This window comes from Oncorhynchus clarkii, chromosome 9, assembly GCF_045791955.1.
Source record: "Oncorhynchus clarkii lewisi isolate Uvic-CL-2024 chromosome 9, UVic_Ocla_1.0, whole genome shotgun sequence".
Taxonomy (NCBI): Eukaryota; Metazoa; Chordata; class Actinopteri; order Salmoniformes; family Salmonidae; genus Oncorhynchus; species Oncorhynchus clarkii.
The window spans coordinates 33,087,662-33,159,750 of NC_092155.1; the positions used below are offsets into that span (position 1 = coordinate 33,087,662).

A 72,089-nucleotide genomic window follows, 5' to 3' on the forward strand; every position below is an offset into this window, starting at 1 on the left:
CACAGTCCCCAGAAGAGGCTGGGATACACACAGCATTAAATAGAGACATTATTAAATTGAACTCTACCACCCTAAGTAACTCAAGCTAGCAATAATAACAGATAAAAACATTTAAGTGATAAAAGAACACTGTGAGGAGACACAGATATTTTTTGGGATGACTGTGATATGTGATTGTCTCACCTAGCTATCTTAAGATGAATGCACTAGCTGTGAGTCACTCCTAATGGGAGAATCTTCTGAAAGGCTAAATTGTAATGTAAATCTAGTGCTATGCATGTACAATTATGCATTTTATTTGTTGTGATGTTTCCTGTTTGGACCCCAGGAAGAGTAGCCGCTGTGAGGGGATCCTAATAAATACTAAATGGGTTAGTATTTATCCTGATAACATCAAAGATCTACCACTATAATTTACAGTGCGATATCGGTTCTTCCTCACTTCATCTGACCTGAATTTTGCACCAAAGTGCTCACACCTCCCCAACTCACAGCTGTCATGTTGACTTGTACCAGACTGTCTCTTTTCCTCCCATAGGATCCCCGATGGGTAACAATAATACACTGCTCAAAAAATAAAGGGAACACTAAAATAACACATCCTAGATCTGAATGAATGAAATATTCTTATGAAATACTTTTTTCTTTACATAGTTGAATGTGCTGACAACAAAATCACACAAAAATGATCAATGGAAATCAAATTTATCAACCTATGGAGGTCTGGATTTGGAGTCACACTCAAAATTTAAGTGGAAAACCACACTACAGGCTGATCCTACTTTGATGTAATGTCCTTAAAACAAGTCAAAATGAGGCTCAGTAGTGTGTGTGGCCTCCACGTGCCTGTATGACCTCCCTATAATGCCTGGGCATGCTCCTGATGAAGTGGCGGATGGTCTCCTGAGGGATCTCCTCCCAGACCTGGACTATAGCATCCGCCAACTCCTGGATAGCCTGTGGTGCAACGTGGCGGATGGAGCGAGACATGATGTCCCAGATGTGCTCAATTGGATTCAGGTCTGGGGAACGGGCGGGCCAGTCCATAGCATCAATGCCTTCCTCTTGCAGGAACGGCTGATACACCACAGCCACATGAGGTCTAGCATTGTCTTGCATTAGGAGGAACCCAAGAACCAGCATATAACATATAACACCATAGTGCCCTCCAAGCTCGTCATTAAGCTCGAGACCCTGGGTCTCGACCCCGCCCTGTGCAACTGGGTACTGGACTTCCTGACGGGCCGCCCCCAGGTGGTGAGGGTAGGCAACAACATCTCCACCCCGCTGATCCTCAACACTGGGGCCCCACAAGGGTGGTTTCTGAGCCCTCTCCTGTACTCCCTGTTCACCCACGACTGCGTGGCACGCACGCCTCCAACTCAATCATCAAGTTTGCGGACGACACAACAGTGGTAGGCTTGATTACCAACAACGACGAGACGGCCTACAGGGAGGAGGTGAGGGCCCTTGGAGTGTGGTGTCAGGAAAATAACCTCACACTCAACGTCAACAAAACTAAGGAGATGATTGTGGACTTCAGGAAACAGCAGAGGGAACACCCCCCTATCCACATCGATGGAACAGTAGTGGAGAGGGTAGAAAGTTTTAAGTTCCTCGGCGTACACATCACAGACAAACCGAATTGGTCCACCCACACAGACAGCATCGTGAAGAAGGCGCAGCAGCGCCTCTTCAACCTCAGGAGGCTGAAGAAATTCAGCTTGTCACCAAAAGCACTCACAAACTTCTACAGATGCACAATCAAGAGCATCCTGTCGGGCTGTATCACCGCCTGGTACAGCAACTGCTCCGCCCACAACCGTAAGGCTCTCCAGAGGGTAGTGAGGTCTGCACAACGCATCACCGGGGGAAAACTACCTGCCCTCCAGGACACCTACACAACCCGATGTCACAGGAAGGCCATAAAGATCATCAAGGACAACAACCACCCGAGCCACTGCCTGTTCACCCCGCTATCATCCAGAAGGCGAGGTCAGTACAGGTGCATCAAAGCTGGGACCGAGAGACTGAAAAACAGCTTCTATCTCAAGGCCATCAGACTGTTAAACAGCCACCACTAACATTGAGTGGCTGCTGCCAACACACTGACTCAACTCCAGCCACTTTAATAATGGGAATTGTAGAAAAGGCCCATGGAGTTGGTGGAATACTCCTTTAATTGATTGCCATTTACTCAGCTGGGCAGGGGCGCTTTAATTAGGTCAGGTGGAAATGTCAGACAGATCTTAACTCCATAAAAGGAGGAAATTGCCATCGCCTGATCTCGCTGCTTTCACTTCCTTAACTCCATCTGATCCAGAAGTTCTGTGCGTCCATGAATCCACGTAAGTCGACCGACTCTTACCTTTCATCTGAATTATCTGTGGCGATCGGGAGAGTGGGCCATTCAGTTATTGTTAATAGTTATTACCGCGGAGCGCGGCTTGGAGCGCAGCTTCAAACATATTGTGTAATGTGAATTGTCAATGATCACGGCCCTACGGATCCTCATAGGCCAATTATGCAATCGATATGGTTCATGTGTATTGAAATTAATTATATGTACACATGAAGACAATTGAAAGAGTGAAATGAGAAACGTCATTGTTTGCTAACTGATTGACTTTGATAATGGGGATTATAGATTGTATAACCATTCAGTTTGTATTCTTTCATAATTTATGATAAATAGTTACGAGCCTAAATGGCTCGCGGATGATTACTATTGACTTCTTAATGAACTGGACTGTTGAATTCCCTAAATTATGTTAATAATGAATGATATGATTTGATCTTTGATTATGAATTTGATTGGATACATGTTATTTGTTTCCTTTGTGATGCAGCACAGACTACTCGGTAAATATGCCACTTTATGGTTAAAGGAATTCCTGCCTCAGTCTCATCCATTCCTCTGTCACCTGACACGTGACCGACCGACCACCTGTTCACCTTCACTGTCAGTCATCCTACCTGTCCAGCTACCCACACAGATTCCACTAATCTTTCAGGAATTGATGGAAATTATGTAAAATATATCACTAGCCACTTTAAACAATGCTACCTAATATAATGTTTATATACCCTACATTATTCATCTCATTTGTATACGTATATACTGTACTCTATATCATCTACTGCATCTTTATGAAATACATGTATCACTAGCCACTTTAACTATGCCACTTTGTTTACATACTCATCTCATATGTATATACTGTACTCAATACCATCTACTGCATCTTGCCTATGCCGCTCTGTACCATCACTCATTCGTATATCTTTATGTACATATTCTTTATCCCCTTACACTTGTGTCTATAAGGTAGTAGTTTTGGAATTGTTAGCTAGATTACTTGTTGGTTATTACTGCATTGTCGGAACTAGAAGCACAAGCATTTCGCTACACTCGCATTAACATCTGCTAACCATGTGTATGTGACAAATAACATTTGATTTGATTTGGTCTCACAAGGTGGTCTCATCTCGGTACCTAATGGCAGTCAGGCTAACTCTGGCGAGCACATGGAGGGTTGTGCGGCCCCCCAAAGAAATGCCACCCCACACCATGACTGACCCACCGCCAAACCGGTCATGCTGGAGGATGTTGCAGGCAGCAGAACGTTCTCCACGGCATCTCCAGACTCTGTCACGTCTGTCACGTGCTCAGTGTGAACCTGCTTTCATCTGTGAAGAGCACAGGGCGCCCGTGGCGATTTTGACAATCTTGGTGTTCTCTGGCAAATGCCAAACGTCCTGCACGGTGTTGGGCTGTAAGCACAACCCCCACCTGTGGACGTCGGGCCCTCATACCACCCTCATGGAGTCTGTTTCTGACCGTTTGAGCAGACACATGCACATTTGTGGCCTGCTGGAGGTCATTTTGCAGGGCTCTGGCAGTGCTCCTCCTGCTCCTCCTTGCACAAAGGCGGAGGTAGCGGTCCTGCTGCTGGGTTGTTGCCCTCCTACGGCCTCCTCCACGTCTCCTGATGTACTGGCCTGTCTCCTGGTAGCGCTTCCATGCTCTGGACACTACGCTGACAGACACAGCTAACCTTCTTGCCACAGCTAATTGCCTATAATTTCCACCTGTTGTCTATTCCATTTGCACAACAGCATGTGAAATTTGTCAATCAGTGTTGCTTCCTAAGTGGACAGTTTGATTTCACAGAAGTGTGGTTGACTTGGAGTTACATTGTGTTGTTTGTGTTTCCTTTATTTTTTTGAGCAGTGTATATCCGGACAGAATGTAAACGTTATACAGTCCCCCCTCTCTCCCTCAGTGACATGAATAAGTATATTTCATACAACAGTAGGTATGAGGTTATTTGCTGCTCATGCATTCTCATTTTGATGCCAAACCCACCACTGGTATGCGTGGGCAAAGAGCTCTATTTTCATGTCATCCAACAAATGTAAAAACCTGGAGTTTGCTAAATGGCATTGGCACTTGGACTGGAACCGGTGCTTTGGTCAGTCGACAAGAAAATAGAGCTCTTTGACCATGCACACCAGTGGCTGGTTTGGCTTTGAAAGCAGAAAATAACCCAAAAACTACTGAAAATTATGGTGGTGGTGTTGATGTTAGGGAGCTATTTGCTTCCACTGGTCCTGGGGCCCTTGTTATGGTCAACAGTGTCATGGACAGGAGGCTAAAACATGGCCTTTACTGGATTTTCCAGCAAGACAATAACCTGCAACGAGAATCTAGCGAGGAGTAATTTTCCTGCTGTATCTGTAGAAGTCACTTCATACTGTATTACCTGTTCAACCCAGGTAAGACCTTGCTCATTTACTAAAGGCAGAAACCCAACCTAAGATGTTTAATATATTCTTAATATGATAAACACCTTGTGTGACTATGTATTCAAATAATGTACTTGTGACTTAAAGTATTAGAGCTAAGTTTTGTTTTCTTGAAACAATTTGGAATATTGTTAACACTTGTTCTTATTCATTAGACTACTCTGAAATTATCATATTTTGCATTACTGTAGCTAATACAGTACATTCGGAAAGTATTCAGACAACTTGACTTTTTCCACATTGTTACGTTACAGCCTTAAAAATTTTAAAAATCCTCAATCTACACACAATACCCCATAATCAAAGTGAAAACAGGCTATGAAATATTTGCAAATGTCCCCCCCAAAATACCTTATTTATAGACCCTTTGCAATGAGACTTGAAATTGAGCTGGGGAGCATCCTGTTTCCAATGATCATCCTTGAGATGTTTCTACAACTTCATTGGAGTCCACCTGTGGTAAAGAGCAGGCCGCCTGGCCAAACTGAGCAATCGGGGGAGACGGGCCTTGGTCAGGGAGTGACCGAGAACCTGATGGTCACTCTGACAGAGCTCCAGAGTTCCTCTGTGGAGATGTGAGAACCTTACAGAATGACAACCATCTCTGCAGCACTCCACCAATCAGGGCTTTATGGTAGAGTGGCCAGGTGGAAGCCACTCCTCAGTAAAAGGCACACGGCAGCCCGCTTGGACTCTGCCAAAAGGCACCTAAAAGTACTCTCAGACCATGAGAAACAAAATTCTCTGGTCTGATGAAACCAAGATTGAACTCTTTGGCCTGAATGCCAAGCGTCACGTCTGGAACAAACCTGGCACCATCCCTACGGTGAAGCATGGTGATGGCAGCATCATGCTGTGGGGACGTTTTTCAGCAGCAGGAACTGGGAGACTAGTCAGGATTTGAGGGAAAGATTAACAGATGAAAACGTGCTCCAGAGCGCTCAGGACCTCAGATTGGTGCAAAGGTTCACCTTCCAACAGGACAACAACCCTAAGCACACAACCAAGACAACCCAGGAGTGGCTTCGGTACAAGTCTCTGAACGTCCTTGAATGGCACAGCCAGAGCCTGGACTTGAACATCCCTGGAGAGACCTGAAAATAGCTGTGAAGCAACAATCCCCATTCAATATGACATAGCTTGAGATTATCTGCAGAGAAGAATAGGAGAAACTCCCCAAATACAGATGTGCCAAGCTTGTAGAGTCATACCCAAGAAGACTCGGCACTGTAATCGCTGCCAAAGAAGCTTCAACAAAGTACTGCGTAAAGGGTCTGAAAACATATGTAAATGTGACAAGTATTACATTTTTTTAATAAATGCACAACATTTCTAAACCTGTTTTGCTTAGTCGTTATGGGGTATTGTGTGTAGATTGATGCAGAAAAACAATTTAATCAATTGTAGAATAAGACTAACTGAAAAGTCAAGGGGTCTGAATCCTTTACGAATGCACTGTATGTTTTATGTTGCATCTGTTACCGTAGTACAAAATCTCACTTTGCAATTGTGGTTAAGAAAACAATTCAAAATGTGATACACTTTAATAAGTAGTATTTACATTATGTACACCAAAGCACAATAAGACCTTAATAACCCCTACTATGTCCAATTTCATTGTTGGTTAGTACACATTTACATTTGTTACTAATAAGACCATATGATAGTTTAATAAAATAAAATAAAAAAACACATTATAAACAATGAGTGCCATGTTTCATACTAGTATGACTAAGACCGGGGTACAAAGGTACATGTGAACAAGTTCACTGGTGCATCACGGTCCAATACTTTGATCAATACAGTTGACCATGAATGCAATGGTTGGGGTCCACGCCAGTCAGTTATCGATATCAAACACAAAAACTTTACAGTTCATAGGTGTCCCAATCCATATGACATGTAGGCTAATTCTAGGCTGGCTCTTATGGGTTAAAACCATAATGTTTCTTCTTCCATCTTTGTAAAGACAACCTAACATTCACGTTTCGTCTTCAGCTTTCAGTGGAGGTGGATGCTAGACTTCCAAACATTCTCCAATCCTGAACTCACTCACTTTCTCAGTTCTTTCTCCGTCATGTCCCATCACATTGAAATTGGGTCATTAAAACTCGGATACTCTTCCGCACTTCTAGGACCAATGATTCCCAATCCAGGGCCTGTATCCATAAAGCGTCAGAGTAGAAAATTGGTCTCAAGTACCGAAAAGAGACTTTTTACTCCTACTCTTATGGGGTCGTTCCAAATAATCTCAATCACTTTCTGACTGCATCCCTTTTGATTGGAATGAAACCCTCCATACAAGCTTGCCCATTGTAGAAGTGGTCAGAAAGTGATTTTTGGGACCTGAATGACAAAACATTCTGGAGATAGAGGTGCTCAAAGTTGACCCATTTTGCATACCCGACCATGAAAACATCTATGTCATCACTGAAAAAGATAAATGGTTGAATTTGAAAGCTTATAAAAAAGGGTTGTCAAACAAATTATTTGTATTTACATATTTTGAGAAATTATGTTTTTACCTTTATGTTAAAAGGTTTATGTTAAAAGGTAAAAAATACCTTTTCTATTAAGGTATTTTTCCAGAAATTATTCGTTTGACACTTTCTGATCACTAATACCATGGGCAAGCATGTATGGATGGAAGGCTGTATACATCTTTCAGGTAGTAACTTGATAAATGCAATTTCAACTTCAATTGTGTACCAGCTAAATGGCAGTGAACTGAAGGGATAACCAGTATTCATAGAATGGACCTTGGTTATGATTGAAAATTACACCCACCCTGTATTCATGAGAATGATGTGTCTCAACCGATTTAGTGCACAACACAAACACTCAGACTATGTAACATAGGAGGGTCTAAGCTACAACATGTGAAAATGAAAAAAATGAACATTAAAAGAGAAGTTGACCCAAAATACAGAAAATCCCAAATGATTCCATACATTCAAACTAGTACAGTGGAGTTTGCCCTCTCCCCAGCTCTCTCGGCAGCGAAGTGAATACAGCGTTACATATTAGTTATACAAAGTAAACAGCAATCTACAAATATGTATGACAACGAAATAATCGCTAGTGATGAAGAAAACAACTGGAGGAGTGGGGGTGGGTCGATGGTGTCGTCTAACAGTATTTATTTGAGATGGCTACTGCCGCTCTAGCCACTGAAGTCGTAGCAGTAGCTGGACCACAGCCACAACCCATCCACAGAATCAACACAGACTGGTGGTGCAGTTGTGGCAATTGCGTGGCAATTGCGCGGCAATGCCGTGAATGAGAAATGTTTGTGCTGCAGAGAAAAATAATACGTGTCTACAATTCGTACAGTAATGGAGTAATGTAATGGGGAACAGTTAGTTTGCTTTTGCGACTTGATGACCTGACTTCTAAACTTGAAAATACAAAATATTCCCCAACCAGAAACCGTGGTGTCCTGGAAACGTTTTTCTGTATTCCAAAAAACGAACTGGAAAGTTTCTAAATGTTGGGTAAGCTTCTCCTTTAACGATAAAAAAATGAACATAAAAATATACAGTGCTTTAGAAAAGTATTCAGACCCCTGGACTTTTTCCACATTTTGTTACAGCCCTAATAACAAAATGTATTAAATAAAATAAATTCCTCAATGTGTACACAATACCCCATAAGGACGGCCAGAAGGAAGCCACTCGTCATTAAAATGCACGACAGCCCGCTTAGAGATGGCCAAAAATGTACCTTAAGACTCTCAAACCATGAGAAACAAGATTCTCTGTTCTGATGAAACCAAGATCGAACTCTTTGGCCTGAATGCCAAGCGTCATGTCTGGAGGAAACCTGGCACCATCCCTACGGTAAAGCATGGTGGTGGCAGTATCATCCTGATGGGATGTTTTTCAGTGCCAGGGACTTGGAGACTAGTCAGGATAGAGGGAAAGGCGAGCAGAGAAAAGTAGAGAGAGATCGCTCTGGAGGAGGTTTTCATCAACGCTCAAGACCACCTTCCAACAGGGCAACGACCCTAAGCACACAGCCAAGACAACGCAGTAGTGGCTTCGGGACAAGTCTCTGAATGTCCTTGAGTGGCCCCGACGCTCCCCATTCAACATGACAGGCTTGTAGAGTCATACCCAAGAAGACAACGCTGTAATCGCTGCCAAAGGTGCTTCAACAAAGTACTGCGTAAAGGCACACAGTGGGGCAAAAAAGTATTTAGTGAGCCACCAATTGTGCAAGTTCTCCCACTTAAAAAGATGAGAGGCCTGTAATTTTCATCATAGGTACACTTCAACTATGACAGACAAAATAAGAAAAATAAAATCCAGAAAATCACATTGTAGGATTTTTTATGAATTTATTTGCAAATGATGGTGGAAAATAAGTATTTGGTCACCTACAAACAAGCAAGATTTCTGGCTCTCACAGACCTGTAACTTCCTCTGTCCTCCACTCGTTACCTGTATTAATGGCACCCGTTTTAACTTGTTATCAGTATAAAAGACACCTGTCCAAAACCTCTAACAGTCACACTCCAAACTCCACTATGGCCAAGACCAAAGAGCTGTCAAAGGACACCAGAAACAAAATTGTAGACCTGCACCAGGCTGGGAAGACTAAATCTGCAATAGGTAAGCAGCTTGGTTTGAAGAAATCAACTGTGGGAGCAATTATTAGGAAATGGAAGACATACAAGACCACTGATAATCTCCCTCGATCTGGGGCTCCACGCAAGATCTCCCTACGTGGGGTTAAAATGATCACAAGAACGGTGAGCAAAAATCCCAGAACCACACGGGGGGACCTAGTGAATGACCTGCAGAGAGCTGGGACCAAAGTAACAAAGCCTACCATCAGTAACACACTACGCCGCCAGGGACTCAAATCCTGCAGTGCCAGACGTGTCCCCCTGCTTAAGCCAGTACATGTCCAGGCCAGTCTTCTTCCAGGCCAGAAGAAGATTGGGAGAATGTCATATGGTCAGATGAAACCAAAATATAACTTTTTGGTAAAAACTCAACTCGTCGTGTTTGGAGGACAAAGAATGCTGAGTTGCATCCAGAGAACACCATACCTACTGTGAAGCATGGGGGTGGAAACATCATGCTTTTGGGCTGTTTTTCTACAAAGGGACCACGACGACAGATCCGTGTAAAGGAAAGAATGAATGGGGCCATGTATCGTGAGATTTTGAGTGAAAACCTCCTTCCATCAGCAAGGGCATTGAAGATGAAACGTGGCTGGGTCTTTCAGCATGACAATGATCGTAAGAAGCATTTCAAGGTCCTGGAGTGGCCTAGCCAGTCTCCAGATCTCAACTCCATAGAAAATCTTTGGAGGGATCCGTCCGTGTTGCCCAGCAACAGCCTCAAAACATCACTGCTCAAGAGGAGATCTGCATGGAGGAATGGGCCAAAATACCAGCAACAGTGTGTGAAAACCTTGTGAAGACTTACAGAAAACATTTGACCTCTGTCATTGATAACAAAGGGTATATAACAAAGTATTGAGATAAACTTTTGTTATTGACCAAATACTTATTTTCCACCATAATTTGCAAATAAATTCATTAAAAATCCTACAATGTGATATTCTGGATTTTTTTCCCTCATTTTGTCTGTCATATTTGAAGTGTATCTATGAGAATTACAGGCCTCTCATCTTTTTAAGTGGGAGAACTTGCACAATTGGTGGCTGACTAAATACTTTTTTGCCCCACTGTATATATTTTTTTATAAATGTGCAAAATTTCTAAAAACCTGTTTTGCTTTGTCATTATGGGGTATTGTGTGTAGATTGAGGAGGTGGAAAAAACTATTTAATACATTTTAGAATAAGGCTGTAACTTAACAAAATGTGTAAAAAGTCGAGAGGTCTGAATACTTTCCCAAATGCACTGTATATATACATTACCAGTCAAAAGTTGGGACACACCTACTCATTAAGAGAATACCAAGAGTGTGCAAAGCTTTCATCAAGGCAAAGTGTGACTACTTTGAAGAATATCAAATATATTTTGATTTGATTAACACTTTCGTGGTTACTACATGATTCCATAGTGTTGATGTCTTCACTATTATTCTACAATGTAGAAAATAGTAAAAATAAATACAAACCCTTGAATGAGTAGTGTCCAAACTTTTGACTGGTACTGTGTGTGTGTACATATATGTATATTGGAAAAAAGTATCAAATAGTTTGGCAACCCTGTTTGAAAACTTTCAAATGACATCAAACTCAGAACAGTTAAATTTTTCAGTCATAAAGACATGAATGTCTTACGGTAGGGTGGGAAATGCAAAATGGGTCAACTTTGCGCAACTATCTCCTGAATGTTTTGGCATTCAGGTCCAAAAAGTCACTTTCAGACAACTTCTACCATGGACAAACATGTTTGGAAGGTTTCGTTCAATTCTAAAGGGGTGCAGAAAGTGAATTCATATGGAATTCAACGACCGTATGGCAAAAAATAAAAGCTTTGCATGAAGCCTCTTTAGTGATGAGTCGCACCTAAAATCGACATAGGGGGGTTCATAATACGCTACAGACGTTTGTGAAAAGACCGACTTTCGGGATGTCTCAAGGCGCTTTAGCTCTGCCACCTTTCACTGTGGAAGGGCGACATCAAACTGCTCATTACCGTAAAAAACAACGGAATTTGATGGGTATTTCTTTATTATGCTAATTAGATTTGAACAACCATCAGAGTTGGTAAAAAATATATATATTTCGCATGCCAACATATTAGGCAAGAATTAAGAGAAGGCTGACCGTGTCAGGCAAAAATTATGTCAAACACTACACTATTGCAACATACAGTCACGTCTGAAGCGTGTTATAGAGTTCACAGCTGGCAATGCCTCATAACGATTAATCATTTGCAACAACGTCAAAAAGCGCCATCACTATCTTTCCTTTGCAGTACCTCAAACTGTCGTGATAACAAGACATTGAGTTTGTCAGAGCAGTGACTTAACATCCTAAAACCTACTCTGAGCTAGGAGTTTTCTAAAAAGCTTTTAACAGGATTCCTTGGGCCTTTTCTGAGACACTTTGTGGATATGGCCCCAGGTTACAGGAGACATTTCAACTAATCTCAATTAATTATCGTTTTGACTCTTGAAGTCAACATTACAGATATGGACTAATATTGAACTCCTAGTCCCAGGTACGAGTCTTTAAAATTAAGTCGGAGTTCAGGTTAATTCAGGAGAAAACCAGTAGACTGCGCTTACTTCGCCAGGACCAGAATCAGGTCACTCCAGATCGTAGCAGTCGGTTCTCGACCTCTCACATCTCTCACTTCCTTTCTCTCTCTCGCTCCCCATCCCTATCTAACAGAGTGCCCCTTGTCCTGCACTCTCCTTCCGGCCTTGTTTCTTCAGTAGCTGGATGCGGTTGTGGCAGTAAAACTTGATGGCCCTCCAGTCACGCTGGTTGCTGACCAGCAGAGGGCAGAGGTGCAAGCAGCGCTCGCAGTCTGCCTTGGCTGGCACGCGCAATTCCATGATGTTCCTCTTCAGGTGCGTCTCCACGGCGACTCGCTCCGCCTCCGACCAGGGCCGCTTCAGCACCCCACGCTTCCCTGGGAACACAGGACAGACTCATATGTATCAATTACCCAAATCCAAATCCATCCCCACAGAGCACCGGACCCCTATTCTATACAGTGCCTTCACCAAGTATACACACCCCTTTACTTTTTCCACATTTTGTTGTGTTACAGCCTGAATTTAAATTGATTACAGCTGGATTTTTTGTTCACTGGCCTAAAGACAACACCACATAATGTCAAAACAGATTTAATTATTATACATTTACATTTTTTTAAGTTTCCAAATTAATTACAAATGAAAAGCTGAAACCGCTTTGTTATGCTAAGCCGAAATAAGTTCAGGAGTACAAATGTGTGTCTACATTATACGTTTCATGGACTCACTGTGTGCAGTAAAAAAATTTGATCTTATTGAACGCAAACACATTTACCAGATGTTATTGCAGGTGTAGCGATATGCTTGCGTTCCTATCTCCAACAGTGCAGGAATATCTAACAATACACACAAAAAAAGTATAACATCTATTCTAATAATAAATTATATATACAGTTGAAGTCTGAAGTTTACATACACCTTAGCCAAATACTTTTAAACTCAGTTCACAATTCCTGACATTAACCCTTGTAAAACGGACGTTAAGACACTAACAGCTTACAGACGGTAGGCAATTAAGGTCACAGTTATGAAAACTTAGGACACTAAAGAGGCCTTTCTACTGACTCTGAAAAACACCAAAAGAAAGATGCCAAGGGTTCCTGCTCATCTGCGTGAACGTGCCTTAGGCATGCTGCAAGGAGGCATGAGGACTGCAGATGTGGCCAGGGCAATAAATTGCAATGTTCGTACTGTGAGACGCCTAAGACAGAGCTACAGGGAGAGAGGACGGACAGCTGATGTAACAACACCTGCACAGGATTGGTATATCCGAACATCACAACTGCGGTACAGGAAGGCGACAACAACTGCCTGACTGAGAGAGGCTGGACTGAGGGCTTGTGGGCCTGTTGTTTGGTGAGGACCTGCATTACATCACCGGCAACAACGTCGCCTATGGGCACAAACCCACCAAACGCTGGACCAGATAGGACTGGCAAAAAGTGCTCTTCACTGACGAGTCGCGGTTTTGTCTCACCAGGGATGATGGTCAGATATGCGTTTATCGTCGAAGGAATAAGTGTTACACCAAGACCTGTACTCTGGAGTAGGATCGATTTGGAAGTGGAGGGTCCGTCATGGTCTGGGGCGGTGTGTCACAGCATCATCAGACTGAGCTTGTTGTCATTGCTGGCAATCTCAATGCTGTGTGTTGAAGGAAAGACATCCTCCTCCCTCATGTGGTACCCTTCCTGCAGGCTCATCCTGACATGACCCTCCAGCATGACAATGCCACCAGCCTTCCTGCTCGTTCTGTGCGTGATTTCCTGCAAGACAGGAATGTTAGTGTTCTGCCATGGCCAGAAAAGAGCCCGGATCTCAATCCCATTGAGCACGTCTGGGACCTGTTGGAACGGAGGATGAGGGCTAGGTCCATTCAGCCCCAGAAATGTCAGGGAGCTTGCAGGTGTTTTGGTGGAAGAGTGGGGCAACATCTCACAGCAAAAACTGGCAAATCTGATACAGTCCATGAGGAGGAGATGCACTGCAGTATTTAATGCAGCTGGTGGCCACACCAGATTACTGACTGTTATTTTTGATTTTGACCCCCTTTGCTCAGGGACCACATTATTCTATTTGTCACATGTCTATGGATCTTGTTCAGTTTATGTCTCAGTTGTTAAATCGTATCTTCATACAAATATATACACATGTTAAGTTTTCTGAAAATAAACAGTTGACAATGAGAGGTTACTTTTTTTGCTGAAATATATACACACACATTCTATCTCTGGGAAAGTATTCTGACCCCTTCAATTTTTACGTTAGACTTATTCTAAAATGTAATTGTTCGTTTTTGTCCCCTCAATCTACCATAATGACAATGCAAAAATGTTTTGCTAACCTTTTTGGGATAGGGGACAGCATTTTCACTTTTGGATGAATAGTGTGCCCAGAGTGAACTGCCTCCTACTCTGAAGCTAATATATGCATAATATATGCATATTATTGGATAGAAAACAGTCTGAAGTTTCTAAAACTGTTTGAATGATGTCTGTGAGTGTAGCATAACTCATGACAGGGGAAAATCTGAGAAAAATCCAACCAGGAAGTGGGACATCTGAGGTTTGTAGTTTTTCAAAGCTTGGCCTACCGAATACACATTGAGATATGGATGAGGATGCACTTCCTAGGGCTTCCACTAGATGTCAACCGTCTTTAGAAACTGGTTTGAGGATTCTACTTTAAAGGAGGGGCTCATACGACCTCTGAGTCAGTGGTCTGGCAGAGTGCCTTGGTCTCATGACACGCGATCCCACAATATCAATGTTGCCAGCTAACGTATAAGAGGGAATAGTAGGCCTAGTTGGACAAGGCACATGATGAAAGTTAGGTTAGGTTGCCTAAACATTAATTATTTAATACACTAGTATGTGACTAAAATGGCTGTGACTAAAACAAGAAAAAAATTGTCCAGTTTTAGTCGACTGAAAACAAAAACTAACGAAGGATGAAATTACTCAAATGTGACTAAGATTTCTAGATTTTAAAAGATCGATAGGTGTTAGGAAGTAAACGAGTCGCTTGTCGAGTCCCTTGTTGATCAAACTTGTCTGACGCTAGCACCCACTTTCTCACAAAAATAACCTATTGTTCAAAACAATTCACCAAAATATGCATTAATACACAAAGCATTGGGTAGGCCAAAAATACAATGGTACATACCGGACTTGGGCTGGATGCTTCTCCTTTTGTGGGCCCCAGGGAGCGGAGGGTTGACAGAGGGAGGGGGTCCTTTTTTCTTGCGGGGGGGTCGACCTGGTCGCTTCTTCACCACCTCCACCTTCTCTGCCTCCCCATCCGAGTCACCTGAGAAGGAGTCTGCAGAGTTACCCGACATCACTGTTGGATAGGGATAAAAGAGGGAGAGGGCACATATGTCAACAGGAATATAACATACAACATGCTTTGTTCATTCACCAACACCTTCCTTACAAACTCAGCAAAAAAAGAAACGTCCTCTCACTGTCAACTACGTTCATTTTCAGCAAACTTAACATGTGTAAATATTTGTATAAACATAACAAGAGTCAACAACTGAGACAAACTGAACAGGTTCCACAGACAGTAAAAAAGGGGGGTCAAAATCAAAAGTAACAATCAGTATCTGGTGTGGCCACCAGATGCATTAAGTACTGCAGTGCATCTCTTCCTCATGGACTGCACCATATTTGCCAGTTCTTGCTGTGAGATGTCACCCCTACTCTTCCACCAAGACACCTGCAAGTTCCTGGACATTTCTGGGGGGAATGGCCCTAGCCCTCACCCTCCGATCCAACAGGTCCCAGACGTGCTCAATGGGATTGAGATCCGGGCTCTTCGCTGGCCATGGCAGAACACTGACATTCCTGTCTTGCAGGAAATCACGCATTGAACGAGCAGTGTGGCTGGTGATATTGTCATGCTAGAGGATCATATCAGGATGAGCCTGCAGGAAGGGTACACATGAGGGAGGAGGATGTCTTCCCTGTAACACAGTGTTGAGATTGCCTGCAATGACAACAAGCTCAGTCCGATGATGCTATGACACACCGCCCCAGACCATGACGGACCCTCCACCTCCAAATCGATCCTGCTCCAGAGTACAGCCCTCAGTGTAACGCTCATTGCTTCGACGATAAACACGAATCCGACCATCACCCCTGCTGAGACAAAACCTTGACTCGTCAGTGAAGAGCACTTTTTGCCAGTCCTGTCTGGTCCAGGGAGAGTGGGTTTGTGCCCATAAGCCACATTGTCGCCGGTGATGTCTGGTGAGGACCTGCCTTACAACAGGCTCACAAGCCCTCAGTCCAGTCTCTCTCAGCCTATTGCGGACAGTCTGAGCACTGATGGAGGGATTGTGCTTTCCTGGTGTAACTCGGGCAGTTGTTGTTGCCATCCTGTGCCTGTCCCGCAGGTGTGATGTTCGGATGTACCGATCCTGTGCAGGTGTTGTTACACGTGGCCTGCCAATGCGAGGACGATCAGCTGTCCGTCCTGTCTCCCTGTAGCGCCGTCTTAGGCGTCTCACAGTACGGACATTGCAATTTATTGCCCTGGCCACATATACAGTCCTCATGCCTCCTTGTAGCATGCCTAAGGCACGTTCATGCAGATGAACAGGGACCCTGAACATCTTTCTTTTGGTGTTTTTCAGTCAGTAGAATGGCCTCTTTAGTGTCCTAAGTTTTCATAACTGTGACCTTAATTGCCTACGGTCTGTAAGCTGTTAGTATCTTAACGACCGTTCCACAGGTGAATGTTCATTAATTGTTTATGGGTCATTGAACAAGCATGGTAAACACAATGAAGATCTGTGAAGTTATTTGGATTTTTACGAATTATCTTTGAAAGACAGGGCCCGTTTTTTTTACAGAGTTTACAATGTAAAAGGACTTGGAGACTTGGGGCAACGTTTTCCTCTGGAATTTACACTTGAGGTCGACCGATTAATCTGAATGGCCGTTTTCATAACAATCGGAAATTGGTATTTTTGGACACCGATTTGGCCGATTTTAAAAAAATCTTTTTTTTTACACCTTTATTTAACTAGGCAAGTCAGTTAAGAACACATTCTTATTTTCAATGACGGCCTAGGAACGGTGGGTTAACTTCCTTGTTCAGGGGCAGAACGACAGATTTTTACCTTGTCAGCTTGGGGATTTAATCTTGTAACCTTACAGTTAACTAGTCCAACATTCTAACCACCTGCCTCTCATTGCACTCCACAAGGAGTCTGCCTGTTACGCGAATGCAGTAAGAAGCCAAGGTAAGCTGCTAGCTAGCATTAAACGTATCTTATAAAAAACAATCAATGAATCATAATCACTAATTAACTACACATGGTTGATGATATTACTAGTTTATCTAGCGTGTCCTGCGTTGCATATAATCGATGTCGCTGCTCCAACGTGTACCTAACCATAAACATCAATGCCTTTCTTAAAATCAATACACAAGCATATATTTTTAAACCTGCATATTTAGTTAATATTGCCTGCTAACATGAATTTATTTTAACTAGGTAAATTGTGTCACTTCTCTTGCAACAGTAAATGCAGCAGTTTGGGCCGCCTGGCTTGTTGCGAACTGTGTGAAGACTATTTCTTCCTAACAAAGACAGCCAACTTCGCCAAACGGGGGATGATTTAACAAAAGCGCATTTGCGAAAAAAGCACAATCGTTGCACGACTGTACCTAACCATAAACACTAATGCCTTTCTTAAAATCAATACACAGAAGTATATATTTTTAAACCTGCATATTTAGCTGAAAGAAATCCAGGTTATCAGGCAATATAAACCAGGTGAAATTGTGTCACTTTTCTTGCGTTCATTGCACGCAGAGTCAGGATATATGCAACAGTTTGGGCCGCCTGGCTCGTTGCGAACTAATTAGCAAGAGTTTTACGTAATTATGATATAACATTGAAGGTTGTGCAATGTAACAGCAATATTTAGACTTGGGGATGCCACCCGTTAGATAAAATACGGAACGGTTCCGAATTTCACTGAAATAATAAGCGTTTTGTTTTCGAAATGATAGTTTCCGGATTCGACCATATTAATGACCGAAAGGCTCATATTTGTGTGTGTTATTATGTTATAATTAAGTCTATGATTTGATAGAGCAGTCTGAGCGATGGTAGGCAGCAGCAGGCTCATAAGCATTCATTCAAACAGCACTTTCGTGCGTTTTGCCAGCAGCTCTTCGCTGTGCTTCAAGCATTGAGCTGTTTATGACTTCGAGCCTATCATCTCCCGAGATTAGGTTGGTGTAACCGATGTGAAATGGCTAGCTAGTTAGCGGGGTGCGCACTAATAGAGTTTCAAACGTCACTCGCTCTGAGACTTGGAGTAGTTGTTCCCCTTGCTCTGCCATGGCTGTGGCTTTTGTGGAGCGATGGGTAACGATGCTTCGAGGGTGGCTGTTGTCGAGAGGGACGGAAGCTATACCGTTACACTGGCAATACTAAAGTGCCTATAAGAACATCCGATAGTCAAAGGTATATGAAATACAAATGGTATAGAGAGAAATAGTCCTATAATAACTACAAGCTAAACTTCTTACCTGGGAATATTGAAGACTCATGTTAAAAGGAACCACCAGCTTTCATATGTTCTCATGTTCTGAGCAAGGAACATTAGCTTTTTTACATGGCACATATTGCACTTTTACTTTCTTCTCCAACACTTTGTTTTTGCATTATTTAAACCAAATTGAACATGTTCCATTATTTATTTGAGGCTAAATAGATTTTTATTGATGTATTAAGTTAAAATAAGTGTTCATTCAGTATTGTTGTAATTGTCATTATTACAAATAAATAAATAAAAATAATCGGTATCGGCTTTTTTTGGTCCTCCAATAATCGGTATCGGTGTTGAAAAATCACAATCGGTCGACCTCTAATTTACACACTTGTAATGAGCAAACAGTAACATAACAATGTCTGATAAGGACAGATTGTTGTACTGCAGGCAATGGAATCGCAAGGTGCAGTATTCAGAGCTCCCATCTATTTGAAATGTTATTAGTTTGCTCACAACTGACATAGCGAGAGAAGAATCGCCCTTATGTCACCTCCCCCAGTGTAAAGCCTCCGTTATTACTGCTTTATTAACAACTTACAACAAGTAAACATACATACCCCTAGTGAGCATGACAAGCATACTCATATTAAACAAAGCTATCAATTACTCTACTGCTGATCCATCTCAGAACCTCCTTGTTTCCTCCTCTCCTCCATCATCACAATGAGAGAAAATTTGGGAGATTACTAGTTCACACTTAAATGCAATTCAACTTTTCTCTTGTATTCCCTTCTGAAGGTAACTGGTGCAAACCCTTCATGAACAGAAACGTTATTTTTTTAGGGATGGCGTTCTGTCATGAATTAGCAGTAAGTGCTAGTTTCGTCATACCAGGGCCGAGTTCCCGGAAGTGTCTCCTTACCATCCAGCTCCAGACAAATGTGCTGCAGGCTCATCCCCCTGAACAGCACGCCCTGCCGCTCCCCATAAAGCACCACCCTGCCCACATGTCCCATCAACGCAGGGTCTCGGCCTATCGTGGTGCAGCTCTGGGTTACTTGATACTCCCGCTGCAGGAAGTCTTCCAGGCGTTTGCCAGCCGCCCCGCCCGGCAGGCCCTGCCCCTCACCTTCCTCCAAGAGCAGTAACTGAGTAAGGATGGCCACCTGCCGGCGCACTCGCGTTTGGGTCAGCACTCCGGGATTCTTGGCGCCGCTGGCACGTGCCAAGTTGCGCAGCAGGTCGGTGCCCCGGAGCGGGGTGGCGGGCGAGTGGAAGGGCCGGGAGAAGACGTAGGGGCTGTGGGGGTCCACGCCCACATTGGCAGAGGTCTGAAGGAGCAGCTCCATGCAGGGCTCGCAGTGCGGGGGCAGGATGAGGGGTTGGATACGCCCCCGCTTACCCAGCACACCTGCCCGGGGGAGGTGGCAAAGCACCTGGCGCTCGAAGGGGGAGAGGATGGCCTCTAGGCCAGTGGGGGGGTCGTTGGCCAAGTTAGCCTGGGTTGGGCTCGGTGTGGTGGTGCGGTTGTGGTAGTCCTGGGTGGTGAGCTTGGCCACTTCGCACTCACGGTGCCGGTTGTAGAGGATAAGTAGTGCCAGGCTGGAGTGGCAAAGTAGGCGCCAGGCCTCGGCCGAACTGGGGGAGCGAGATAGGGACAAGAAGGAAGAGTGTTGCTGCCGGCGGAGGAAGAGCACCAGGCAGGAGAGGGAGGATAGGAGAGGGGGCATGTGATGTCTGTGAGAGCTAGAAAAAGGAGAGGCAGAGAGAGGGAGCGTGAGAAAGTAAAAACAATAACATGTCAAAAAGTTATATTTTTACTTTATCTTTATCACAACAATAATGATAGAATTGCAGAATATGCTGTCATTTCTCAAGCAGTTTTGATACAGAACATATTTCACATTTCAGCTAGGCCCGACTTTCTTTCCAATGCAGCAGAACCATATTATCCATCACATACCTAGCCATCTCGACACTCTTATTCTCAGGACTATCCCCTTCCCCAACTCCACACAGCTCCAGCTCCTCACCCGGCTCTTCTTCCTCCGGCTCGGGGGTAGAACGTGGAGGTATCTCTTCCTCCTTGCTCCTGAAGCACTCCTCTGTTTTCTGCTGCTCCTCCTTTGCTCTCTTTGGCCTGCGGCCCCTCCTGGCTGGTATGGGCAGACTTTTAACCGGTGCCACTGCAGGGGCGAAGCATTGCTTTGGCGTCTGCACCGATAAGTTGGAGACTTTCTTGGCCACAGCCGACTGAGCAGACAGTGAGAGCGAAAAGGAGACCGCCCCCGAGGAACTTCGAGTGGCCGGCGCATCCCTCTCTCTCTCCCTGGAGAAAGGAGGGGGAGGGGCGGGAGCGGAGGATGAGGAGGGCTGGGGGGAGGCGAAGGTATGGCCATGAGAGGTGGTGGTGGTGGAGGAGTGAGGATGGGAGGAGGAAGAGGAGGAGTGTGTGTGGCGTGTGGCTAGATCCATGGCCGCCCTGACCTTTGGCTGGTTGGCATGGTGTTTCTCCAGGTGGCGTGCCAGCGAACGGTAGTGGCGGCCGCAGTAGGAACAGTGCTGCCGTCGGCTGACAGTAGCCCCGCTGGAGCTGCCAATGTTTATGTTGATGTTGTTGTTGATATTGGTGGTGGGGGGCGCCAGGGTAGTGGCGGCCTGAGACTGGGTCTGGGCCGGGGAGGCAGCTAATCGGGAGGATAACAACGAGCAGGGGTGATCGGGTCCCACCCTGGGATTAGCGGCGCTGTTCTTCTTGGTGGTGACCGTGACAGCTATCTTGCGCTTCTTTCGGCGACTGAGCATACGGCCCCTCAGCTCCTCCATCTCTTCTTCATCATCATCGTCGTCGTCATCTTCTCGGTCTGAGTCGCTGGGCTCAGAGTGGGTGAGCGGGGAGGAGGAAGGGGAGAGGGACCAGGAGGGGGTGAGGTAGTCAGAGAGAGACAGAGGGTGGGGGCCGGGCTCTTCCTCCTGTTCGGAGACAAACCCCAAAACAAGACAAAAGAGACTTTGTAAATACCCTCTGTAACCAATAGATTAAATGAGCTTGAGGTAGGGTCACGACCGTTTTGATTACCTTCTTAATGTTATTGTCTGGGTTAAAGCTGCAGTCAAACCCTCGCGAAGACACAGAGCTATGGAATCCCTAGAATATTCATAACACAACCAAAAGGCTTCAATATAGATTCAGAGCATTATTATCTGAGTGCCACAGCAATTACACTGGGCATTGCAATGTTTTTTCTTAGAACAAGGAGACAACATGAATGCAACTAATACCTACAGATGAACAACGTCAATTTTGATGTGTATAAGGTTGCTGTTAGTCAGAAGCCATGACCTCTAACAACAATATTTCCCCAAGTATATTTAAGAATGGCTGAAATGGGTTTGCGATGAGTTAAGCTGGTGATGTTATCAGCAGGTCAATCACCATGGCGTTCTCTCCCCAGTCCGTCAGGCTGTAGTCCACCGTGATCTCCTCCCCTTTGGCGATGTCATGGATCGCTATAACGACCAGTCGCACCTGGCTTCCACAGTGCACCTCTCGGATTCTGCAGTTGGGCGGGGGGTGGAAGAGCACTGGCCCCTGGACACCACTCGCCCCCTCCTCACCCAGCTCCGACACGCTGTACAGAGAAACACAGTAACGTTACATACCAGCCATTCACCATTGGATTGGTCGTCACCAAGCCTGGTCCTGGAGAGATACAGTGTGCCGCCTTTTGTTCTACTCCAGCACTGACACACCGGATTTCACTGATCAAGGTCTTGGTGAGGTGTGGGCCATTCTACGGTAAAGGATTTGCGCTTTGACAAATGTATGCCAAACAAAAAATATGAATATTTTGAACAAACCATACAATGATATGCAAGACTAATTGTGACAATTTCCACTGAACATTTTTCAAAAACAAATTAAGTGGAAGGTTTATGCGACCACATTTCCAAAAACGTCTAAATATCTGCTCCGAATTAAAATTCAAACATGTAAGCAATTTTTTTTTATCCCCATTAGCTGCTGCCAAGGCTGCACACCAATACATACCCACAGCACAAAATGTACAATCCCACCATACAACAATATTAAAACGTACAGTGTGTGTGTGGGCTATCGTGTGTGTATCCTGTGCTGTACTCAGTACTGTATTGTACTGCTATCCAAACATCTCATTCCAAAAACATGGGCATTAATATGGAGTCGGTCCCCCCCTTTGATTCTATAACAGCCTCCACTCTTCTGGGAAGGCTTGCCACTAGATGTTGGAACATTTCTGCGGGGACATGCTTCCCTTCAACCACAAGAGCATTAGTGAGGTCAGGCACTGATGTTGGGCAAATAGGCCTGGCTCGCAGTTGGCCTTCAAATTCATCGAAAGGTGTTTGAAGGGGTTGAGGTCAGGGCTCTGTGCAGGCCAGTCAAGATCTTCCACACCGATCACGACAAACCATTTCTGTACTGACCTTGCTATGTGCACGAGGGCAGTGTCATGCTGAAACAGGAAAGGGCCTTCCCCAAACTGTTGCCACGAAGTTGGAAGCACAGAATCATGTAGAATGTCATTGTATGCTGCAGCGTTAAGATTTTCATTCACTGGAACGAAGGGGCCTAGCCCGAACCATAGACAAACAGTCCCAGACCATTATTCCTCCTCCACCAAACTTGACATATGGCACTATACATTCGGACAAGTAGCGATCTCCTGGCATCAGCCAAACCCAGAGTCGTTTGTCGGACTGCTGGATGGTGAAGCATGATTCATCACTCCAGAGAATGCATTTCCACCCTTTCCAGAGTCCAATGGCGGCGAGCTTTACACCACTCCAGCCGACGCTTGGCATTGCGTATGATCTTAGGCTTGTGCACGGATGCTCGGCCATGGAAAAAACAATTTCACGAAGCTCCCGACAAACAGTTTCTGTGGTGACGTTCCTTCCAGAGGCAGTGTGGAACTCGGTAATGAGTTTTGCAACCGAGAACAAAAAAATGTACACGCCAAGCGCTTCAGCACTCGCCGGTCTCGTTCTATGTGATTGTGTGGCCTACCACTTTGCGGCTGAGGACGTTGTTGCTCTGAGCCATTTCCACTTCACAATAACAGCACTTACAGTTGACTGGGGCAGCTCTAGCAGGGCAGACATTTTACAAACTGACTTGTTGGAAAGGTGGCATCCTTTGACGGTGCCACATTGAAAGTCACTGAGCTCTTCAGTATGGCCATTCTACTGCGAATGTGTGTCTTTGGAGATTGCATGGCTGTCTGCTCTATTATATAATCTTTCAATAAGCAAAAATATTGGATATATTATTGAAGCTGGTGTACAAAACCGAAAGTAAAAGATGCAAAACTGTAACTTAACGCGATGCCTAGAAATAACGCGCATAGAACATATCTACAGCATCTTAGACCTGCTTTCAATGAAAACAACAGATCTATAACTCACATTTCTATGCGAATTTGGTTGGGTCGCCAAAAAAATACATTTTGCAGCGTTAATCCCTTTTTAATTCAGGCTGTAACACAAAATGCAGAAAAAGTAAAGGAGTGTGAATAATTTCTGAAGGCACTGTAATAAATCCAATGTGAAATGTGATAACTATAGTATCTGTATCTAGCACTGAAAAATATAATCCCTAATCTCTCCCTAATTTCTGAATCATGCTTTTAATGTCAGTAGGCTACAGTTAGTTACCTATGCTTCGGCGGTGGGAGGAGCAGGTAGCCTACACGGACAGAAAGACTTTCAGCTGGCAGGCAGACACTGGAATACGTTTGAGTGACAGATTGAGGGCTTTGCATAGGTGCCTTGTAATGTTTTTTTTGTGGGACTGAAAAAAAAGAGTCCCGGAACATAAAATAACGTTATTAACCAGTTCCCATGCTTTTAAAATAACAGTTCACTTTCGTTCCCGGTTCTGTTCCTAAAAACCAACCCCTGGTTATGTGTAACCCAAGTATGCCTACTAGGCTAGGTGTACTCTGTAGCCTAGGCCTACTTACGTATGTGTATATGTTTGTTAATATTTTTACCATTAATTTATACTGAACAAAATGATAAGACGCAACATGTAGTGTTGTTCCCATGTTTCATGAAGCTGGAAAAAAAAGTCCCCGAAACATTCCATACACAAAAAGCTTCTCTCAAATGTTGTGCATAAATTCTGTTTACATCACTGTTAGTGAAAATGTCTCCTTTGCCAACATAAACTATCCATCTGACAGGTTTAGCATATGAAGAAGCTGATTAAATAGCAGGACCATTACACAGGTGCACCTTCTGCTGGGGACAATAAAAGGAAAAATATGCAGTTGTGTCACAACACAATGCTAGAGATGTCTCAAGTTGAGAGCGTGCAATTGGCATGCTGACTCCAGGAATGTCAACCAACGCTGTTACCAGAGAATTGAAATGTTAATTTCTCTACCATTAGCCGAAGTAGAGAACTTTGGCAGTACCTCCAACCACACCAGCCCAGGACCTCCATTTCCGGCTTCTTCACCAGCGGGATCGTCTGAGGCCAGCCACCCGGACAGCTGATGAAACTGTGGGTTTGCACAACCGAAGGATTTCTGCATAAACTGTCAGAAACCGTCTCAGGGAAGCTCTTCTGCGTGCTCGTCGTCCTCACCAGGATCTTGATCTGACTGCAGTACAGCGTCGTAACCGACTTCAGTGGGCAAATGCTCACCTTCGATGGCCACTGGCACACTGAAGAAGTGTGCTCTTCACAGATAAATCCCGGTTTCAACTGTACTGGGTAAATTGTGTCGTGTGGGCGAGCAATTTGCTGATGTCAATGTTGTGAACACAGTGCCCCATTGTGGCGGTGAGGTTATAGTATGTGCAGGCATAAGCTACGGGCAATGAATACAATTGCATTTTATTGATGGCAATTGAATGCACAGAGATAGCGACAAGATCCTGAGGCCCATTGTCACGCCATTCATCCACCGCCATCACCTGATGTTTCAGCATGATAATGCACGGCTCGTGTTGAAAGGATCTGTACACAATTCCTGGAAGCTGAAAATGTCCTAGTTCTTCCACGGCATGCATACTCACCAGACATGTCACCCATTGAGCATGTATGGTATGCTCTGGATTGACATGTAAAACAGTGTGTTGTAGTTCACGCCAATATTCAGCAACTACGCACAAACTGTGTCATAGTCACGATTTTAAATGCATTATCCACGTGTGGTTGTTTCTGGGGGGGGGTTTAATCGTCAAATAAATCAAAACAAAAAATGCAACTACAAAAAAAATGTAATTGCATCAACATTTCATTGAGCAATTTCTAGATAAGATCAGAAACATTTAATGTATTTCTCATCAAGCTTGATATCCTCTTACCTTTCATTATCACATATTGGCTGTCGGTTTCAGAAGAACACATTTTTTTAAGTGTAATTGAGAAATCCTATTGTCTCTCTCACCAGAGCTGGGAGGGGTCAGCAAGGTAGTAAGGGCTTCCGGGTGGAGGCAGTCTGTCCTCCGCTCCCTCTGGGTACTGCCCACCACCTAGAAGAGTTACACACAGGTAAGAACAGCAGCACACATTTAACCCAATGTATACAGTGCCTTGCGAAAGTATTCACCCCCCTGGCATTTCTCCTATTTTGCTTCCTTACAACCTGGAATTAAAATTGATTTTTTGGGGGGGGTTGTATAATTTCATTTACACAACATGCCTACCACTTAGACAAGACATAAGACAAAAAACAGAAAACTTCAGTTTGCATAACTATTCATCCCCCCAAAATCAATACTTTGCAGAGGCACCTTTTGCAGCAATTACAGCTGCAAGTCTCTTGGGGAATGTCTCCATAAGTTTGTCACATCTAGCCACTGGGATTGTTGCCCATTCTTCAAGGCAAAACTGCTCAAGCTCCTTCAAGCTGGATGGGTTCCACTGGTGTACTGCAATCTTTAAATCATACCACAGATTCTCAATTGGATTGAGGTCTGGGCTTTGCCTAAGCCATTCCAAGACATTTAAATGTTTTCCCTTAAACCACTCAAGTGTTGCTTTAGCAGTATGCTTAGAGTCATTGGCCTGCTGGTCCCAGTCTCAAATCTCTGGAAGACAAACAGGCTTACCTCAAGAATTCCCCTGTATTTAGCACTGTCCATCATTCATTCAATTCTGACCAGTTCCGCAGTCCCTGCCGATGAAAAACATCCCCACAGCATGTTGCTGCCACCACCATGCTTCACTGTGGGGATGGTGTTCTCATGGTGTTGAGAGGTGTTGGGTTTGCGCCAGACATAGCATTTTCCTTGATGCCCAAAAAGCTACATTTTGTCTCATCTGTCCGGAGTACCTTCTTCCATATGTTTGGGGAGTCTCCCACACGTCTTTTGGCGAACACCAAACGCCTTTGCTTATTTTTTTCTTTAAGCAATGGCTTTTTTTGGGCCACTCTTCCGTAAAACCCAGCTCTGTGGACAGTACGGCTTAAAGTGGTCCTATGGTCAGATACACCAATCTCCGCTATGGAGCTTTGAAGCTCCTTCAGGGTTATCTTTGGTCTCTTTATTGCCTCTCTGATTAATGCCCTCCTTGCCTGGCACGTGAGTTCTGGTGGGTGGCCCTCTCTTGGCAGGTTGTGGTGCCATATTCTTTACATTTTTTAATAATGGATTTAATGGTGCTCTGTGGGATGTTCAATATTTAGGATCTTTTTTTATAACCCAACCCTGATTTGTACTTTGTCCCTGACCTGATTAGAGAGCTCCTTGGTCTTCATGGTGCCGCTTGCTTGGTGGTGTTACAGACTCTGGGGCCTTTCAGAACATGTGTATCATGTGACAGATTATGTGACACTTAAATAAAGTCCACCTGTGTGCAATCTAACTAATTATGTGACTTCTGAAGGTAATTGGATGCACCAGATCTTATTTAGGGGCTTCATAGCTAAGGGGGTGAATACATATGCACGCACCACTTTTCCATTTTTTATTTTAGAGAAGTTATTTTTTTCATTACACCAATATGTCCAGAATGTAATAATATGTCCATTACATGACCATAATATGTAATATTATAATATGTCCATTGCATGAAATCCAAATAAAAATCTATTTAAATTACAGGTTGTAATGCAACAAAATAGGAAAAACACCAAGGGGGATGAATACTTTTGCAAGGCACTGTACTTACACATACATTTTTGCTCACCCATCTACACACAACAACCCCTAATGACAAAGTGAAAACATGTTTAGACATTTTTGCACATTCATTGAAAATTAAATAAACAAATATGTAATTTACCTAAGCATTCACACGCAGAGTCAGTACTTTGTAAAAGCACCTTTTTGGCAGTGATTACAGCCGTGAGTCTTTCTGGGTAAGTCTCAATTATTATTTTGTATTTATTTATTTAAATGTAACCTTTATTTAACTAGGCAAGTCAGCTAATAAGAATGTGTTCTTTACAATGACGGCCTACCCTGGCCAAACCCGGACGACGCTGGGCCAATTGCGCACCGCCCTACGGGACTCCCAATCACGGCCGGATGTGAAACAGTCTGGATTCGAACTAGGGACTGTAGTGATGTCTCTTGCACTGAGATGCACTGCTTTACACCACTGTGCCACTCGGGAGCCCCCTCTAAGAGCGTTCCACACCTGGATTTTACAACATTTGGTGATTGATCTTTTCAAAATTGGTTAATAAGCTCTGTCAAATTGGTTGTTGATAATTGCTAGACAACCATTGTTCAGGTCTTGCCATAGAATTCCAAGTAGATTCAAGTCAAAACTGTAACTTGGCCACTCAGGAACATTCACTGTCTTTTGTTAAGCAACTCCAGTGTAGATTTGGCCTTATGTTTAAGGTTATTGTCTTGCTGAAAGGATCCAGGTTTCCTCTAGGAATTTGTCTGTGCTGAGCTCCATTCCGTTTGTTTTTATCCTGAAATACTCCCCAGTCCTTAATGATTACAAGCATACCCATAACGTGAGGCATCCACCACTACGCTTGAAAATATGGGGAGTGGTACTCAGGAATGTGTTGTATTGGATTTGACCCAAACAAAACACTTTGTATTCAGGACACAAGAGTGAAATCACTTTGACACATTTTTTGCAGTATTACAGTAGAGCCTTGTTGTATACAGGATGCATGTTTAGGAATGTTTTACTCTGTACAGGCTTCCTTCTATTCACTCTGTCAATTAGGTTAGTATTGCGGATTAACTACAAAGTTGATGCATCCTCAGTTTTTCTCCCATCACAGCCATTAAACACGAACTGTTTTAAAGCCACCGATGGCCTGATGGTGAAATCCCAGAGTGGTTTACTTCCTCTCCGGAAACTGAGTTAGGAAGGACGCCTGTACCTTTATAGTGATTGGGTGATTTGATACCATCCAAAGTGTAATTAATAACTTCAAAATGCTAATTAATAACTTCACCATGCACAAAGGGATATTCAATGTCTGCTTTCTTTTAACCATGTATCAATAGGTGCCCTTGTTTGCAAAGCATTGGAAAACCTTCCAGGTCTTTTTGGTTGAATCTGTGTTTGAAATGCACTGCAACACTAAGGGACCTTACAGATAATTATGTGTGGGGTACAGAGATGAGGTAGTCATTCAAAAATCATGTTAAACACGATTGTTGCAACTTGTTAAGAACATTTCTACTCTTGAACTTATTTAGGCTTGTCATAACATAGGGGTTGAATACTTCCTGACTCAAGGTATTCCAGCTTCACATTTTTTTTTATGAGTTTGTAAAAACTTCAAAAACATCATTCCAGTTTGACATATTGGGGTACTGTGTGTAGGCCAGTAACAAAGTCATACTGTAATACAACATTTAGAAAAGGTCCAGGGATGTGAATACTTTCTGACGGCACATGATAGGGTGTCTGTCTGTGCGTGTGTTTACCCGGACTGTAGCTGTGTTCAGACAGACTTTCCTCCTCTTCATCCTCGGTCACGTAGGCCTGGTCACACACCTTCACAGGTGTACCCTTCCTTTTTCTCCCACACACCCGCCTACAAAAAACACGCGGGGTTACTTTAGCCCTTGTCCATGACTCTCAGTTCCATTACACATAAGAGTCATAGTACAAAGGAGTCTTCGGTACGTGGGAGTTTTGTTAAGTGCCCAAACGCTCAGTCTGAATATTAACATGCATCGCTTGCGGTACAGGTTTTGGGAGCATAAGGACCTTATCTTTCGTATGAGCGAGAAATAATAAATAAATAAATAAAAGTTGCATTGATACACACCTTTTATAGGGTTACCGTTCCCACGTGGCCATATCGCCATTACAGCGAGTGTTTACGGCAGACAGATGGAAGACAGCTAATTAGCACAAGTGGTCCCTCTATGTAGCATGCACCGAACACCTGTGTGTAACTGAAGAAGGTCCCCAGAAACATGTCATCACTGAAAAATACTGTCGGATGCAACTGTAATAAAGCCGTTTAAAACAGTGTACAGTAAGTGTATATTTTGCATTTGTGAAATTACTTTTAATGTGATATAAAAGGGGCTTTATGTTTCTAGAACTGTATGGCAATTTAGAATCCATTCACGTTTAGCTTGAGTATTTGGCTGCCAGAGAAAGTCTACCTCTGAAGATATCGTATAAGGTCCTTGGACCTTAAGGAGTAACTTAAGGGTAGGGTACATCTTGGGCTAGGGTTCCCTTCAGATTAAGAACATTTCAGGTAAAAATGTACTGCATAGAGCAGACAGATTTATGTTGTCGATGACAATAATTACATTTCTAGATAGAGGTAGCGTTCTCCTGGCATCCGCCAAACCCTGATTCTTCCGTCGGACTGCCAGATGGTGAAGCGGGATTCATCACTCCAGAGAACGCATTTCCACTGCTCCAGCGTCCAATGGCTGTGAGCTTTTACACCACTCCAGCCGACACATGGCATTGCGCACGGTGATCTTAGGCTTGTGTGCGGCTTCTCGGCCATGGAAAACCATTTAATGAAACTCCCAACAAAAAGTTGATTTCCAAGATGGCGTAGCAGTGCAGACGTGTTTTGTTCGTCCTCTCGTGTACTTCTGTATTTTTCGTATATATTTTAATTGTATTTTCAATCTCTTCTCCATTTTAGTTCAATTATACCTTCCGGTAACCTGCCTCACCCATTGTGATATGGAACCGCTATTATTTTTAGACCTTATAGCAAGAACCACCTAGCCATCAGAAGCTAACCAGCTAATTAGCTACAAGCTATTTAGTCATTGTTAGCCACTGCTAGCGGCCTTTACCTTCTGCACAGATACCAGCCATTTTTATTTATATATTTTTTTAGCCTGGATAATACTCGCCAGCCTACCAGTAACGGACTGTCTCTCCACTACAACGCCGGATTCCTGCCGTAATTCCTCAACCATTACTCCTGATCTTCACAGCTAGCTAGCACCCACCGAGTTACCCAGTACCGAAGCTATCCCTGAGGCCCACCTCCAGGTCTACTCAGTTGTTCACCCGGACTCCACCCAGACACAGCTAGAACACACTACTCCACCGGATCCTTGCCATAAGCTCTGGACATTGGCACCGGATCACCGCTGCTACCGAGTGGCTGTAGTGGCTAATGCCCCTGCCCCGAAGCAAGCACCAGTTTGCAGTGACCCAGGCGCATCTCCCGGCTAGAAAACAAAATTACTACAACTAAGATACCTCTTTCGTCATCTGGCTTGGATCCTTAGTCGACACGGCGCCCCGCCGCACCACTATGACTGGTCTGCCACGAATACTCCATCCGCTGTGCCTTCAACCGGCCTCCGTCGGACGTCGGAGCACACGCTTCTACTAGCCCCGGGCTACTAACTTTAAACACCATGTCGCCCGAATGCTAGCGTAGTAGCGACTACTCCGCGGCTTCCCTGTTCCATCTATTGCTGCCCCCTGGACCCTATGATCACTTGGCTACATAGCTGATGCCTGCTGGACTGTCCATTAATCACGGTACTCCATTCGGTTTATTTTGTTTTGTTTATCTGTCGGCCCCAGCCGCGAACTGAGGCCCTGTGTGTAGTTAACCGACCCTCTCTGCCCATTCATCGCCCTTTTACCTGTTGTTGTTTTAGCTGATTAGCTGTTGTTGTCTCACCCGTTGTTGTCTTAGCTAGCTCTCCAAATCAACACTTGTGATTACTTTATGCCTCGCTGTATGTCTCTCTCATATGTCAATATGCCTTGTATACTGTTGTTTAGGTTAGTTATCATGGTTTTAGTTTACAATGGAGCCCCTAGTTCCACTCATTATACCTCTGATACCTCCTTTGTCCCGCCTCCCACACATGCGGTGACCTCACCCATTATAACCAGCTTATCCAGAGATACAACCTCTCTTATCATCACTCAGTGCCTGGGCTTACCTCGGCTGTACCCGCACCCCACCATACCCGTCTGCACATTATGCCCTGAATCTATTCTACCACGCTCAGAAATCTGCTCCTTTTATTCTTTGTCCCCAACGCTATAGGCGACCAGTTTTGATAGCCTTTAGCCGTACCCTCATCCTACTCCTCCTCTGCTCCTCAGGTGATGTGGAGGTAAACCCAGGCCCTGCGTGTCTCCAGGCACCCTCATTTGTTGACTTCTGTGATCAAAAAAGTATTGGTTTCATGCATGTCAACATCAGAATTCTCCTCCCTAAGTGTGTTTTACTCACTGTGCCAACCTTGATGTCCTTGCCGTGTCTGAATCCTGGCTTAAAAGGCCACCAACAATTCTGAGATTTCCATACCTAACTACAACATTTTCCGTCAAGATAGAACTGCCAAAGGGGGAGGAGTTGCAATCTACTGCAGAGATAGCCTGCAAAATTCTGTCATACTTTCCAGGTCTATACCCAAACTTCTAATTAAAAAAATTAACCTCTCCAGAAATAAGTCTCTCACTGTTGCCGCCTGCTATCGACCCCCCCTTCACCCCCAGCTGTGCCCCGGACACCATTTGTGAATTGATCGCCCCTGATCGCCCCCCCCATATCTAGCTTCAGAGATCCTGGAAGGATATTGACCTCATCCCATCAGTCGAGGAAGCCTGGTCATTCTTTAAAAGTAATTTCCTCACCATCTTAGATAAGCATGCCCCGTTCAAAAAAATGCAGAACTAAGAACAGATATAGCCCTTGGTTCACTCCAGACCTGACTGCCCTTGACATCCTGTGGTGGACTGCAATAGCATTGAATAGTCCCCGCGACATGCAACTGTTCAGGGAAGTCAGGAACCAATACACGCAGTCAGTCAGGAAAGCAAAGGCTAGCTTTTTCAAGCAGAAATTCACATCCTGTAGCTCGAACTCCAAAAACTTTTGGGACACTAAAGTCCATGGAGAACAAGAGCACCTCCTCCCAGCTGCCCACTGCACTGATGCTAGGTAACACGGTCACCACTGATAAATCTATGATAATCCTATGACGGTGTCACATTGAAAGTCACTGAGCTCCTCATTCTACTGCCAATGTTTGTCTCTGGAGATTGCATGGCTGTGTGCTCGATTGAATACACCTGTCAGCAACAGGTGTGGCTGAAATAGCCGAATCCACTAATTTGAAGGGGTGTTCACATACTTGTGTAAAGTAACTTGCATTTACATCTGCCACATTATGAATAGGCAATTTCTTGCTATCAAATAACCCCAAGAAAAGTCTACCGCCACTTGTAGTAAGGCATTTTCTAATACCATATTGAATAATTTAATCACAACAATGTTATTATAATATTGTTTCTAAAGTTAAATTCAAAACAGCAACAAAATAGATATGGCATTAACAATTGGGATGACAGATGTTAAAATTATATTGATACTGTCTATCAACAAATTGAATCAAATCTATAAATAATCTAAATAATCTGATAAAGAAACAAAATAACAGCTTTATAAAATAAAGATTTGACAAACCCTAATAGCAGACCTATATAAAATGCGCCCCACTCCACACACCTGAAATACCTTTGCATCCCTCATTCGCTCTCTCTGATACAGTAGACCACAAATCAGTCAGATCATCAACACAGTGAAAATGAGGCCTGAATTTAACTGGGGCTCCCCTCCCCAACAAACATCAGTTTGAATAAAGATGATCTAGCTAGCTACCAAAACATCTGGTATGCAGGTGTGGTTTTAATGAAATATTTACAAATAATGAATAATCTATGAATAATGTATCTCGCTAGTTAGCAAACGTTAGTTATCAGAATCAAGTAAGGCATGTCCTAAATGCAATTAAATCTAGATAGCTAGTCAGTTAGCGAAGATTTCTGCTCTGTCGATATAACTAACCTAACGCGTTAGCTGGCCGGACAAGCTAAAATGGCTAGCTGGCTGGCTATTGAAATAACAGACAGCCCATTACAGCTGGCCAGCTTCCAAACGAATGAGCAACATCATACGGCTTTATCGGCGTTTAGAGAAGTGGGTGACGGTAATTGTGGATGCTTGCACATACTAAACTAGTTAGTGATCCCGAAGCGAAAAAGCACTTTTGCTGTGTTTCATTTTTGTCAGCAGAATCATCACGCGGATAGAAGCCTGGAACTAAACAAACACACGCTTAGGCAGGGCTTTGCGTTCTACTTCACTTTAAACAAAGTAACGTTAGCAAGTGATCAGATACACAACAAAAATGTATTTCACAGTAAGCTATTTACCCCCGGGGCGGCGGCGGTGGCGGTTTGCTCCCATCCCCGTCACTGTCGAGGGTCGGTGGCTCCCGGTAGTCAAAAGGCGACCGTACGTTCTCCGCCATTAGGACTGCCCTCCTACCCGTCCTCGCGCTCCGGTAGATTGCCCAACGCGCATGTGCGAGAATGCAGAGGTTTATGGCAAAATGGGGGTAGAATAGCACAATTACAATGGGTAGGCCTGTACTTTTTTGCCAATTTCTTTAATAAAAGGTATGCCTATGGCATACTGTCTTGAATTGACAGAGAAATCTATGGATATAGCAGCCCATAGCCTAATTTCGTCTGTCAAACAGGTAGACCTACTTCATTTCTTAAATAGGAAGAAATAGGCTCCAACACAAGCCCTCTTGTTGTTCGAAAAGTCTAATGAAAATGAAGACTGTTGAAATTAATTAGGCCTACTTTCAGCACCTTGAGCTGGTTACTATGGGACGTCAATAAATTACCAATAATTAAATTATTGATTTGTTATACTGATGTAAAGCCTTGTCAATTTGTAATCCCATCCCATCTATTTGTTAGGTTAATATTTAAGAAAATAAAATGGATTCGATAATGCTAGAGAAAAAGCTGTAAAATACCCAGAAAAGACGTGAATCTGATACATATGGGGATATGTTTCATTTCTTTGGTTGAGCTACAACTTTCTATAGCGGAGGCGACAAAACATAGGCTTTGCTTGGGAAGTAATCTAATTCTGTCACTATCAATTGATTGATCTTTTACTTTGATTCATAAACTTAGATTTCCAAGTCATATTGACATTTGGGCTTTGTAGTCAGACCACCACAACCGACGAGTTCCACATTGCTGGGGGCTAGCTGAGAACAAGGAAGAATGCCAGCAGCTTTAAGTCTCAACCCTTCCTCTTCACTGATTTGTGCATGACATAGAGCCTGAGTCCAACATTCCATTCAACGTTAACTGGCCACTAACTATTACTGGGGCACTAACTAGTACTGGTGCATAAATACATTGATCCAGAGTGTGAGCAGTTCCTCGAGCTCCTGAGCAGTTTCTCAGGCAGGGCAGGCCCCAAGTCGGCAAGCAAGATTGGCATGGTAAAGCTTAGGCCAGCTGTTACTCTCCTTTCACAGAAGGAGTACCTCTATGGGGGAAGTTGCCAAACGATGCTCGTGTTTCACCTGGGAGCACTGTCATTGTTGAGCCTGCTCAGCCCTTAAGGACATTCTGTTAGAGAAAGTCCTAACACCCATGTGGGGAGATTGCTGGGTCCCAAATAAAGTCCTGAACGCATCACTGAACCCGGTCACACTGCGCCGCAACGCCAAGCTAGTGGATGTCTCTCCTTGCCTAGCAGTGGAGAACCTGCCCGTCACTCATGGGCTGCAATGTCAGTGTGACACCCCAAGTCCTGCCATTTCCTCACAAAGGATGGCTGACCCCACACAGCTGTTGACAGACTATGGTTAGAGCGACGTGGATATCGAGAAGTGAAGTATCTGCTGATTGGAAAGCTAAGCTGGCCGAGATCTTAGTGAAGATGTCTTCTTGAAGGACATGCTGGAATGTGGAGAGGCGATGGACTTTGTGGACCGCATCCACCTTTCCGACGCATCCACCTTTCCTTGATGCATATGAGCAGCGCTAGGTCTCCAAGCTTGCACCATACTGCTTCGAGATCATTCAGGTTCCCTTTGAATGTACTGGTTGAAGCATGGTGGTGGCAGCATCATGCTGTGGGGATGTTTTTCAGCAGCAGGGACTGGGATACTAGACAGGATCAAGGGAAAGATGAACAGAGCAAAGTACAGAGAGATCCTTGATGAAAATCTGCTGCAGAGCGCTCAGGACCTCAGACTGGGGTGAAGGTTCACCTTCCAACAGCCAGCAACCCTAAGCACACAGCCAAGACAACGCTGGAGTGGCTTCGGGACAAGTTTCTGAATGTCCTTGAGTGGCCCAGCAGATCCCGGACTTGAACCCGATCTAACATCTCGGGAAAGACCTGAAAATAGCTGTCCAGCAACTTTCCCCATCCAACCTGACAGAGCTTGAGAGGATCTGTTAGGCCCTAACCTCCGGAGCACAGCTGGGGGCAGAGTGTGGTCTATAGCAGGCGGCAATGGTGAGAGACTTGTTTTTAGAGAGGTGGATTTTTAAAAGTAGAAGTTCAAATTGTTTGGGTACAGACCTGGATAGTAGGACAGAACTCTGCAGGCTATCTTTGCAGTATATTGCAACACCGCCCCCATTGGCAGGTCTATCTTGTCTGAAAATGTTGTAGTTTGGGATGGAGATTTCAGAATTTTTGGTTGTCTTCCTAAGCCAGGATTCAGACACGGCTAGAACATCCGGGTTGGCAGTGTGTGCTAAAGCAGTCAATAAAACAAACATAATGAGGGGGCTTCTAATGCATGAAACCAAGGCTATTATGGTTACAGAAGTCATCAAAAGAGAGCGCCTGGGGAATAGGAGTGGAGCTAGGCACTGCAGGGCCTGGATTCACATCTATATCACCAGAGGAACAGAGGAGGAGTAGGATAAGGGTACAGCTAAAAGCTATGAGAATTGGTCCTCTAGGACGTCAGGAACAGAGAGTAAAAGGAGGTTTCTGGGGGCGATAAAATAGCTTCAAGGTATAATTTACAGACAAAGGTATGGTAGCATGTGAATACAGTGGAGGTAAACCTAGGCATTGAGTGATAATGAGAGAGATATTGTCTCTAGAAACATAATTGAAACCAGGTGATGTCATCGCATGTGTGGGTGGTGGAACTGAAAGGTTGGATAAGGTATAATGAGCAGGGCTAGAGGCTCTACAGTGAAATAAGCCAATAAACACTAACCAGAACAGCAATGGACAAGGCATATTGACATTAAGGAGAGGCATGCTTCGCCGAGTGATCATAAGGTTCCAGTGAGTAGTGAGGTTGGTTGGGGTAACGGCGATTCAGACAGCTAGCCAGGCCATCGTTAGCAAGCTGGCAGAGGATGGAGGTCTGTTTTCAGCCACCTCGTGCGTTTCCGTCGGTAGATTAGTGGTGTTCCGTGTGGTAGAGGGGACCAATCCAATTGGCAAAATAGATATAGTTATAGTGACCCAAGAAAATTGTCCGATAGACCTATTCAGATAGCAGCCGAGAAGACAGCTAACGATTAGCGGTCCGCAGATGGGCGTTCAGGTAACATCACGACGGAGGGGCCAGTTGGATAACTCCCTCGGGCAGAAAACGTCAGTTATCCAGTCGTGAAGGCCCCGTGGGGCTCCGCATCCTCAGTAAAATGGGTCTGGATTAGTGATTGTAGCCCAGGAATGGCTGATGGAACTCTTCAGCTGGCTAGCTCCGGAAATATTGATGTTTGCTCCGGGACCGACATAAGCCAATAGTCACTCGGATAGCAGCTAGCTAGCTGCAAGATCCAGGTGTAAATGTCCAGAGCTTGCGATAGAAATCCGGGGATATGGAGAGAAAATAGGTCCGGTATGCTCTGGTCTGAGTCGCGTTGCACAAAACTGGCGATAGCTTTTCGAGCTAAAGGATAGCTGACTTGCCTTGTGTAGTGTGGTGTCCAAAAAGCTGTCCATAATAATATTTTTTATTATGGACAGACCTCTCCCCATGTTTACAACCATTGAATCTAAACTCAACAAAAAAATAATCGTCACTTTTCAGGACCCTGTCTTTCAAAGATAATTTGTAAAAATCCAAATAACTTCACATATCGTCATTGTAAAGGGTTTAATCACCGTTTCCCATGCTTGTTCAATGAACCATAAACAATTAATGAACATGCACCTGTGGAACGGTCGTTAAGACACTAACAGCTTATAGACGGTAGGCAATTAAGGTCACAGTTATAAAAACTTAGGACACTAAAGAGGTTATTCTACTGACTCAGGGTTTCTGCTCATCTGCGTGAACGTGCCTTAGGCATGCTGCAAGGAGGCATGAGGACTGCAGATGTGGCCAGGGAAATAAATTGCAATGTCTGTACTTTGAGATGCCTAAGACGGCGCTACAGGTAGACAGGATGGACAGCTGATCGTCCTCGCAGTGGCAGACCACGTGTAACAACACCTGCATAGGATTGGTACATCCGAACATCACACCTGCGGGATAAGTACAGGATGGCAACAACAGCTGCCCGAGTTACACCAGGAACGCACAATCCTACCATCAATGCTCAGACTGTCCACAATAGTCTGAGAGAGCCTGGACTGAGGGCTTGTAGGCCTGTTGTAAGGCACGTCCTCACCAGACATCCCCGGCAACAACGTCGCCTATAGGCACAAACCCACCGTCGCTGGACCTGACAGGACTTGCAAAAAGTGCTCTTCCCTGATGCAGTTTTGTCTCACCATGGGTGATGATCGGATTGACGTTTATCGTCAAAGGAATGAGCTTTACATCAAAGGCCTGTACTCTGGAGCGGGATCGATTTGGAGGTGGAGGGTACGTCATGGTCTGGGGCAGTGTGCCATACTGCTCGTTCTGTGTGTGATTTCCTGCAAGACAGTAATGTCAGAGTTCTGCCATGGCCAGCGACGAGCCCGGATCTCAATCCCATTGAGCACGTCCGGGACCTGTTGGATCGGAGGGTGAGGGCTAGGGCCATTCCCCCCAGAAATGTCCGGGAACTTGCAGGTGCATTGGTGGAAGAGTGGGGTGATTCAGTCCATGAGGAGATGCACTGCAGTATATAATGCAGCTGGCGACCACACCAGATACTGACTGTGGCTTTTGATTTTGATTTTGTTCAGGGACACATTATTCCATTTCTGTTAGTCACATGTCTGTGAAACTTGAGTTCATGCCACAGTTGAATCTTATGTTCATACAAATATTTCCACAAGTTTGCTGAAAATAAACGCAGTTGACAGTGAGGATGTTTCTTTATTTGTTTTGACCATGACAGTTTACAATATAGCCATGGTCTATTTCTGAGTGACAGAGTTCATTACACCCCTTTGGGAAATTATATTTTCTTTAGATGCCATCCACCATAGCCTTACGGATTTATTATAAATGTCAGGATGCAGGATGTTTCTTTTTTTGGTAAAAAAATATATATTATTTGCCCATTCTTACTTGGCTGCAGCACTTGATTTTAATATCAGGACAGAAATAATGTTCTTCATACTGTACTTATGTTGAAAAGCCAGGTCTAGGAAATCTCTTGGAAGCGGTTAGAGAGGATGATCCCCACTACAATCACAGCAAACCATAGAATCAAACAATATATCTAACATCACTCCGAATATTGGTTTGTCATCACTCACAATGTCATTGGCTCTATACATAGCAAGTTACATAATATCGTTGTGAGCCTCTTACAGAATCCTGGAGTTGGTACTACCTGGCACTGTGTTATACATCCTCACATAAAACATGATAGCCCTGGCCTATTTCTTCCCGATGATAGCTTTTTGGCTTTAAGTTGTATAATATATGATGATGGGATGATTACGATACCAACAAGGCAACTTTAATTGAAATACGCAAACAGACCATAGACTAAAAATTATGGACAAAGCCATCGATGACATCACCCCATTGCTTCCTATGGGAAAGTTCAGTGGCGTATTTGAAGACCAGGAAGTGCCGTTGATGCATGTCGCCCATTGAATTATTAATGTTGTTATTCATTCGTTTTGGGTAAGAGAAGATATGTCCAACACAAGCCATGAAAACCTTACCTTGATAAATGAATGTAAGCACTTTTCATTTTTGTATGTATTGTTGTGATTGCGTAGAAAGACAATTCAAAAATCTGCATGAACAATTACAGTTGAAGTCAGAAGTTACACTTTAGCCAACTACATTTAAACTCAGTTTTTCACAATTCCTGACATTTAATCCTAGTAAAAATTCCCTTTCATAGGTCAGTTAGGATCACCACTTTATTTAAAAAATGTGAAATGTCAGAATAATAGTAGAGAGAATTATTTATTTCAGCTTTGATTTATTTCATCACATTCCCAGTGGGTCAGAAGTTTACATGCACTCAATTAGTATTTGGTAGCATTGCTTTAAATTGTTTAACTTGGGTCAAACGTTTCGGGTAGCCTTTCACAAGCTTCCCACAATAAGTTGCGTGAATTTTAGCCCATTCCTCCTGACAGAGCTGGTGTAACTGAGTCAGGTTTGTAGGCCTCCTTGCTCGCACACGCTTTTTCAGTTCTGCCCACAAATCTTCTATAGGATTAAGATCTGGGCTTTGTGATGGCCACTCCAATACCTTGACTTTGTTGTCCTTAAGCCACAATTTTGCTACAACTTTGGAAGTATGCTTGGGGTCATTGTCCATTTGGAAGAACCATTTGCGACCAAGCTTTAACTTCCTGACTGATGTCTTGAGATGTTGCTTCAATATATCTACATATTTTCCTGCCCTTATGATGCCATCTATTTTGTGAAGTACACCATTCTCTCCTGCAGCAAAGCACCCCCACAACATGATGCTGCCACCCCCGTGCTTCACGGTTGGGATGGTGTTCTTCGGCTTGCAAGCCTCCCCCTTTTTCCTTCAAACATAACGATAGTCATTTTGGCCAAACAGTTATATTTTTGTTTTATCAGACCAGAGGACATTTCTCCAAAAAGTACCATATTTGTCCCCATGTGCAGTTGCAAACCGTAGTTTGGCATTTTTTATGGCGGTTTTGGAGCAGCGGCTTCTTCCTTGCTGAGTGGCCTTTCAGGTTATGTTGATATAGGACTCGTTTTACTATGGATATAGATACTTTTGGACCTGTTTCTTCCAGCATCTTCACAAAGTCCTTTGCTGTTGTTCTGGGATTTATTTGCACTTTTCGCACCAAAGTACGTTCATCTTTAGGGGACAGAATGCGTCTCCTTCCTGAGCAGTATGACGGCTGCGTGGTCCCATGGTGTGTATACTTGCATATTACTGTTTGTACAGATAAACGTGGTACCTTCAGGTGCTTGGAAATTGCTCCCAAGGATGAACCAGACTTGTGTAGGTCTACAAAAAAATGTTTTGGTCTTGGCTGATTTATTTTGATTTTCCCAAGCAAAGAGCCACTGAGATTGAAGGTAGGCCTTGAAATACATTCACAGGAACACCTCCAATTGACTCAAATGATGTCAGTTAGCCTAACAGAATCTTCTAAAGCCATGACATCATTTTCTGGAATTTTCCAAGATGTTTAAAGGCACAGTCAACTTAGTGTATGTGAACTTCTGACTCACTGGAATTCTGATACAGTGAATTATAAGGGAAATAATCTGTCTGTAAACAATTGTTGGAAAAATTACCTGTGTCATGCACAAAGTAGATGTCCTAACCGACTTGCCAAAACTATGGTTTGTTAACAAGAAATTTGTGGTTGAAAAACTAGTTTTAATGACTCCAACCTAAGTGTATGTAAACTTCCGACTTCAACTGTACTTTTCATATCGCTAGAGGTGGTTGCGCGTGATTTCTACTCCCCAACTGGTAGTGGCACAGTCTTGTAAGAATATTTTAAACACAACACAGAGGACTAGATTTCAATAGGAAATTAACGATCAATGGAAATGTTGTTTTTCAGGTCAACATCTGTTTAGAATCTGTGTGGGGGTTTTAGTCCTGGACTCATAGCTACATGTGGCAAGTTCTCATTGGCTCGAATGGTCTATATATTGAGCCTGAAATTTTACTGAATGGAATTCTAATTGGTCAACCACAGGCTAGGGTTGGGTTATAAATTACATCCTGTCGCTTTGTTCTGTGGAGAATCATTGAGGACAGGGAAGAATGACCATTGACCATCTACTTCCCAGCATAACAACTATGTTTTGTTCTCTTTGAAGAAACCTATTTTTCTTCCACTGAACATCAACTACTAACAGTCTGGGTAGTGTGTGCAGGTTTTAAAAGTGAAAAGCGCTGGAGATGGGGGTGTGAGCAAGTGGGTCTGGGCAGGGGTGATGTTGTGGATGTTTTCGTGTGTCTGTATGTTTGCATATGCGTATTGTTACTAAAATCTTACAAAAAAAAGTAAAGCATGTTGTTCAATATCAGCATAAACCAGCCTATTATCTCTGAAGTTCTTTCATTTGTTGGTGATGGATACTTTAACTGTATGTTTAGGCTACTGTTAAAGCGCTCACATAGGCTACTTCTCTGCCAGAGCACAAGATAACTAGTCCTACCGGTAAGTGTGGTCTAAGCGATTCCCTTTTGATATCATGTGACCTCCCTACATTGCTTTTATTGATGGAAAACCATTGTTTACCTCTTGTGTCTCACATATTTAATTCAACATTTTATACTAGCTCGCAATCAAGGATGGCTGTGTATTCCCTCCAGCAGTGGTCAAATATAAATCTTTGACTATGTAGCCTTGTGACGCTATCCTACTGGACTGTGTGCTGGTCCCAACTTAAACTGTTGGAATCTCGTTATCTTCCTGCAGAAAGCAGTATAGAGTCACTCCTTCAGGTCTTGAGACAATACTGCCATCTGCAGGATTATAATGACACCCTGTAGGTCACGCCCAGTGCACTGATGGAATAAACTACCAAAAAGGAATAACCCATTCCTGTTTACTGTACTAATAGCATATAGTAAGATATCACATTCAAACTGATCCCAAACACACAAAGTAAATAGCCGCTGGTGTTATAGAGTCCAGGGAAAGTGGTGGTGTGCTGTGGCGGTGTGCTGTACGTACGCTGTATGTTCTAATGAGGTATTTTAGACCAAAAGCTTAACAAATAAACTTAAACAGCCATTGATTCTGTGTGCACTAGCCTCTTTCAAATCACATCTTATCAAATTGCTGAGATACAGCGTTGTAAAATAGCTGTGACATGATAATAACATGAGATTAGAGTATTAGCCTACATCAAATTACAGCCACATGGTTTGCTTGTTAAAACTGCCTTGACAACAGACAATAGCAAAAACTCACCTTTATTAAAGTGTCAGAATATAAATCTCTCCGTCCAAGAACATCCAATGCAACACCAATGGAATTACCTCTGTTAATTAACTGTTTGAGACTGCAATGACAACAGACACTAGCAAAAACACAACTTTACAAAAATGTTGGAACAAACATGTCTTTACATCCTTGCATAAATTTACGAAGAAGAATGTCCACTGCACATAGAGGTTGTTAATAAATTATTTTTAAAAAGTGAGTACCTCCTAACTACACTGGCATATTCAGACACACAATCTTTCAACATTGACAGTGCTCGAAACCTGGATTTTAATAGTTTGTCCTAATGTAGCCTCCATCAATGTAACTTAACATTTGGTTAATGTGCATTCATATAGGAAGAATAAGAGTGCCAGTTAGCTAAATTCTCAAAATGTTAGCATAAAATCACACCAAAAAGGAAATAGTCTACATGTAGGGCCTGTTACTATGCCTGTGGGAGACAATGTCAACTATAGAATGTTTAGTGCCAGGCATTGTCCATCAAGGACGTTGCAGAACTCCACGGCGGAACGCTGTGTAGTTTATATAGGTACTTGGCACTTGCAGGAGTGGCCCACAGATATGGGCCACAGGGCGTCTTTGAAGTCCCTTCAGGTCTGTGAATTCAACTTGTTGAATGACAAAATGCAACATATTTGTCATCCTCTCACTGTCCAGTGATTTGACCAACAACTTCCTAAACTGCATTAAGTGATTTTGAGCTGCATCTTTTACGTTGGCAGAGAGTAAGTCGACCATGTTCTTGTTGGGCTTTTTCACTGCATACATGTGTTTTATGTCAGCTACACTTGGTAGAGCGGTCTTCATGGTGGGTCGAGCTGTGGTGGCCACGTCCAAAGCATACTTGGGTTCTTGGATCAGCTGCTTAAGCACCACCTAGACTATGGCTTATTTCATGTTTCACTCAGTTGGGATGGAATGGCTGCCCATTCTCGAAAGAACATCTAGCTGTTAATCTTCGTCACACACAGCAGCAGAAAAGGTGTCTCTCTCAAATTGAGTGATGCACCAATTGAAAAAAAACATTAAGGTTTTGAAAGCCATAACAACTCAAGAGGTGTATTGTTACGTTTCAGTTTGTATGATTGTATGTTGGGATGAAAGGATGTAATGGGGGGACTCCATCATTATCTCTGGGGTTAAATGAGCTTCTCTGTGTATGAGAGCTACCATGAAGGACAAAGAAAGATTAATGGGGAAGTAGCTGACTTCAAGGAATCCTTTGACTAGTATGCAGCCAACAGCTTCCCACTGCTCACGTCCATAGTCAGGACACAGCAATGGAACTTTATCTATCTAGCCTTCTGAACAGTTTTGAAAAAATGTTTCCCAGAAGGCTGCAAATATGCATCTCTGGTGATTCCTGATGTATCCACTCCGCTCTCGTCAATAAACCTCACCGCTAGAAGACTGTTCACTAGGTTTGGATTTTGGAATTCATGAAGTTTGTCTTTCAGTATGTTGACCATTTGTAATTTCAGAACAAGGGTTTCAGGTTGTTTCTCTTTAACACTCTGGGATGGAGGCTTTCCCATAGTGTGGCGTACAGCAGGTCAGCCACCAGGGGGAGACTTGTCAATGCCTGGTGACAGACGGAGTCCTACATCATGAGGCGATGGCTCCCTCTGCTAGACGTGCCAGGTCTCGACGAGCTCTTCGGCCAGGACTAATTGGTGCTGATTGTGGTTGGTGAGTAATCAAGGGCTGATTGCTCACCATCTGGACGAGTCCCATAAAGCTTCCAGAAGGGCAGAACACGGGAGAAGCGACTGGGGGAAGGAAGGTTACTCCTGTATAGTTGGGCACAGTCCCAGAGATAAAAGGAGAGAGCTCAGTTTTTGTTCCCCGCAGGACCCAGAGCCCAGAAGACGGTCTCCCGGAGAGGGTCTCATAGGGGAGACCTATTCTTTTCTTTTTGTTTGTTATTTAAATAAACACCCTTGAAACTGAGCTAATCCTACTCTGTCCGTGTCTGATCTGTGTAAACGTTTTGACAAAACCAACCTGGTCTGAAAAAATAGTTTCCATTTCTGACTCTTTACTCTAATTTCTGGAGACATGAGTGATTGCACAGGTACTGAGTCTTGGTCCCGCGCTAGTGAGTACCTGGGAATGTCTGGAGGAGAATTGTTACAGAATTGTTACAGTGGCTTTGGAGGTGTAATCACCATCAGTTACAGGGCCAAATTGTACCTCATCTGCACCATCATCATCATCAGATATTACATATGATTCAGAAGATATGGGACCTGCAGAAGCCTCCTCTCCACCTGCATTAACCTCTTCTTCCTCTACACTTGCGGAATGCTCTTCTTCATCCACAGATGCCTCTTCTACAGAAGGGTCCTATTCACCTGCAGAATTATACCCTTTCCCATACTCCTCTGCCTCCAAACAACCTTGATTCCTCACTGTCATCAGATGTGTTACTGTATTTATCTCTTTCCTCAGTTGCCAAGTAAAATATTAATTCATCAATTTTTGTTGCCAACATTCTTGCCAAGAGGCATCTCTTTTCTTTGATGTCCCAGACTTTGAAGGAGAAATCAATTTCTGGCCCTTTAGTGGAATGGCCGTTGTAGAAAATCAACTTTGACAAATTTTTGATTGGTTCCTGATTCCTCCACCACTTCTGGTCCTAACCTGTTTGCCGTTATGGATCCATCCCAACTCAACTGCTCGGGTGCTCCTGGCTGCATTCTTGTTTGCCACACTTAGTCTTCTGCTTCATTCTGGTTCCACTTGTTCATCTTTGCTGGAATCCTCTCTAGACTTTTCTTTAGTGCGCATTATTATTTTCATCCTAAGTACTTCCAAGAGGTCCATCTTTCTTTTTCTACTTACCTTGCTGTGTTCTTGTGGTCTCACCGTGCCTACATTTGACCACAGTGTCACCAAGGGCAGGAAGATATAAAGACAGAAGACGAGACCCAGATGCAGACACAGGAGGCAGATGGTTGGAGTCTTACAATGTTTAATAATCCAAAGGGGTAGACAAGTGAATGGTCGTGAAGGTCAAAATCAGATCAGTGGTCAAGGCAGGCAGAATGGTCAGGCAGGCGGGTACAGAGTCCAGAAACAGGCAAGGGTCAAAACCGGGAGGACTAGAAACAGGAGAATAGCAAAAGGAGTACGGGAACAACACGCTGGTTAACTTGACTAAACATAGAAGACGAACTGGCACAGACAGACAGTAAACACCGGGATAAATACACTGGGGAAAATAAGCAACACCTGGAGGGGTTGTAGACAATCACAGGTGAAACAGATCAGGGCGTGACAGAAGATAGCTTTGTCATCCAATTACATTATGGCTTCTGCATCAATTTGTCAAATACAGTGCCTTTGGAAAGTATTTAGACCCCTTCACATTTTTTTTACGTTACAGCCTTATTCTAAAATGGATTAAATAAAATATTTTCTACAAATAATATCTACAAACAACACTCCATAATGACAAAGCGAAAACAATTTATTTGCAAATGTATTAAAAATAAAAAACAGAAATACCTCTGCTATGAGACTAGAAATTGAGCTTATTTGCATCCTGTTTCCATTGATCATCCTTGAAACATTTCTACAAGTTGATTGGAGTCTATCTGTGGTAAATTCAATTGATTGGACATGATTTGGAAAGTTACATGCCTGTTTATTTAAGGTCCCACAGTTGACGGTGCACGTCAGAGCAAATACCAAGCCATAAGGTCGAAGGAATTGTCCGGAGTGCTCCAAGATAGGATTGTGTCGAGGCACAGATCTGGGGAAGGGTACCAAAAAAAAGACTCTTCCTAGAGCTGGCTGCTCGGCCAAACTAGGGAATCAGGTGAAGAGGGGCCTTGGTCAGGGATGTGACCAAGAACCGATGGTCACTCTGACAGAGCTCTAGAGTTCCTCTCTGGAGATGGGATAACCTTTCAGAAGAACAACCATCTCTGCAGCACTCCACCAATCAGGCCTTTTTGGTAGAGTGGCCAGACGAAAGCCACTCCTCAGTAAAAGGCACATGACAGCCCACTTGGAATTTGCCTAAAGGCACCTAAAGACTCTCAGACCACGAGAAACAAGATTCCCTGGTCTGATGAAACCAAGATTGAACTCTTTGGCCTGAAAGCCAAGCCTCATGTCTGGAGGAAACCTAGCACCATCCCTACAGTGAAGCATGGTGGTGGCAGCATCATGCTGTGGGGATATTTTTCAGCGGCAATGACAGGGAGACTATTCAGGAATGAGGGAAAGATGAACAGAGCAAAATACAGAAAGATCATTGATGAAAACCTTCTCCAGAGTGTTCTGGGGTGAAGGTTCAACATCCAACAGGACAACGACCCTAAGAACACAGCCAAGACAATGCAGGAGTGGCTTCGGGAAAAGTCTCTGAATGTTCTTCATTGGCCCAGCCAGATCCCGGACGTGAACCCGATCGAACATTAGTACTGTCCATGGTGCTGAAGGGATTTGGGAAGGTCAACATTCATAGGTAGCCTACGCCAGGGTTTTCAAACTCGATCCAGGAGCCCCCCCCCCCCCCCTGGGTACACGTTTAGTGTTTTTGTTACGACTCCTACCGAGGGTGGCTCCCCTTCCCGTTCGGCGGTCGTCGTCACCGGCCTACTAGCTGCCACTGATATTTTCCTCCCCCTCCTTGTCTGTTTATTATTTACACCTGTTGTTAATTAGGTTGATTAGTTGGGCTTTATTAGCCAGCCGGCCCGCCTGCTGGATGTGCGGGATTGTTTTATGTGTACTCTTTGTACACGCATGTATGTCACGGTTGTTTGTGTACGTGAACTGTTTTTTGGGACTGTTTAGTTCTCCTGTGTTTTGGGGCATTTGTTTTGAGTGGCGTCTGTTTTCACCTGGTCGGTGTATAAAGAAGTAGCCTACTCTGAACTCTCTGTCTCCTGCGTTTGACTCCTTCCTCCACTACACCCCGGTATTACAGTTTTCCCCTAGCACTACATAGCCGATTTAAATAATCCAAGCTTGATGAGGAGTTGGTTATTTGAATAAACTGTGTAGTGCTAGGGCAAAAAGCAAAGCGTGCACCCAGGGGGAACCCCAGGATCGAGTTTGAAAACCCTGGCGTAGGCTACTTATGAACGTTGACCTTCCCAAATCCCTTCAACACCATGGACAGTACTAATGGTCTTACGCCTCAAAAGTGTATTTGAAAAGACAGCTTACTTTTGAATGCATTTTGTCCTGCATTTAGGCAATTCAAAACTGTTAAAATCCTGGTTCGGTAGCATATGTAGCAAAAACATTTTTTTTAAACAAGAGCACTGTCAGCATTGAAGTAGTCTGAAGTTGTGGAATATGCCAGTAGAGTTTCGATGTAATTTTTTCATATATTTCATATGCCTTGCCACCTTGATATACAGGCACAAGACCAAGACAATAAGAATACAGTGGCAGAATATCTGTATCAAAAATATGTGTGGTGGATATTATTCTTCATAACGTAATAATGGAAATATTTGTTGGTTTCAAATCAAAGTTTATTGCTTGTGTTCACAGTTTAGCAGGTGGTATAGTGGGTGCAGCTACATGCTTATGTTACTAGTGTCATGCCCTGACCTTAGAGATCCTTTTTATTCTCTATTTTGGTTAGGTCAGGGTGTGACTAGGGTGGGTAGTCTAGTTTTTTAATTTCTATGTTGGCCTGGTATGGTTCCCAAGAGGCAGCTGTCTAACAGAGGCAGCTGTCTATTATTGTCTGTGATTGGGGATCATATTTAGGCAGCCTTTTCCCACTGGGTTTTCGTGGGATCTTGTCTATGTCTAGTTGTCTGCGAGCACTACATTAGTTTCACGTTTCGTTTTGCGCTTTATTGTTTTCTGTGAGTTTCATCCACTAAACATGTGGAACTCTATGCACACTGCGCCTTGGTCCATTAATTCAACAAACGATCATGACAACTAGCTCCTAACAATGCATTAAAGTGTCAAACAATTATTTATTTAGACAAGAAATCAAGAACGACAGGACGAATCTGATTAACATCCCAAATAGCACTGTAGAAGTTATCAAATGCAATATATATGTACACTGGGAGAATTTGGACAAGATCAACTAAGTATGATATGTACAGCAGTAGATACAGTATATTAGAGTAAGCTACAGTGCCTTCAGAATGGATTCATACCCCTTATTCCAAATGTTGTTAAAGCCTCAATTACACATTTATTAAATATATATTTTTTTCAGTTTTTAGAAATGTTTACAAATTTATTGAAAATGAAATACATAAATATCCAGTAGCGGAGCGTGGGTAAAATCACTGGGGAAGCCAAGCCAGAAAAAAAAACATATTACAACCTATGGGTTGTGATAATTGCGTTGTTTGCTCTATAACCTGTTAGTTCATATGCCTTGCCACCTTGATATACAGGCACAAGACCAAGACAATAACAAGACAGTGGCAGAATATCTGTGGCATTGTGTTGTGTGACACAAGGTGGGTGGATTATCTTGGCAAGTAAGAAATGCTCACTAACAGGGATGTTAACACATTTGTGCAAAGACAACTTGAAAATTTTAAGCTACAAATATTTCATTTTGAGAGAGTATCATTGTTTGAAGTGTTAGTAGCATTGGTTTGATATTTTGTATGTACTTTGTTGAGTTCATTAGTTTTGTTTACTTTTATCAGGAATATTATTTTGATTGATTTGTAGGATTCTGCAGAAATTCATTAGGAATGTAGGGTCCCACTATTACCCTCACACAATGGTATGTTTCAAGAAATAGTGGCCACTGTGACTTTGTGAAGTTGTTGTTTTGTACATATGGCACTACATTCCATTTTAGACTATTGCTCACCTGCTGTGATTTTAGATGTTACTTAAACATATTTTTTAAAGTGTTTTTACTATTCAAAGAATTTTTGGTTACTTAATTTATTCATGATTAATATGATTCAACTGTAAATAGTGTTAATTCTAATTTATACTGTAGAGTATATGTATTTCATGTGGTCATATTAAAAAAAATGATAATTTTCTTTGCATATAAGTTATTTTTGGATCACGATCTTTAAGTGCTTTGCTATTCATGCTGCATATGTTGCCCTGGATCTATCCTCTGAATGTAGTTCACTGATAAGCGTTGGAAGTGTACAGTTAGTTATTTGTACTCTTCCAATTTAATATTAATGGCTGATAAATACCTTGACCAAACCTTGACCATCAAGAAGAATAGAGCACTTGGAAACATGATCATTTAAATTGTGTCATAAGGTCTGCATGTCTTCATATGGCAGCAGTCGATGTTTCATGACGATTTATGATTGATGACAGGTAATGTTTATGAAAGAATGTATGCAAACTTGAACAAAGTAGCTGATACAAGTCATAAACCTTTTTAAAATGCTGTAGATTTAAAAATATATATTTTAAACAGATTGTACTATCCATATATCCTGCCTGGCAAATGTAAATCAAACAAATGGTAGCCTACTATCCTCACTGCCTCAAATGTACAGTGGGGTTAGAAATTATTGTCATCCTTCATAAATATGAGAAAAACGGACTGTATTCAAATAAATAATACAAATACAGAGAAATATTGTATTAAAAAAGAAAGAAATTATATTATTTTATACTAATACAATTGCTCAGAGAATGAGATTTTGTTTAACAAGTAATACTTTTTTCTCAAAAAGGTAGGGGTCAAAATAAAAAATAAAAAACGCAAAGTGAGGTATTGAAAGGTACTGAAAACAGGGGCATCAAATGTATTGGTCGAATACACATTTAGCAGATGTTATTGCGAAATGTTTGTGTTCCTAGCTCCAACAGTGCAGTAATATCTAACAATTCACAACAATACACGCAAATCTAAAAGTCAAAGAATGGAATTAAGAAATATAGAAATATTAGGACGAGCAAGGTCGGACTCCGGAGTGTGTGTGTGTATATATGTATATATACACTGCTCAAAAAAATAAAGGGAACACTAAAAAAACACATCCTAGATCTGAATGAATGAAATATTCTTATTAAATACTTTTTTCTTTACATAGTTGAATGTGCTGACAACAAAATCACACAAAATGTATCAATGGAAATCAAATTTATCAACCCATGGAGGTCTGGATTTGGAGTCACACTCAAAATTAAAGTGGAAAACCACACTACAGGCTGATCCAACTTTGATGTCATGTCCTTAAAACAAGTCAAAATGAGGCTCAGAGTGTGTGTGGCCTCCACGTACCTGTATGACCTCCCTACAACGCCTGGGCATGCTCCTGATGAGGTGGCAGATGGTCTCCTGAGGGATCTCCTCCCAGACCTTGACTAAAGCATCCGCCAACTCCTGGACAGTCTGTGGTGCAACGTGGCGTTGGTGGATGGAGCGAGACATGATGTCCCAGATGTGCTCAATTGGATTCAGGCCTGGGGAACGGGCGGGCCAGTCCATAGCAGCAATGCCTTCCTCTTGCAGGAACTGCTGACACACTCCAGCCACATGAGGTCTAGCATTGTCTTGCATTAGGAGGAATCCAGGGCCAACCGCACCAGCATATGGTCTCACAAGGGGTCTGAGGATCTCATCTCGGTACCTAATGGCAGTCAGGCTACCTCTGGCGAGCACATGGAGGGCTGTGCAGCCCCCCAAAGAAATGCCACCCCACACCATAACTGACCCACCGCCAAACCGGTCATGCTGGAGGATGTTGCAGACAGCAGAACGTTCTCCACGGCGTCTCCAGACTGTCACGTCTGTCACATGTGCTCAGTGTGAACCTGCTTTCATCTGTGAAGAGCACAGGGCGCCAGTGGCGAATTTGCCAATCTTGGTGTTCTCTGGCAAATGAAAAACGTCCTGCACGGTGTTGGGCTGTAAGCACAACCCCCACCTGTGGACGTCGGGCCCTCATACCACCCTCATGGAGTCTGTTTCTGACCGTTTGAGCAGACACATGCACATTTGTGGCCTGCTGGAGGTCATTTTGCAGTGCTCTGGCAGTGCTCCTCCTGCTACTCCTTGCACAAAGGCGGAGGTAGCGGCCCTGCTGCTGGGTTGTTGCCCTCCTACGGCCTCCTCCACGTCTCCTGATGTACTGGCCTGTCTCCTGGTAGCGCCTCCATGCTCTGGACACTACGCTGACAGACACAGCAAACCACATCTCGCATTGATGTGTCATCCTGGATGAGCTGCACTACCTGAGCCACTTGTGTGGGTTGTAGACTCCGTCTCATGCTACCACTAGAGTGAAAGCACCGCCAGCATTCAAAAGTGACCAAAACATCAGCCAGGAAGCATAGGAACTGAGAAGTGGTCTGTGGTCCCCACCTGCAGAACCATTCCTTTGTTGTGGGTGTCTTGCTAATTGCCTATAATTTCCACCTGTCTATTCCATTTGCACAACAGCATGTGAAATGTATTGTCAATCACTGTTGCTTCCTAAGTGGACAGTTTGATTTCACAGAAGTGTGATTGACTTGGAGTTACATTGTGTTGTTTAAGTGTTCCCTTTATTTTTTTGAGCAGTGTATATACAGTTGAATTCGGAGGTTTACATACACCTTTAAACTCATTTTTTCCCAATTCCTGACATTAAATCAGAGTAAAAATGCCCTGTTTTAGGTCAGTTAGGATCACCACTTAATTTTAAGAATGTGCCAAAAGGCACCTAAAGAATCTCAGACCATGAGAAACAAGATTCTCTGGTCTGATGAAACCAAGTGTCACGTCCTGACCTTAGAACTTTTTATGTCTCTATGTTGTTTTGGTCAGGTTGTGATTTGGGTGGGCATTCTATGTTCTTTTTTCTATGTTTTTGTATTTCTTCGTTTTGGCCGGGTATGGTTCTCAATCAGGGACAGCTGTCTATCGTTGTCTCTGATTGGGAACCATACTTAAGGTAGCGTTTTCCCACGTGTTTTTTGTGGGAAGATGACTTTGTTAAGAGAACATAGCCTTTTAGCTTCACGGTTTGTTTTTGTATGGTTTATTGTTTTTTGTCAGCGTCATTTTTATAATAAAAGAAAATGTACGCTGACCACGCTGCACCTTGGTCCTCCTCCCTCAACAGCCGTGACAGAACTTCCCACCACCAAAGGACCAAGCAGCATGGTAAGGAGGAGCAGCGTGGCTAGGGGCATGAGACAACCTGGGAGGAGGTAGAGAGGTGGTCGGTCCACCCAGGAAGAGTGCCAGAGCCAACTCCCCATGCTTACCGTGGCGGGCGGCGTACTGGTCAGGCACCGTGTTATGCGGTGGAGCGCACGGTGTCTCCAGTACGTTTTCTTAGCCGGGTGAGCATCCAGTCAGGAAGGATTGTACCAGCCCTGCTCTCCAGACCTCCAGTGCGTCTCCACGGCCCAGTGTATCCGGTACCTCGGCCAAGGACAAGGCCTCCTCTGCATGTCTCCCCAGCCTGGTGAGTCCTGTGCCTGCGCTAAGAACTAATCTTCCTGTATGTCTCCCCAGCCTGGTGAGTCCTGTGCCTGCTCCCAGAGCCAGGCCTCCTGTGTGTCTCTCCACTCCAGTGATGATCTATGGCAAGAAGCCTCCAGTGATGATCCATGGCACAAAGACTCCAGTGATGATCCATGGCACGAAGCCTCCAGTGATGATCCATGGCAAGAAGCTTCCAGTGATGATCTATGGCAAGAAGCCTCCAGTGATGATCCATGGTACAAAGCCTCCAGTGATGATCCATGGCAAGAAGCCTCCAGTGATGATCCACGGCAAGAAGCCTCCAGTGATGGTCCATGGCAAGAAGCCTCCAGTGATGGTCCATGGCAAGAAGCCTCCAGTGATGATCCATGGCAAGAAGCCTCCAGTGATGATCCATGGCACAAAGCCTCCAGTGATGATCCATGGCAAGAAGCCTCCAGTGATGATCCATGGCAAGAAGCCTCCAGTGATGGTCCATGGCAAGAAGCCTCCAGTGATGGTCCATGGCAAGAAGCCTCCAGTGATGGTCCATGGCAAGAAGCCTCCAGTGATGATCCATGGCAAGAAGCCTCCAGTGATGGTCCATGGCAAGAAGCCTCCAGTGATGATCCATGGCACAAAGCCTCCAGTGATGGTCCATGGCAAGAAGCCATCAGTGATGATACATGGCACGAAGCCTCCAGTGATGATCCATGGCAAGAAGCCTGCAGCGACGTTCTCCAAACTGTAGTCTGGCTTTCTTATGGCGGTTTTGGAGCAGTGGCTTCTTCCTTGCTGAGCTGCCTTCCAGGTTATGTCGATATTAAGACTGGTTTTACTGTGGATATAGATACTTTTGTACCTGTTTCCTCCAGCATCTTCACAAGGTCCTTTGCTGTAGTTTTAGGATTGATTTGCACTTTTCTCGCCAAAGTATGTTCATCTCTAGGAGACAGAACGCGTCTCCTTCCTGAGCTGTATGACGGCTGCGTGGTCCTATGGTGTCTATACCTGTGTACTATTGTTTGTACAGATGAACGTGGTACCTTCAGGCCTTTGGAAATTGCTCCCAAGGATGAACCAGACTTGTGGAGGTCTACAATTTATTTTCTGAGGTCTTGGCTGATTTCTTTTGATTTTCCCAGGATGTCAAGCAAAGAGGCACTGAGTTTGAAGGTAGGCCTTGAAATACATCCACAGGTACACCTCCAGTTGACTAAAATGATGTCAATTAGCCAATCAGAAGCTTCTAAAGCATGACATATTTTTCTGGAATTTTCCAAGCTGTTTAAAGGCATGGCCTACTTAGTGTATGTAAACTTCTGACCCACTGGAATTGTGGTACAGTGAATTATAAGTGAAATAATCTGTCTGGGAACAATTGTTGAAAAAATTACTTGTGTCATGCACAAAGTAGATGTCCTAACCAACTTGCCAAAACTATATATATATAAATTTTGTTAGGTTACAGCCTTATTCTAAAATTGATTAAATCATTTTTTCCCCTCATCAGTCTACACACAATACCCCATAATGACAAAGCAAAACGTTTTTTACAAATTTTTGCTAATTTATTAAAATAAAATAAAAAACTGAAATATTGCATTTACATATGTATTCAGACCCTTTACTCAGTACTTTATAGAAGCAACTGTGGCAGCGATTACAGCCTTGAATCTTCCACAAGTTTGGCACACCTGTATTTGGGGAGTTTCTCCCATTCTTCTCTGCAGAACCTCTCAAGCTCTGTCAGGTTGGATGGGGAGCATCACTGCACAGCTATTTTCAGGTCTCTCCACAGATGTTCGATCGGGGTCAAGTCCGGGCTCTGGCTGGGCCACTCAAGGACATTCAGAGACTTGTCATGCATTGTCAGTGCTGTGTGCTTAGGGTCATTGTCCTGTTTGAAGGTGAAGCTTCACCCCATGAGCAGGTTTTCATCAAGGATCTCTCTGTACTTTGCTCCGTTCATCTTTCCTTCGATCCTGACTAGTCTTCCAGTCACTGCAGCTGAAAACATCCACACAGCATGATTCTGCCACCACCATTCTTCACCGTAGGAATGGTGCCAAGTTTCCTCCATACGTGACACTTGACATTCAGGCCAAAGAGTTCAATCTTGGTATACGGGTGTCGTCGTCAGATGAAGAGGAATCAGACCAAAGCACAGCGTGCTAAGTGTTCATTACTTTTTATTTAAACTGAACACTAAACAAAATAACAAAGTTAATTACTGAAACTGAAACAGTTCTGTTATTCTCAAGAAGGTGTTTAGCTTGTCCGGGAGCAAGACGTCGGTGTCCACGACGTGGCTGGTTTTCCCTTTGTAATCCACGATTGTCTGGAGTCCCTGCCACATATGTCTCGTGTCTGAGCCATTGAATTGCGACTCCTCTTTTACTATGTACTGTTTGATTGCCTTACGGAGGGCATAACTGCACTATTTGTATTCAACCATATTCCCAGTCAATTTGCTGTGGTTAAGTGTGGTGGTTTGCCTTTTCAGTTTTGTACAAATGCTGCCATCTATCCACGGTTTTTGTTTTGGGTGGGTTTAAATAGTAATGTTGTGAACAACATCCCCTATACACTTCCTAATGAACTTAGTCACTGTGTCAGTGTATATGTCAATGTTATTCTTAGAGGCAACCTGGAACATATTCCAGTCCGCGTGATCAAAATAGTCTTGAACGGATTCCGATTGGTTAGACCAGCATTGAATAGACCTTTGCACAGGTACTTCCTGTTTGAATTTCTGCCTGTAGAAAGGGATGAGCAAGAATGGAGTTGTGATCTGATTTGCCGAACGGGGAGCGGGGGAGGACCTTGTAGCCATCCTGGAGTTTTTGAAGTGTGAGTACCACAGGCGAAGTGTTGATAGAACTTCAGTAGCGTTTTTCTTGTTAAATGCGGCCTCAGGATATATGGTTTCTGGTTTACACAACGTCCAGTGTAGTTCCTGGACGGCCGTTGTGCTATCGGCTTGAGGGGGAATACACACGGCTGTGACTGTAACCCGAAGAGAATTCTCCCGGGAGTTAATGCAGTCGGCATTTGATTGTGAGGTATTCTAGGTCAGGTGAACAAAAGGACTTGAGTTCCAGTACGCCACACCATGAGTAGTTAATCATAAAACATACACCTCCGCCTTTCTTCTTCCTGGAGAGTTCTTTATTCCTGCCTGTGTGATGTACTGAGAACCCAGCTGGCTGTATGGACGGGGGCAGTATATCCGGAGAGCGCCATGAATCAGTGGAACAGAGTATGTTTCAGTCCCTGATGTCTCTTAGGAAGGAGGTCCTCCCCCTGAGCTCGTCTACTATATTGTCCAGGGACTGAACTTTAGCAAGTAATATACTCGGAAGCAGTGGATGATGTGCACACCTCCTGAGCAGGATTAGAAGTCCACTCCATCCACTCAGAGCTGCCATGTCTATTGGTGCCAAGACCATGATGCTGTTGACCTAAACAAGGGCCCCAGGACCAGTGTAAGCAATATTGCCCCCCATAGCATCAAAGATTCACCACCATATTTTTCAGTAGGTATAGGGTTCTTTTCTGCTTATGAATTCTCATTACGATAACAAACCCACCACTGGTGTCTGGCCAAATAATTATATTTTCATGTCAGTGGGGTTAATTGGCCTCCAGACTTGAAATCCGTTGAAAACCTGTGGCTTGAATTGAAAACGGCAGTCCATAAGCGCAGAGGAAGGATATCAAGGATCTGGAAGGAGTCTGTATGGAGGAATAGTATAAGATCCCTCCCAATGTGTTCTCCAACTCATAAAACATTTTAGAAAAAGGCTCAGTGCTGTTTTCCTCACAAGGTGAGGTGTGTGTGTGTGTGTAAGCATTTATCAGCAAATGCTGTCATTTCAATGAAGGATTTTTATTATTATTTGAAGTTCATAACATTTGATCAACGTGTCTCATTTTACATAACTTTTTTTTTTAAATCCACAATTCATATCAAGAACTTGAAATTAGCTCTCAGTTGTGTTGTCCATTTAGTGAATCACTCTCCTCTCCATATTCCATTAGCTTCTGATAGCCTTCCCCCTCCATTTCCCCTTTAATTGTTTCTTCCTCCTCCATTTCATCTGCTGAACTTTTCCTCTTTCCCTGTTCTCCTTCTCTCTCCGATCGGATGGATGGTATCCCGACACTCCTCTGTCTTGCAAGGGAGAGAGCTATGCCCTTCTCATAGTACGCACATTCGTTAATGAAGAATGGATAGAGTGGCTCAGTCCCTTTGTACTTTAGTGTCTCTCCAGAGAAAGTCTGGAACACAGGGTCATTGGGTCGGAGGAGGCAGAAGTCCCGATCCTGAGAGAGAGGGGGGAGAGAGAGACAGAGGAGTTAAAGAGTGGAGGAGTGTGGGTATACCAAATCCTGACCCAGAGATTGCTTTGCTGTTACTTAGCAAGGAACTATTGTGCATCCCATACTGAGTGAGTGTCCAGTTGTTAAAGTTTCATGGGCATTGTATACCTGGAGTTGAGGATGAATGGCGGCTGTAATACCGTGGGTCTCAAAGTCTCTTGGGTAGTCCACATTTTTCACCATGGTGTACACATCCACTTTTCCTCCTTCAAATTGGGTACCTGTGAAAGAGAGAGACAGCGAGAGGGGGAGATAAAGAGGGGAAGAGAAAGCTCTGTGGGATGAATCTGAATGAGGGGTTACAATTCAAGCATGTGGGACAGTGAACTATTTCAATCTGAAAGCAGCGCTGAATTGAATGTTGGAAAGGATTCTGTAGGCCATGTACCTGAGTTAAAGAGGTGGACCCATTCTATCATGTGCTGGACCCCTTCTTGCATTGTGGATAAAATATTGGACCTGACTACTCCATGGGCCTGAGGACCAATCTCAATCGCTGCAGAGGAAAAAAGACACATTTACATGAATTGCATTTCAAATACACATATGATATAGTATGATTCCAATACATTGTACGCAATTATAACATGTATTGCAACATTAGTTTTACAATTCCTGCCTTAATCTTTCTCTGGAGAGACACAAACAAATATATATCAAGGGTAGCACAATAAAGTCAGTCACGGGATAAAGTCATCACAATGGAAATACGTGACTGACTTTATTGTGCTATCCTTGATATATATGTGTTTATGTACAGTATGTACTAGCTGTATATGTGTTTTTTAAATTGTCAAAACAAACTCAATCAACTAAGCACAGTTAAAAATGGAAAAGAAGGTTCCATTTTAAAAGCATGAACAAAATCTAAATGCAGAGAGATGTGCATCATCAGACTACCATGGCAAAAAAACTGAAAAATGTACTGGTATTAAAGAAGCCCACCTCCCTACTTACTCACCAAAGCCATGTTTGCCTACAGAATCGAGGGAATATGCTTCATTGAGGGGAAGGTCAAAGTGAATGAACCTCACAGGTATGTCAGACATTTGTCTCTGGAAAACAAAATCAATTGTCAATACCCCAGTGGTAACCTGACAGAAATCATCTCAAGATAACGTGGGTAAGATCATAGAATCGCAGATCTTTTTTTCCACCATGATTGTGTGTATCCTCAAAATAGATCTGGTTCAAAGTTCTTAGCATAATTTAGGCTACTATTCAAAGATCATTCAGAATTGTTAGAAGCAGACTAGTTAAGGCCAACCTCATTTTCTACCCTACTGAGTTCCTAAATTAAAATAAATTATTAAAATATTTATTTATAAAAAAATATTTAAAAACATTGTATACCTCGTTAACTTTCATTCATCCATATTGATCTTTAAGAATAGAACTATCCCATATTTTCAATCAGTGCAGATCTACTCTAATGAGAAAATGCATCCAAAATAATGAGTCTCTGTGAGGATTGTTTTCTCTTGCCTGCAGGTATCTGTAGATGTGAAGAGAGATCCAGTCACAGTCTGAGTAGGCGATGAGGCACAGGCCCATGTTAGCGGTTGTGTTGTGGAGGTCACACACCAGGTCCATGGCCTCTGGACTACCTTTAGGACCTAGCAGGGTGTTCAGCTCCTGGGACCGGACTATCTCATAGGGGGTTTTGTCTGTCACAGGCCCACTAAGAGGGAGAGAGAGAAGGATGAATGGATGGTCATTACCATCAATACTAATACAACTTTTGTCTCCAACCTCATCATCTTGCTCTTTATCCCGCTCATTCTCATCATCTCCTTCCTCACTTTCACCATTACCAACATAAGACCATCATCATGATCAACAACATTATACCTTTTGACATAAATGTCATCACCGTCATGTCTCTTTTCTACATTACTCATAATCACTATCATCACCACCATACCTTCTCCCTTATACTTTATCATCATAATCATCATCATCAGACCTAAGGGTGGCATGGGTGAAGCAGCGGTTCAGATCTGTCTCTGTGTATCTCCGACACTGCTGGACAGCACGCGGGTTGGACATCACGGTCACCACGGAGATGTGGTCTTCTTCTTCCACCTTCCTCTTCCTCTTCAGCCGCTCTCTCACCAGGTACACTCCTGACAGCTCATTGCCATGGGTACCACCACACAGTGCAACGCGGGACACAGTCGGCAACACCACCTCCCTTCCTTCCATCTATGGGATGGCAATCCGAGTTACAGTATAACAGTAAAATGTAATTTTAACAGTATCACACACGTAGAAATGTCACCTGTACTAGCATTGTTTCTTGATATAGTAGCTCACTAGCTTAGCGTTAACAGTATAACGAGTTTAAAAAAAAACTTGGTTGCCTTGACGCATATTGTACCCACACCCCATAGTGACTTCTAGTTCTGTCATTCCCAGCTCTCATCCATTCTCTAATTGGAGGTATGAAAGACTTCCGGTTGCTGACAGAGCAGGTAAACAATACCAGCAAACACCATTGCTGCAGAAATCCATAAGAAATCATGTTGTCAAATTCTTACCTTGGCTTCCTTTCCTGGTCTGCAGCAAGGTGTACGGCCACCTCAAGCTCACCGTGAACGTTTAACCTATGAACTTTCACCTATAACAAAATCACCAAACACACTTTCACTGAATGGTTTGAAATTAACTGAATGTCTGGACCTTGATTGAGATTTACAGATATTGAAACCTTAGATGCAAGGTAAACCTGTGTTTATATTTGTCCTTCACAACGATACATTTAACTACTCTTTTTTAAAAGGATATCACAATTCTTACCCTTGCGGCTATCTTTCCCTTCCCTCTCTCCTGCAGTTCACCCTCTCCCACCCTCTCCCTGGCTTTCATGCAGTTTCACTGATTCAGCATTCTCATCCCTCCCTCTCAATAGTAATGTAGCCTGTGCCGGCCTGTATGCTGTTGTGCAACCCCCCTCCCCTTCTATGACACTCCTCTCCAGTGGACTGGCGGTACTGCACAGTGATGCAGACAGCAGTGTGTGTACTCAATGCGATGTGGAAACTCCACCCTTCCTTTCACACAGCCTCGGTCCCAACGGCTCTGTCCAGTCAGCCTGCTCCAAAGCCCCTCGCCAAGCAGGGTCTCTCACACACTGTACAATGTATAGGATGGTAGGTTCCAGTCAGCCCTTTCAAATGTTGGCTCAAAGCAAATCTGCTCCATTGACAGAGGCCAGAATTACATACTGTATAGTACACGTTGGGAGAGATTGCTAGCCTTATCATAAAATGTAATATAAATATAAAGACAGAGGTGTGAGCCTGTGAAAAGAGAATTAATAGAGAATAGTCATACACAGTTAATTCTGAAGAATTCAATTGTTTTAGTGATAACTTATCTTTGCAAAGGCTACACACCTCTAAATAAATGGTGTCTTAATCAAGTGTTTTTTTAAAGGTTCTGGACAGTGGACTTGAATTAAAAAGACGTACAAATCAAGTTAATTACTATAATCATGTTCAATAAAATGAAATAGAAACAAATAGCTTTTTTTGCCAACCACCAGACCATGGAGGGGGGATAACCGATTCTCAGGTCAGTTGTAATTGGAGAGACTTGAAAAATAGTGTGAGGAATACAACACAAACGATCATTAGTGTATGCGCAGAGATGACTGACAGACATCCCAGCATCCAACCCATTTGAACAGTAGCAACATTCGATGTCTTCCTCATAATAACTGCAAATGGTTTTAATGCAACTAGCACAACACCCATCAATTGAAACGATGTGAAACAAACAAAAGGGCGGGGCTACACCCTGAGAGAGATTGAGACTGAGGAACCAGGTATATTAAGATCAAGCTTGATCCAAATGACAAAGAAATATTTCCAGATGCACTTTTTTTTATTTCATTGTCAAAATCTTAAGTAATCTCCACCAATATCGCAGCTTGCACTAAACAAGACAGATATATTATTTTCTATTGAATTTCTATGGCAACCAACTTTCCTTTTTTTGTTATCCAATTAATAACAGTGAAAAATATTCCACATAGAACTAAATAAATGAGGGACAAAAGTATGAAAAACACATTACAGCAACCTGTTTGACATTCAGGTAGTAATTGCTTAAGTCCTTTCACACACATGATGATTACTGTTTTGAAAGGGATCTCCCTTTCCGCTTCAGGAAAAAAACAACACCAAAACCAAATAAAACAACCATACCATTATCATCATTACTATATAGTAATCCATTTTCTATACATATATAAAATCATAGTTATTTGCAATGGTACATTTTAATTACACTTAAACAAAATTGTTATGAAACAAAGTAAATCCCATATTTTTTGGTGTCAAAACACTTGCATATGTACTCTTCAGAACAGAAATGTATACAGTTAAGTGACAGTTTTTCACCTCAGAATTGATTTCCTCTTGATTACCCCTTTGACAAATACAGACTAAGCATTTACCATAACTATTTTTTTAACAACTTTGAATACCATGTACAGTTCATGGCTACTATTATTTCCCATCAAACACATACTGTGGGTAGAAACCATTGTTCCTAAACTGCGAAAATGCTTTTAAGTAATGGAATTCATTTTTAATAGGTTAAATTAAACTTCAATTGAAATTTTTCTTGAAATATGCATTTTCTTCCCAAACGGATAATGGGTTTGTCGTTCAGTGGATTTTATTATGTTCTGCTGATTGTTTTTAAATACATTTTTACATTATCTGAATGTGTCCACTCATTGGAGATGAAAGCAGGGATGACAGGAAAGGACACTAAGAGAGCCAGCCAAGACCCAGACAAGAGGTCTACTTCTCACAACTTCAACTCAAGAGCACCCCTATAAAAAAAGTTAATTTCACCATCTCATAATATCCATGACCATAGATTATGAGAAAGACAAGGCCCTAGTAAGAAAACCGATACAGTACAATAACTACTATTTAAGAGAAGGAACATACAGTATTCTGGGCACCCACTATCGATGTGTTGATACTGCATGATGGGAGTACTGCACAACGATGCGTTTCATAAAGCTTCCGATGGATGAACAAATACAATCATACTAGCAGAAACCCCCAAACCTTTAGTTCATTTGTTAAATACACTAATCAACAGAAAATTAAAAATGAGAAACCTTCTCCAACTTCTTGAAGGCCACCAATCACCGTTTCAATGACTAATTATATTAACCGAGTTTCATTCCATTTAATAAAAAGTTTACCCCCAACCACAAGGCTCTTGATGAAGAGAGGAACATTAGTATATAGCTTCACAGAACAATATGGTAGGTAGATGGAAAATGAAGGGACTCGAGGAAAAGCCTTTACTCAGTTACCTTCCTCTGACTCGCTGGCTGTACGCTGGCTGGCGGCCTCCCGTTCCCTCTCACGCCGGACACTATGCTGCTTCTCCTCCAGCCTCTGTTTCTCTACGTTGGCTTCGTCCCACTGGCCTACCTCCATAAGCCTCTGGTCGGGTCGTCGACAGCTGTCCGTGGGCGCCACGCCTTCCAACATTAAATGCAAATGTAACCCCCTGTAAAGACTGGCTTTAGTTTTTTTTGTGTGTGGCAATGCTAATGTCTGCATTCTGAAACTGTCCATGTACAGTGTGGGGCAAAGATTTGCAGAGTACGTGATTGGTCTGAGGTGATCTTGGGGAACAACGACAGAGTTCGTTAAGAGTGTTGTGACACCGAAGTTTATTGTTCAATTTGCTTTTTGTTTAATAGTCGGTATGAGTGTAGTTAGCTCCTTTTCACCAGCTATTTTCTTTTAATTTGGTTATTCACTGGATTCGTCATCTTGAAGGACAGACAAACGAACTGCTGGCTAGGTTCAGTTAGTTAAGCTAGCTAGCTATTCTACCAGCAGCATTCTACCACTTCATCACCGGCTGCCTCCAGTTGTTCTACAAGTAACCTCTCGGCACCGATGGAGCTCTCAAGGTTGTTTTTTCCACCTGTTAAATACTGAGGAATCCTTGGCCCTCTTGTTGACGGATGCTAGCTTCCTATGCTCCCTCTGTCCGGTTATCCTCTCTTCACTGATTGGACGGTAATGTTCATGTTTTAACCCCTCTCTGTCCTTATCGAGGTGCCCCAGGGATTTTGTTGTTTGTAAAACTTTAACTGAGAGCTCTCAATTGTTTTAACTTAATCTGCCATCCAGATACATACAGTTGCATACAGAATATATACAAGTACACACACTTACCTAGAAACATATATATTCACACACACACACACACAACCAGTCAAAAGTTGACACCTACTCATTCCAGGTTTTTTCTTTATTTTTTACACATTTTCTACATTGTAGAATAATAGTGAAGACATCAAAACTACGAAATAACACACATGGAATCATGTAGTAAACAAAGAGGTGTTAAACAAATAAAAATATATTTTATATTTGAGATTCTTCAAAGTAGCCATTCTTTCCCTTGACAGCTTTGCACACTGTTGGCATTCTCTCAACCAGCTTCATGAAGTAGTCACCTGGAATGCATTTAACAGGTGTGCCTTGTTAGAAGTTAATTTGTGGAACTTCTTTATGTCTTAATACTTTTGAGCCTACCAATTGTGTTGTGACAAGTTAGGGGTGGTATACAGAAGATAGCCCTATTTGGTAAAATATCAAGTCCATATTATGGAAAGAACAGCTCAAATAGGCAAAAAAAAATGACAGTCCATTACTTTAAGGCATGAAGGTCAGTAAATCCCGAAAATGTCAAGTGCAATCGCAAAAACCATCAAGAGCTATGATGAAAGTGGCTCTCATGAGGACCGCCACAGGAAAGGAAGACCCAGAGTTACAGTGCCTTGCGAAAGTATTCGGCCCCCTTGAACTTTGCGACCTTTTGCCACATTTCAGGCTTCAAACATAAAGATATAAAACTGTATTTTTTTGTGAAGAATCAACAACAAGTGGGACACAATCATGAAGTGGAACGCCCAAAATTTGGCGTGCAAAATTATTCAGCCCCCTTAAGTTAATACTTTGTAGCGCCACCTTTTGCTGCGATTACAGCTGTAAGTCGCTTGGGGTATGTCTCTATCAGTTTTGCACATCGAGAGACTTACATTTTTTCCCATTCCTCCTTGCAAAACAGCTTGAGCTCAGTGAGGTTGGATGGAGAGCATTTGTGAACAGCAGTTTTCAGTTCTTTCCACAGATTCTCGATTGGATTCAGGTCTGGACTTTGACTTGGCCATTCTAACACCTGGATATGTTTATTTTTGAACCATTCCATTGTAGATTTTGCTTTATGTTTTGGATCATTGTCTTGTTGGAAGACAAATCTCCGTCCCAGTCTCAGGTCTTTTGCAGACTCCATCAGGTTTTCTTCCAGAATGGTCCTGTATTTGGCTCCATCCATCTTCCCATCAATTTTAACCATCTTCCCTGTCCCTGCTGAAGAAAAGCAGGCCCAAACCATGATGCTGCCACCACCATGTTTGACAGTGGGGATGGTGTGTTCAGCTGTGTTGCTTTTACGCCAAACATAACGTTTTACATTGTTGCCAAAAAGTTCAATTTTGGTTTCATCTGACCAGAGCACCTTCTTCCACATGTTTGGTGTGTCTCCCAGGTGGCTTGTGGCAAACTTTAAACAACACTTTTTATGGATATCTTTAAGAAATGGCTTTCTTCTTGCCACTCTTCCATAAAGGCCAGATTTGTGCAATATACGACTGATTGTTGTCCTATGGACAGAGTCTCCCACCTCAGCTGTAGATCTCTGCAGTTCATCCAGAGTGATCATGGGCCTCTTGGCTGCATCTCTGATCAGTCTTCTCCTTGTATGAGCTGAAAGTTTAGAGGGACGGCCAGGTCTTGGTAGATTTGCAGTGGTCTGATACTCCTTCCATTTCAATATTATCGCTTGCACAGTGCTCCTTGGGATGTTTAAAGCTTGGGAAATCTTTTTGTATCCAAATCCGGCTTTAAACTTCTTCACAACAGTATCTCGGACCTGCCTGGTGTGTTCCTTGTTCTTCATGATGCTCTCTGCGCTTTTAACGGACCTCTGAGACTATCACAGTGCAGGTGCATTTATATGGAGACTTGATTACACACAGGTGGATTGTATTTATCATCATTAGTCATTTATGTCAACATTGGATCATTCAGAGATCCTCACTGAACTTCTGGAGAGAGTTTGCTGCACTGAAAGTAAAGGGGCTGAATAATTTTGCACGCCCAATTTTTCAGTTTTTGATTTGTTAAAAAAGTTTGAAATATCCAATAAATGTCGTTCCACTTCATGATTGTGTCCCACTTGTTGTTGATTCTTCACAAAAACATATATCTTTATGTTTGAAGCCTGAAATGTGGCAAAAGGTCGCAAAGTTCAAGGGGGCCGAATACTTTCGCAAGTCACTGTACCTCTGCTGCAGAGGATAAATTCATTAGAGTTACCAGCCTCAGAAATCGGCAATTAAATGCACCTCAGATTGTACCTCACATAATTCAAGACACTGACATCAACTGTTCAGAAGAAACCGTGTGAATCAGGGCTTCATGGTCAAATTGCTGCAAAGAAACCACTACTAAAGGACACCAATAAGAAGAAGAGACTTGCTTGGGCCAAGAAACACGAGCAATGGACATTAGACCGGTGGAAATCTGTCCTTTTGTCCGGAGTCCAAATCCAAACTCTGTGTCTTTGTGAGATGCAGAGTAGATGAATGGATAATCTCCGCATGTGTGGTTCCCACCGTGAAGCATGGAGGTGGTGTCATGGTGTGGGGGTGCTTTGCTGGTGACACTGTCAGTGATTTATTTAGAATTCAAGGCACACAACAAGCATGGCTTGTAACCACAATGTCACAAATAATTTGTATCTACCTTTCCAATTACTTTTAGAGTTTGGGATTCATTTGATTAATATTATGGTGTTTCTATTCTAAGAAAAACCAAAAACCTTCCGGGTTTCTGGTAGGATGGAACTGAAAATATTACGCTGTACATTGTGACGGCATGCAGTACAGTACTGGGCTATTTAGCTAAAGAATCCCTGTGTCGTACGGGCACGTGGGAGACCCAATTCCCGACGAGGAGGAAGGAGTAGGCTGTCCTTGTAAATAAGAATTTGTTCTTAACTGACTTACCTCGTTCAATAAAGGTTACACTAAGAGCATAAGATTTCTACACCATTATTTTCTAATTCTACTGTAACCAATATCCAAACGGAGATTCAGTCAAAATAAAATCTCATTGATTTATCAAGACCAGTCCCCATGCTTGTCTCAGAGCAGCGCAAAACGATGCTAAAATAGTTGTAGGCTATTGCTTCAAATCCTATTGCTTCTAACTTCAATATGCTCTTTAAATAAAAGAGACCTACACCATTTTTAACAGCACATTACTCAACAATTACATATAGAGGATTGGAGGATATTTCTGTAATTCAGTGATATTTATTCCCATAGTAATTTTTTATGGATCGATAACTAAATCAACATTGTCATTTTGAAAGAGTATTTTTATCATTATTTTATTAACGAAAGCATAGAGATGCCATTATTAGTTACATTGTTTTAGTTTGAACGTGCAGACTGGCTCTGAGAACAGAACATCGGGAACGTTTCCCTAGTCAGCACCATTATTAGAGCAATGCCCCTTAAAGTGTTGCCGTGTGCTGGGGTACACACTCACTCCCCCTCCTCCTCCCTTCCCCATGGGCTAGGTCAGTCTTCTGTGCGCGGCTCTGCAGCCCATCCCGTGACCCCTGCCCTCGTGCCTCGAACCTTGCCAGCTTTCAGTGGATACAGCTGGAGACAAAATCAAATAAAAACCTTAGCGTAACAACAGTTTTAGTAAGTCATACTGAAGTTGTGCACAATTATCAGTTTCTATTTGGTTTATGTCGCCCATTCATTGTCAGAGACACAGTAGGACCCAAAAGCATAATCAGTGCTCCAACTCCCCCTTGCACTGGTCTGGGGCAATGAAGTGGTTATGCAGGGTACCGTACTAAACCACAAATTACCTCTAAGTCCCACATCATAATCGCAAAACTTTTAGTGGAGCAACCACTGTACATGTACAGACAATCCATTTGATATGAAAGTAGATCTCTTTAAATTATTTTGCAAGATTAAACTTAAGGACATGTTCTCTCAAAACACTGTTTCAGGCCTAGAAACCCAACAAAGAACTGGTACCCATTTTAAGCCCAAAAGCAAATTCTGTCCTATGGTTAAAAACTCTTCAATTAATACCCATTGTAGGTTAGTCGAACAAGAAGCCATGTCAGTATATTCGAGAAAAACAAACCACATTCAGAAGAACCTCACTAGAACAGAAGAACAGGAACGAGATGAACTAATGAAAGATTCATCTTTGGTTATTTAATCTGCAGACAACGGGGGTGCTGTGGTTGTTTTAGACTATGAAAAATACAAAAGAGATTCAGAGACAACTCAGTAATGAACGTTTCTATAGAAAACTGAGTGTTGATCCACACAGGTGTTCCAAAGGGATATATGCTCTAATCTGGAGCAAGCCCTATTAAATAACCTTATCTCAAAACCTGAATACTGTCAGGATTCACCTAGGGGTCATGATTTGGGGCTGTACAAATGTTTGATGTATTAGAATAATTGATTATGCTTATGTTATATTAATAATAATAATACCCCTCCCGCCTTACATTTATAGGGTCCTAGACTACAGATTAACAATATATTCATTATATAGTTTTAGAATTATTCCACAGTTGTTTTCTCTCTCACAATGTGTGACTGAGACAGAACTCTGCAGGGGAGTGTGGAAGACAAGACTACTCAGACATTCCACACTAAATCAACTTTGGGGAGGGGACATTTATTGCCTAGCTTTTAGATAAACACTGAAACTCTATGTTTATACAGCTGAGGATGCAGGGTTTTGGTCTCAGGAGTAAAAAGGTAATGATGTGGTCAGTGACATCACTAAGGCGGAACTTCGGTTTAATAAAACAACCTTTTGTTTGATGCAGAACTTACTCAGAAACATGCGTGCTATGTTCCTGTTTGTCAACTTCTGTCTGCAATTGCATTAATAAAGGTTTTTGAATTATTTAATTAAAGATAGTCATAATGCTAATTTCACCAAAGAACCAATGATTGACAAGAAAGGAAAAAATGAACCTAACAATACCTTTGCTGCAAATGTGACATACGTCCATGCCTCTACATTTTGCTGAAATTACACAAACCTAACACACAACAAGGCAATTATCCAGGCAGGAATGGGCTCAATGTTAGAGCCATTGTCGAACTTCGTAGACTTTTATTAAAACTCATGTGCAAGCATTGCCATCATATGGGAAAGACTCTATATACTTCATAAACAAGATCACACCAATAACGGGTTTAACAGAAGAATGTATTTCGGTCACTTTAGATGTTGAGTCTATATAACAGCATTCCCCATACAGCCCTAGCTCACTATTTGAGAAACAGAGATACTAACGAATACCCACCAACAACCTTTATTCTAGAGCTGGCTTGCTATGTTTTGATGTCTAACTATTTCAGGTTTGATGATGAATACTCCGAATGATCCAAACGAATGGAACATCGATGGGCACCACATTCACTTCGAGCTATGCAAACCTTTACGTGGGTCTTTTTGAAGAACGTTTTGTTAATAATGAAAACTAAAATACATTTTTGAATAAAGTCCTGAAGTGGTATCGATGTATTGACTACATTTTTGGCATATGGGGAGCAACGGGAGAAGATCTGTCAGCATTATTACATGACATTGACCCCAATCTCAAATTCACTATTGAATGTGCTCATTACCACGATATGTGGATTGAGAAAACAAATGGAACCCTGTTTACAACTCTGTATAGAAAAGAAACAGACATAAATACTCTATTACAGGGGGACAGCTTATACCCTGAGCCATTAAAAAGAGGACTTCCAAGAAACCGTGTTTTCAGACTGCGCCGTATATGCCACTCCACAGAGGACTATCTAGAAAAAGCAGAGGAGATGAGCGATAGGTTTCTAAGAACAAGCTATTCTCCACAATGTGTGGATGAAGCTCTTAATTTGGCATTGGGGAAAACACAAGATTAAATGCTACAAAAAAAGACCACTAGAGCTAAAGAACACTCTGTAATGTTCACAGCCACATACTTTGAAGTCGCAAAAAGTGGGAGACGCTGTCAAGAAACACTGGCATGTTTTATCATCGGACCAAGTTTTGCCAGCTGAATTTAAGAATCCACCACTTATTGTATATAGGAGAGGTCGCAATTTACGCAATAAATTGGTCCATGGCAACTGCCAGCCACAAAAGAAAATCAGCCAGGCTCTTTTACGCCCTCTTCCAAATGGTAGCTATAAATGCAGAGGATGCGCGCAGTGCAACAATATGATGAAGTGTTAATACTTATGCCACCCACATACAGGAAAACGGTTCCAAATAAATTACATTATTACGTGCTCCACAAATAAATTACATTATTACTGCTATGTTATCTACATTATTAAATGTCCATGTGGGCTGGGCTATGTAGGTAAAACCTCTCGTTCTCTCAAACAGAGAATCATAAAACATAAAAGTCCAATTAGGAGAAAAGACAGGGATTATACAGATTATCCACATTTTAAATTACTTTAAACATGACATTTCTACTTTTTAGATTTTGTGGCATAGAGAAAGTTAAGATATCAGACAGGGGAGGTGACATTAATAATATTCTGAGCGAAAGAGAATGTTTGGGGATTTTCACCCTCCAGACATTATTTCCTAAAGGTCTTAATGATGAAATGCCTATGTATGTTATGTTGTGAATTTGAACATGAATTATGCCCCTATTTCAGATTACTCTGACGGTTTTCTTGCGCTGTACCCAATGATTTATGAAAACTTGCTTGGTAGGTCGATGTCCTCATTGTGGTTTTACAGACGTGTTTAATACGTTTTATGTACACACTTTATTTGAATATTTATGAAATGCATATTGTTATATTTGGAAGCACTTGATTTCCCTCAAATCCAACCCCATTTGATGCGTGGAACGTATGTGGGTGGGGCAAGGGTGCTTAATTGAAAAAACTCAAAAGCTCTGACGAAGGCCATGATACGTAAAGCTAATTAAAGAGCAGTGATACTATCAAGAGCAGTGTGTGGATTCCCTCCTTTTATTAAACTGTTACCATCCACCTGCAAAAAAGATTGGTCAGATGTGCGAGTGCCTTTTGAATTTTGAGTTTAGCTAGAGTGACATTTTCATACTCCAAGGAGAGAACAAGGCACTCACAGCTAGGGTTGCAAAGGGTTGGAAACTTTCCATGTGAAGTTAAGCCTGGGAATTTGGGGAATTTTTCTCAAATTCATCAAAAAAGTTAGCTTATAACAGTGAATCTTTTTTGTGGGACACACAAGGCAATTCTGGGTCTTGTAGCATATTTTGGTTAAACTACCTCCAATTCAATGGAATTGCAACCCTCTGCATGCACAGTGCATTCTTTAATCACATGTGCAGTGCAAGCTTCCATCACACTAATGAGATGCTATTGAGCCCACACAACAACACTGTCTGAGCCAAGGACTACATGATTTCTGGTAAGTTTTGATTACAATACTGGGTGGGGTGAATATATTTTATATGACATACATGATTTTTTGTTAACTAGTAAATAGTAGCCTACAGCAAAGTGTGTTTAAAAAATTTCTGCTAGTTAGTTTTTGCTACCATGTGGGTTTTAGCGTGCTTGAGCCTGCTAACTGAGGAGTGTTAATTCACCTGTTCCCATACAGATAAAATTATCTTACAAAGGAGTTGTTTAATCTAACTGCTTAACTATTTATCTGTACATGGATTTGTTTTTGTTTTTTCACTCATTTTTCTAAGTCTTTACAGGAAAATGCCACGGGCACTATCTGATGTATGGAGACATTTCACTGCAGCTAATGAAGAAGGAAAATCTGTGTACATTTGCAAATACTGTGCCAAATCATATGTGAATAATGCAACAAAGATGCAAAATCATCTGGCCAAGTGCTGGCCAAGTGCCCAAAGTTCCCTCAGCGCTCACAACAAGCAACCTCTGACAAAAGTCCCTCTACTTCTATCAATAACAACAGCTCATGGTCTTCCTGGAACCAGAAGTTTTTTGGACTCCATGGAGGAACGTAGTCAGAGAAATGCTGATAATGTCTTGCTCGAG

The 72,089-nt window shown here is 42.8% G+C and overlaps 2 protein-coding genes across 6 annotated transcripts; both read right to left on the reverse strand.

The window, feature by feature from the left end:
• Nucleotides 1–10,497: 10,497 nt before the first annotated feature.
• LOC139416213 (uncharacterized) lies at nt 10,498–34,288 on the reverse strand. Of its 4 annotated transcripts, none has more exons than XM_071164617.1 (9): nt 34,173–34,288; nt 29,423–29,532; nt 25,960–26,044; nt 21,954–22,149; nt 21,597–21,665; nt 20,481–21,490; nt 19,440–20,263; nt 15,168–15,344; nt 10,498–12,376 (listed from the first exon to the last, which is right to left on the reverse strand). In XM_071164617.1, exons 1-9 carry the CDS (start codon nt 34,268–34,270, stop codon nt 12,126–12,128), a joined length of 2,820 nt encoding a protein of 939 aa, XP_071020718.1. In that variant the 5' UTR covers nt 34,271–34,288; the 3' UTR covers nt 10,498–12,125. The 4 variants fall into 4 exon arrangements, 3 of the variants coding, with proteins under 3 accessions (XP_071020718.1, XP_071020720.1, XP_071020719.1); XM_071164619.1 differs by lacking the exon at nt 34,173–34,288 and adding an exon at nt 30,269–31,972 and having other exon boundaries at nt 29,423–29,899; XM_071164618.1 differs by lacking the exon at nt 21,597–21,665.
• Nucleotides 34,289–57,455: 23,167 nt separating this feature from the next.
• LOC139417207 (N-acyl-aromatic-L-amino acid amidohydrolase (carboxylate-forming) B-like) lies at nt 57,456–60,755 on the reverse strand. 2 transcript variants are annotated; one of them, XM_071166453.1, is made up of 8 exons: nt 60,701–60,755; nt 60,442–60,521; nt 59,868–60,106; nt 59,387–59,582; nt 58,863–58,956; nt 58,290–58,397; nt 58,010–58,122; nt 57,456–57,844 (listed from the first exon to the last, which is right to left on the reverse strand). In XM_071166453.1, exons 3-8 carry the CDS (start codon nt 60,104–60,106, stop codon nt 57,509–57,511), a joined length of 1,086 nt encoding a protein of 361 aa, XP_071022554.1. In that variant the 5' UTR covers nt 60,442–60,521; nt 60,701–60,755; the 3' UTR covers nt 57,456–57,508. The 2 variants fall into 2 exon arrangements, with proteins under 2 accessions (XP_071022554.1, XP_071022555.1); XM_071166454.1 differs by lacking the exon at nt 60,701–60,755 and having other exon boundaries at nt 60,442–60,544.
• Nucleotides 60,756–72,089: the final 11,334 nt, after the last annotated feature.

Bases quoted from the DNA above. Each gene is read 5' to 3' on its own strand.
- LOC139416213 (XM_071164617.1), bottom strand. From the start codon at position 34,270: ATGGCGGAGAACGTACGGTCGCCTTTTGACTACCGGGAGCCACCGACC. The intron at 21,491-21,596 runs GTAATCAAAACG...GTCTCCGAACAG, and splicing joins CAGACAATAACATTAAGAAG to GAGGAAGAGCCCGGCCCCCA. The intron at 12,377-15,167 runs GTATGTACCATT...CTGTGTTCCCAG, and splicing joins AAGCATCCAGCCCAAGTCCG to GGAAGCGTGGGGTGCTGAAG.
- LOC139417207 (XM_071166453.1), bottom strand. From the start codon at position 60,106: ATGGAAGGAAGGGAGGTGGTGTTGCCGACTGTGTCCCGCGTTGCACTG. The intron at 58,957-59,386 runs GCAAGAGAAAAC...TTTGTTTTCCAG, and splicing joins ACATCTACAGATACCTGCAG to AGACAAATGTCTGACATACC. The intron at 58,398-58,862 runs GTGAGTAAGTAG...TTTCCTCTGCAG, and splicing joins TGTAGGCAAACATGGCTTTG to CGATTGAGATTGGTCCTCAG.